General features: G+C 31.7%; 3 protein-coding genes and 1 long non-coding RNA gene across 4 annotated transcripts; 2 read left to right on the top strand and 2 right to left on the bottom strand.

Annotated features, from left to right (window-relative positions):
* The first annotated feature begins 15,383 nt into the window (after positions 1 to 15,383).
* Positions 15,384 to 16,084, top strand: LOC108475740 (monothiol glutaredoxin-S2-like). Its single transcript, XM_017777729.2, has one exon. It carries the CDS (start codon positions 15,391 to 15,393, stop codon positions 15,838 to 15,840), a length of 450 nt encoding a protein of 149 aa, XP_017633218.2. The 5' UTR covers positions 15,384 to 15,390; the 3' UTR covers positions 15,841 to 16,084.
* A 7,892-nt stretch (positions 16,085 to 23,976) lies between these two features.
* Positions 23,977 to 25,891, bottom strand: LOC128290141 (uncharacterized). Its single transcript, XR_008279782.1, has 2 exons — positions 25,754 to 25,891; positions 23,977 to 24,154 (listed from the first exon to the last, which is right to left on the bottom strand). It is a non-coding gene; the product is annotated as an uncharacterized LOC128290141 (long non-coding RNA).
* A 13,004-nt stretch (positions 25,892 to 38,895) lies between these two features.
* On the top strand, positions 38,896 to 39,849 carry LOC108481364 (ethylene-responsive transcription factor ERF086-like). The gene has a single exon (XM_017784506.1). It carries the CDS (start codon positions 38,896 to 38,898, stop codon positions 39,847 to 39,849), a length of 954 nt encoding a protein of 317 aa, XP_017639995.1.
* A 1,777-nt stretch (positions 39,850 to 41,626) lies between these two features.
* LOC108481365 (zinc finger CCCH domain-containing protein 34-like) lies at positions 41,627 to 45,348 on the bottom strand. Its single transcript, XM_017784507.2, has 7 exons — positions 45,026 to 45,348; positions 44,786 to 44,931; positions 44,445 to 44,510; positions 44,092 to 44,211; positions 43,696 to 44,013; positions 43,303 to 43,608; positions 41,627 to 42,289 (listed from the first exon to the last, which is right to left on the bottom strand). The coding sequence occupies exons 1-7, from the start codon at positions 45,093 to 45,095 to the stop codon at positions 41,990 to 41,992; spliced, it is 1,326 nt and encodes a 441-aa protein (XP_017639996.1). The 5' UTR covers positions 45,096 to 45,348; the 3' UTR covers positions 41,627 to 41,989.
* Positions 45,349 to 72,089: the final 26,741 nt, after the last annotated feature.

Below are 72,089 nucleotides of genomic sequence, written 5' to 3'. Positions count from 1 at the left end.
TGGCAACCTGATATGAAATGTGTAAGACCATGGTTGAAAGATACCATGGCAACCTGATATGAAATGAGTAAGACCATGGTTGAAAGATACCATAGCAACCTGATATGAAATGTGTAAGACCATGGTTGAAACATACCATGGCAACCTGATATAAAATGAGTAAGACCATGGTTGAAAGATACCATGGCAACATGATAGGAAAATGAATAAGACCATGGTTGAAAGATACCATGGCAACATGACGGGAAAATGAATAAGACCATGGTTGAAAGATACCATGGCAACATGACAGAAAACGAGTAAAACCATAGTTGAAAGATACTATGACATCATGTCAAAGATAAATAAGATCGAGGAAGAGAAATGCCAAGATATCTATTGAACAATCGATATTCAGGTAATATGTATCAGATGGAATGGTTATATGAAATGGTTGTGTGAAATGTTTACAGGAATTGGTCATATGGAAATATATGTACAAAATAGTTGTATGAAATAATTAAGAAGATAGATAAATGAAATAAGTATAGGTACATGGAATTTAATTTATGTTAAGTTTAATACGAACTATTACCGAAATAAATATATACAAGATATAAGGAAATGATGGTGCATGAAATATTGATATAACAAAATGAATGATATATGCTTATGAAGAAATAGTAAGAGAATAATATATTTTGTGACATGTACATATATAATTATCTTTGATATGTTGATACAAGAAAATTATGTAAGTTGAGACTATTATTAAACTCAAGTGTGATATGTTGAGAAAATAGGTATATCTATGTTGAATTTATATGAAATATGTGCAAGTATACTAACAATGCTGTTGTTTGACGCTTAGACAAGTGCCAAGCTATTGATTGAATGGTAACATGTTTAATTATAAGGAGCATTGAAATGGTAAGTACTTAGATGAAAATATAATTTAAAATTTTACGAAATTTTTTTATGATCTCGATTTTATTCCAGTTGGTTTCTAATGTATGTTTTGGGCTTCGAGGGCCCAATAGAGAGACGTTATGATTATTTCAAAATATGAATAATAAATGACTCAAAATTATCTAAAAATGTTCAGTAAACTCCGGTAATGCCTCGTACTCTATTCCGGCAATGAATACGGGTAGGGGGTGTTACATACCACCAGCTATAATATTCTTTTGGCGCAGGACTTGTGGACTAACAACCTCTACCACCACCGGAGTATCCTCTCCAAATCTCACCCTTGCCTTAGCCGAGTACTTTCCATGACTCCAATTCAAGGATTCCATTTAACATTCAGAAAGTTTCACTTCTCTCCCTATCTTATGATCTTATATCTATATTTTTCAGTAAATCTATCTTTGTACATTGAGGATAATGTACATCTTAAGTGTGGGGGGTTATTTATATCATTATCTGAAAAATCCCTGAATTTTGTCTTATTCTCACGTGACTCACTCATATCACTATTAGAGTGAATTTTGATTAATTTATGATTTTTATTGATATGTCTTGAATTAAAACATAGGCATTTATGCATTGATTGTTCAAACTTTAAGTAATTAGAGAATCAAACATGATAAGTTGATTTTTGAGAATTAAAATTTTTTAGGTTATTTCTCTAAGTTTAGGTATTATCTTGAAGTTGAAATTCACAGGGTTAACATCAAAAAGTCATAATTTTTGTGAGATCTTGAGCCTTTAGAGCATATATTATTTCTTTCATACTTACTTTTATTGTTGCTATGAGTGCATCAATATTGATTTGTTATTCTAGAACTTACTTCGATTATGCATGTCAAGACCACACCATTGATTTGATATGTCGAGATGATAAAGGCACTTAGGTTTAACTCACTCACTCTATAAAAATCTACCTTCATAATTAACCCTTAGTGAACCCTCTTGAGCTAACAAGTCATTCATTGATTCACCCTCAATATTAACCCATAACCCATTATTGTTGAAATCCCCTCAATTATTTTGATCCCTATTTTTGTCGAGATTTGATTTGAATAAATTGCTTAGCTATACTTTATTTTTGATAGTGACCAAAATTCAATGTTACTTGATTTGTTCTTAAAATATATTTATTTATATATATATATATACATACATAATATTAGCAGTAATTCCTTATTTTTGAGCTTAAGTATTTAATTCCATATTCTGAGAAGAAAAGTTCAACTCTAGGATCATCTAATTAGGAATGAAATTTGTCATTTTTAGTATTTTTCTAGTTAGGTAATTTTTCAATTCAATTTCAATTCTAACCTTCTCTTTCAGCTTGTGACCATACCCTCTAACCAAAGCCACGTTAAAATCCTCTAAAGACCTTTTGATTGATGTATCATCTCAATATATAGTGGTAGAGATTTGATTTTCACGCAAGCCTATGGTAATAACTTTTCATATTGACTGTTGAGTGCTAAATTTGTTGTGCTTAAACACCTCGAGTGATTTGAGTGAATCTTTAGTGAGGATGTTAAACTCTGTAATATTTTGAATCAAAGATAATTACTTAAGATGAGGGGAGATACCTATGTTTTCGTGATAAAATGCTCAACTTGGAACGTTTGAAACTCTGATGTTTTTCTAGTTGAATTCTCAATGTATGATTACTTATGGATTATTTTGAGATATTATCGATAGGAATTATAAGTTGAGAAAAATGAATTCTTAATTGTGAATTGAGGATTTTGCTTGAGGACAAGCAAACGCTTAAGTGTGGGGGTATTTGATAAGTCGTAATTTATACATATTTTTATCTCATGCTTAACATATTTTTGGACAAATTATCACTAGATTTGTGGAATTTGATGCTCCTAATCCTTTAATTTCATGTTTTATACTTAGGTGAGCATAGGAGAGTAAAAAGAGCGAGAAACGGGCCAAAAACGGAGAAAATTGGTCAACATGGGAAATCAACACGGCTTGGACTTCCTCACACGGGTAGACCATACGCCTGTGTCTATTTAGCAGACTCTAACACAGCCTAAGCCACCCCACACAGGCGTGTCCCTGTCGAGCCCAAGTCTAGTTCTATTTGGAAAATGCTACTTCTAAGGGTTCTGAGGCATTCTAAAGCCTATATAAACACCCTAGAAGAGGATTAAAGAGGACACATGGAGTAGAGGGCAAGGAATTACTCAAAGAAAGCCGATTGATCCATCTCAGAAGCTGAATTTTCCTTCAAGACTGAAGATCCCCCTTCAATTTCCTTCAGGGGTTTTTGGGATTCTCTATGTTTTGTTATTATTATTCTTCTGAGATGTTTTCTTTTACACATATGAACTAAATCCCCTAAATACCTAATGTGGATGAAACCTAAGATGGATCTTGTTATTGTTTTCATATTATATGATAAATATTTGATTTGTTCTTAATTATATGTTCTTAATTCTTGCTTTAATATTCCAGCATATTGATTCAAGTATTGATGTGCTTATTCAGAGGAGCAAAAGTCTCTGTCTAAGAGTAAATTTAGCATAATTAAGCGGAGTTGATTACACCCCTAGACATAGGGTGACATAAATTTTTCGGATTAAGGTCAAAGCTAATAAGGGAATCCATAGATCGAGTTAATGCAACACTAGGGGTTTTAATTAGAAAGAGATTTCAATTAATCAACCTAGGGTTAAACGTTGTTAGTCTCGAGAGAGATAATAATATAAAGTAGGGATTTCTACAGATCGAGTCAAGTGAATAAATCGTCTAATTCAGAGTCAAATAATAAGTGAAGTCTAGATGGATTCTTCCTTGGGTATTGTCTAAATCAATCAGTTTTCCCAAAAGTATTTCTCCAATTTACTTCCTGTGCATTCTTAGTTTAGTTAATTAGTTTAGATAAAGCAAACCCCCTTATTTTTAGGCTAGATAATAAAAAGAAGGTTAATACTAGAACTTTTAGTTCCTGTGGGTTCGACATTCCGGTCTTGCTATAAGCTATTCTACTGTTCGATAGGTGCGCTTGCCTTTATCGTTATAATAGTTAGTCTTCAAGTACGATCAATCATAATTATAAAACTTATCACGCACATCAGGCTTGTTCAACTATTCCAATGTAGTAAAGTTGGTATCTCTGGACTTGAATTATAGCATGAAAAGCTTAGGCACATCCACTATAAGGGGCTCAAACGTCTAGTCAAATACGAAATAGTAAGAGGAATGTTTAATTCAAAGGAAGAAGTGCCTAAGGTATGCGAAAACTATCTCAAAGGAAAGCAACACAATGAGTCCCACAAATAGTTACAACTGGTCTAAACCACTACTCCACTAGAGTTACTCTATATGGATCTAATTAGGCCGATGCAAACTAAGAATATTGGAGGTAAGAGGTACATTCTTGTTGGTGTTTATGATTTTAAAAGATTCACCGGATGAGATTTCTCAGGGAAAAATTAGACAATTTTGGAAAGCTCAAAAAGCTATGCATAAAACTAATGAATGGGAAATGGAGCACCATTGGCACTATTTTGATAATTAGAAAAGATCATGGTCTAGAATTTGAAAATGAGTTCTTAAAATTTTATGGTGAAAAAATAAAGCATGAGTTTTCAGCTGCAAAGACTCCATAACAAAATGGTGTGGTCAAAAGAAATAACAGGACTATTCAAGAAATGGCTCAAGTTCTGTTGAATAGTAAGAACATTCTAAATTAGTTCTGAGCTAAAATTGTCAACATAGTTTTATATGTTATCAAGTTCACTTGATACCAAAGGCATGCATGACCCACTACGAAATGTGAAAGGGAAGAAAAAAAACGTGAAATATTTCCATGTTTACAATAAGTGAATACAAAAGGTAATGGATTTTATTAATGTTGTTATTAATGATTAATCTAATTAGAAGGTTGCTACAAATGAAAATGAAGGAATGGCACAACCAGTGCCTAGTTCTCTAACCATTGAACAAGCAGCTGATAAACTAGAAAGAGAAAGTCATGAGATCGAGAATCTAATAGAGAAGAAGATTTAATCTATGATGTTGATCAATTACAACCATCTTCTAGAGTCAGGAAAATTCATTCAATCAGTGATGTGATTAGTGATCAACAATGGGGCAAAAACTAAAAGAAAATCAATACTAAAATATAGGGATATAACAAGGTATACTTGTTACACCTCTCAAGTCGAACCAAATAAGTTTGAAGAAGCTTTGAAAAATGAGAACTAGATTCAGGCTATGCAAGAAGAAATTAAGCAATTTGATCCCAAAACCTCAAAAGATTTGAAAAATAACCAAAGGGATCTACCATTGAACTGTTGTCACCACCATGGGTCTTTGCTACTGTCACAGTCAACATTATTGTCATCATCACCATCTCCACTACCAGGCCTCCGCCAACTATCACCATTGGCCATCGTCACTGGACCACTGGCAACTTCTACCAAGACCCACTGGTTGCAATATCATTGGCACAAAATGGATTTGAACTGGATTCAGGCTATGCAGGAATAAATCCAGTAGTTTGATCGACATAAAGTCTAGCAGCATGTACCAAAACCTACATGCTACAATGTCATTGGTAAAAAATAGATTTTCAAGAGTAAAATAGATGAAAATGGGATAATAATCACAACAAGATTAATGGCTCAAAGATGCACACAAGTTGAGGTATTTGAATTCGATGAAACATTTGCTAATGTTGCTTGACTGGAAGCCATTTGATTGATAGTAGTAGCCACTCATCTCAACATCAAGCTTCTACCAGATGGATGTAAAGAGTGCCTTCTGTTAGAGTTGTGTTACCTGAATCCCCTCCTTTGTTAAAGAAATAAAATAGAGAGGTAAAATAGGAGGATTTGTGGGGGCAAAGGACCAAGGGTTGTTTAACCCTTAAATAGATGTAGTTGAACTACTTTTGTATCGTGTGTTTTTGAACATAGTGAATTTCTCCTTCTCTGCCCATGGTTTTTCTTGATAAGGTTTTTTCACGTAAAATTTGTGTATTCTTATTTTTCCTTTCTTATTACTTTTCAATCATTCTACTGTCATTATCGAAATTTATTATAACATATTTTTTAACAAGTTTTTGAAAGAGGAAGTGTATTGCCCAGCCAAAGAGATTTGAGGACCCTAAGCATCTTGATTTGTTGAGTATGATTCATATTTCAATAAAATTTGAGAGATAATCTCCCAGTTAAACTCTGTTTATTTGTTTCAGTCAAACTCTAATTAGTCTAGATTATTTTATTATTATTTTACCTACTAATTTAGCCTATAAATAGGCTCTTTTATAACCTTAAAAAAATACGCCCATTAAAGATTATAACTCATAACACTTTAGAGAGAATTTTGTGTTTACATTTTGAGGGTTCTTTGTTTTCAAGTTTCTAGGTTTAGTTTTATCTCCATCTTTTGTATTCTTCATTCTTTTGCCATTATAATAAAACTATCTTTTCTCGTGGTTCTTGGTCCTTTTTGGATGAGTTTTTTTCCACATTAAATTTGTATGTCCAAATTCTTAATTTCATCCATTATTTGTACTTGTTCGTTTCTTAATCGGGTCAATCCCCAACATGATTTTTTGTTCAAACCCAGCATAACTCTTTATGGATTGAAACAAGCCCCTCGAGCTTGTTATGAGAGACTGTCTCATTTTTTTTTTGAACAAAAGATATCAACGAGGCCTAGTTGACAAAACACTCTTTATTAAAAGACTTCAAGATACCTTTGTAGTTACACAAATCTATGTTGATGATATAATATTTGATTCTACATCTACCAATCTCAATGATAGCTTTGTCAAAATAATGCAGAATGAGTTTGAAATGATCATGGTAGGAGAATTGTCAGATTTTCTAATATTTCAAATAAATTTACTTGAGAATGGGATATTTTTATCTCAAGCAAAATATGATAAAAACTTGATTAAGACATCTGAGATGGAAGAAGCAAATCTTGCAAAATCACCAATGTAACCAAGTGAGAATATCAACATAGATGCAGAGTGCCTACTTTTCTTAGCACTTAAAAGAGTATAATAGGTAGCTTGTTGAAGCTACAAGCATATTGGGCTTATGCTCAATGTCAATCTGGCTACAAGCATATTGGGTTTAAGCTTCAATAAGAGTGTTTATTTTCAATGCCAATCTAACCCCAATGAGTTACATGTCAAAGTTGTGAAATGCACCATTAGGTATATTCTTGATATACATGATTTTGGTATATGGATGTCTAAAGATAGTGCTATAAGCTTGGTTGAGTATAGTGATGTAGATTGGACATGCAATGTAGATAATCAAAAGAGTACTTCTAGAGACCATCTTTATCTTGGATCAAATATTGTATCTTGGTACAACAAAAAATTCAATTTCTTTTTCAACAGCTCCAAGCCAATGTTTGACATGCTAAGGCCTTGAGGAATGATCTACTACCTAAGAAACTCTAGTAACTCTCTAACAAACTTGTTGAATAAAAAAAGGGAGAAGGATGAGCTGGTTGGAGCTGTTGCTACTACTTTAATGTTTTTCAGATTTAATTCTTTTTGAAATTGTAATGTTGGGAACTTTGAACTAAATTTCATTTACCTTGGTTTTTATGTATGTGAACCCTTTTCCAATCTGCTTACTATAATATAATTCATAGTATTTTGATTACTAATGTGACCCTCATTTATTTTTCATTAATGATCGATTTGTTTGATTATGTTAATACTTGAGTATGATTGATTAAAGGGGTCACTAGGGGGAGAACTTGTATCTCTTGTTGTATATGTTATATTATGGTTTTGTTCAAAAATTTGCCAAATAAGAATATTGTTAAAGCAGTTTTTGAGCATTGCCTATTGGTTTCTGACACTACTCAACTAAAAAACTTTCCATGTTTGAGTTGGCAAGTTTTGGCAACAAAAATATTTGGGCTTTGATTCTTACTAATACTTTGGGCGATTGCAAGTCCATCTATGATATCCAAATTGGTTATAGCAACATATTCTAGAGATTGGTTTGAATTGGATCAAGGCAATCGACTTTTCAAGTTTTGTAAGTATGGATTGAATTGAGTAGAACTTGGAAGCATATCTTGTAGATTCAAGACTTATCTCGAGCTCATTACAGATATACTCTATACTTATTATTTTATTGGTTTCATGGGAAGTTTGATTATAATTGAGATAGTATGTTAACAAGTTAAGATTTCTTATAAATTGAGGAGACTTGTATGGGTAATGAACTTATCTAAAAGCACTTATTCTTGTTCATTAAGGAAAATATCTTGTGAGTGCATTAAGTGCAAATTCAAGTGAGTTGCTTGGTTAATGTCCTAAGTTTCTTTGGAAGGGGGGAATGGGACTTAGAGGAGAGTTGTTTAGATCTTAGGTATAAGAGTGAGGAGTCTAATCTGGTGAGTGTTAGAGGTTGTAATCACTTATTGTATGAAGTTGCTAAGATAGTGGATTGTCTATTTGGGCAAGGCTTAAAAAATATAGGGAAACCGAACTACATAAACATATTTTCTGTTTTTTTTTTGCCTTGTTCATCGTTAATGCCTAAAACAATTGACACTGGTCTATATCACTACTTCTGACACTGCTTATTTTTGCTTGCAAGTATTGTTTTTATTCTTTCACAATCCATCATTGACATAACACACCAAGAAAGTTCACATAATAAATCCAATAATGAAATCACCAAGACTATTAGGGAGCACCTCGCAAAACATTCCACCATCAAACAATCGGTACCATAAACATCAACAAATGGTTTATATATACAAATTGATCTTTCATTAAAGCTACACATTAGAAAAAAGTTTATGTAACAGAAGAATATTGTTTTCCTCAACGATTCCAATAATCAATTCTAATTCCGCATCAACTAACTTCATTATTGTGAAAATCAAACATCATTTTTCAACCTCATCGACATCCATGTTTATCCAAATATGGAAAAAATGTCAAACAAAGGGAATCGTAAGCAATCTAGATGAAATATTTGCCGAATAACTTGCAGGCACGTGAAAATTTTTACAACACTAAAAGAATTAGACGATTTCATTATGTAGTTGAAAGGTCTCAAAACAAAGTTTGGAGAATATATATATATTCAATCGCATCCGTGCTTTTGGATTTTGGATTGAGAAGTATTCCTTGTGTTTTTTTAATGTCTACAAAAGTTATAAATAAAGCTAAATGAATATAATAGCTTTCCTTTTTTATCATATAAAAATTTTTAATTGAATTTTAAATTCTAAACAAATAAAATACGTGTTGGATCGCCCTTTTCGTCGTTTTTCTCCTTTTTTTTCTTTTAATAAGAAAAAAAGAAAAGGGATATAAATAAAGAAAAAAAAAGAACAATTTGTACAAAAGCTTGTACCACACCAACCTTTCAAGGGATGCCACAATCCGTACTTGCGTATATTATACACACATATATATTGCCTACAAAAGTTGACATTCTTTTCTCAAAACATACACTTTTTATTGGTAAATGTATAATGGAATAGCTTGTAAGAAAAAATTTTCTAACAAAAAATAATAAAATTAAGTCTTTAAATAAAAAAGTAAATTCATCATTTTTAAATAAAAAAAATTGATCCATTTGTATTGGTCTGATTAACAAAATAACCAAATAGTGACATATGGTATGACACATAGAGGCGAATTTAGGGGGCTAGCAAGGTCCCATCACCTTCTAAAATTTTTAAAGCCCTTTGAATTTTAAAAATTTCTATTTGATATTATAATTTAGTGTCTAAAAATAGGACAATTTTGTGTTCCCCCCCCCCCCCAAAGTTTTTCAAAAAAAATTTTGATTCAATTTCTTTTATAGAATTTATATCTTTTTAATGATAAATTTAGTAACATTTTATTTTAATTTGGTAAACTAATACAAAATAGTATCTAAATATTAATTTGGTAAAATTAAAGTTTAATAATTGCAAAATCTCAAGATAAATAGTATCTAAATATTAATTAGGTAAAAATAAACTTAAATAATTATAGTATCTAATACAAATTGAGCATTTAAATTATTTTGTTTTCCTAAATTTTGGTACCAAATTTAAAAATACTTTGTCACCTACTTTGAACATGTATATTTTATATAAATATTTCACCCCTTATCAATCATTCGACTTCACCCCTAATGCCACGTGTACCTCATGTTAATGTATAGGATCAATTTTAATAATATAAATAAATAAAACTTTTAACAAGCTCAATTTATTTTTTATTTAATATAGAAGAACTAATTTACTTATTTTAAATAAAATAAAATAAGATACAATCCGACTTTAGCACTTCATAATATCTTTTAGCACAAAATGTTAGCAACAAAAAATGAATTTGGTAATAGATTTGAAATTACTAAATTTGGTCCATTAAAATCAGTAAAAAGATAATATTTTTAATAGTATTACTTTGTGTTTTTTTTTTTTTGCCTCGTTCATCGTTAATGCCTAAAGCAATTGACAGTGGTCTATATCACTACTTCTGACACTGCTTATTTTTGCTTGCAAGTACTGTTTTTATTCTTTCACAATCCATCATTGACACAGCACACAAAAAAAGTTCACATAATAAATCTAATTATGAAATCACCAAGACTATTAGGGAGCACCCCGCAAAACATTCCGCCATTCAAACAATCAGTACCATAAAACATCAACAAATGGTTGATATATACACATTGATCTCTCATTAAAGCTACACATCAGAAAAAAATGTATGTGACAGAAGAATATTGTTTTCCTCAACGATTCCAATAATCAATTCTAATTCCGCACAACTAATTTTATTATTGTGAAAATCAAACATTATTTTTGCAACCTCATCGACATCCATGTTTATCCAAATATGAAATAAATGTCAAACAAAGGGAATCATAAGCAATCTAGATGATATATTTGTCGAATAATATGCAAGCACGTGAAAATTTTTACAATACTAAAAGGATTAGACGATTTCATTATGTAGTTGAAAGGTCTCAAAACAAAGTTTGGAGAATATATATATTCAATCGCGTTCGTGCTTTTGGATTTTGGATTGAGAAGTATTCCTTGTGTTTTTTTAGTGTCTACAAAAGTTATAAATAAAGCTAAACGAATATAATAGCTTTCTTCTTTTATTATATAAAAATTTTTAATTGAATTTTAAATTCTAGACAAATAAAATACGAGTGCTGGATTGCCCTTTTCGTCGTTTTTCTCTTCTTCTTTTTTCCTTTTAATACGAGAAAAAGAAAAGGAATATAAATAAAGAAAAAAAGAACAATTTGTACAAAAGCTTTGTACCACACCAACCAATACATAAAACCTTTCAAGGGATGCCAGGATCCGTCCTTGCATATATTATACACACATATATATTGCCTACAAAAGTTGACATTCTTTTCTCAAAACATACACTTTTTAAGGGTAAATGTATAATGGAATAGCTTGTGATAAAAAAATTTCTAACAAAAAAAATAATAAAATTAAGTCTTTAAATAAAAAAAGTAAATCCATCATTTTTTTTTAATTTGATGTATTTGTATTGATCTTGTTAACAAAATAACCAAATAGTGACACATGGTATAGCACATAGAGGTGAATTTAGGAGGCTGGCAAGGTCCCGTCTCCCTCTAAAATTTGTAAAATTTCCTTTTAAAGCTCTTTGAATTTTAAAATTTTCTATTTGATATTAGTGTCTAAAAATAGGACAATTTTGTGTTTTGCCCCCAAAGTTTTTCAAAAAAATTGATTCAATTTCTTTTATAGAATTTATATCTTTTAATGATAAATTTAATAACATTTTTAGTTTAGTTTGGTAAACTAATACAAAGTAGTATCTAAATATCAATTTGGTAAAATTAAAGTTTAATAATTGCAAAATCTATGTATAAATAGTATCTAAATGTTAATTAGGTAAAAATAAACTTAAATAATTATAATATCTAATACAAATTGAGCATTTAAATTATTTTGTTTTCCTAAATTTTGGTACCAAATTTAAAAATACTTTGTCACCTTCTTTGAACATATATATTTTATATAAATATTTCACCCCTATCAACCGGCTTCACCCCTAGTGCCACGTGTACTTTATGTTAATATATACGATCAATTTTAATAATATAAATAAATAAAACTTTTAACAATGTCAATTTTTTATCTAATATACAAGAATTAATTTACCTATTTTTAAATAAAATAAAATAAGATACAATCCGACTCTTGATATAATCCCTTCATAATATTTTTTTAACACAAAAAATTAGCAACAAAACAATGAATTTGGTAATAGATTTGAAATTACTAAATTTGGTCCATTAAAATCAGTAAAAAGATAATATTTTTAATGGTATTACTTTAGAGAGCAAGGAGCCAATGTGCATATGCATGACTTATCACTTTATGTGTATAGATATATACACACACACACGTGAAGTAATAAACAAAAACACGACCCTACAAAACGTGGCTCTTGGCCTTGCCATTGGGCCGATTATATATGTGACGGCTCCTTTATATTCCAAGCCTTGTTTAATTTATACTTTATAGTATCTATCCCTATGGTTTCTAGCTTATGGTTGCCTGCACATGATAGTTACTAATCATATATAAATAACTATTATTTCTTTTATTCATATATACTTTTCATTATAATAATAAGGAAAATAATATTCCAAGAAAAATAAAGTTATTAAACTTTTAAATTTTGGCTGGATTTTACTAAGAAAAAGGTACACATATATATTGTCTGGAGGTAAATATTAAATACAAATTTATATTCTACTAAAATATATATATTATTTTGAAGTTTTTAATTTTTATTAGTATTTAAATATGCGTCAAAATATCAACAACTTCTTAGCCGAGCGGTAAGAGTATTATCTTGTAGATATGAGAGTTTGAGTTCAATCTCAAATAAGGTAAGTAAAACTCGAATTGATTCGAAAAAATTTTCAAGAAAATGAATTTTGAGTTATTCAATTTTTTTGGGTCACTTGAATAAGTACTTCGTATTTTGAGTTCAAGTTAAGTTGAATTTTACAATTTGAATAACAGATTGGTATAAATACTCATTTGACCATTATCAGTTTTGAAAATGAGTAAATTGGTCTCTTTTTCAACAAAAACTAAAAAAATTTAAAATAATTTTCAAAAGTTCAAAATATTATAAAAATTCTAAAGAATGTATAAACAAAGTTGAAATTTTAAAATTTTCTAGAATAATAATTTTGGGACCTAAATAAGTTAATTAATGATTCAAGTTTATCATATTTTTTCTTATTTTGCTTTAAAAAATTTCAATTATATATGGTTTCAAATTTATATCTCTATAATTTAATTTTTAATTTTTAATTTAATTTGAACAATTTCACTTGATCCAACTAGATTCAATTTGAAAAAATCCAAATCAAATTAAGATGATAAAATAGGACTTGCCAACTTAATTAACTTAAAAAATTTCACTCAATTCGATTAAACACTCACCCATAATTTTAAGCAACTCCATTCCTCTCCCTAATTATCAAAAAGAAAATATAGGCATGAAAATATATTTAAAATTAAATAAACTAGTTTCAAGTACATAAAAATTGAAGGGTTTTTCTTTAAACAAAAAAGAAATTAAACGTATTTATGATGAATATTAATATTACATATTAAAAAAGTAATTGCATGTAATATTGGGCAGCTGCATGAAATTTTCTTTATCAGCCACTCTGCATTAAATAATTCTCTTTCGTTGATCACCACCTAGAGATTTTGTTCTTTAGATTTATTTTTATTTTTAATTAAAAGAACTTTTAAAATTAAATACCATTTCCATGTACGGCCACTTTTATTGAAAAAAGAAAAGTTTATGCTACTACCTACTACTCAAAATTTATATCATACAAATTATTAATATATTAAAATTCATATATATTACATGATAAAAATGTATGAATTAAGTAAAAATCTTTTTTTGAAAAGAAATGAAAATCATCAATTACATAAAGACAATCATTGTCTTTATCTTTCTGTAAGAAATCAATTATTTTTTTAGGGGCCTTATTCAGGATTTGTAAGCTTGATTTCTAGCTTAAGCTAAGTTTAGCTAGATAATCCGCTACTAAATTTTGACTTCTTAAAATGTGCTTAATCTGCCATGTTCCTTCTGCCTTCATGATGCGCTTCAGAGGATAATATAATGTCTAAAACTATCTATTGCCCCTTTTCAACCCATAAATAGGAAGATAATAAGCTTTAGAGCATTAAAACTCACATCCTCGTACATTAATAACAATACTCATACCAATCAAATTAAGACTCAATCTACTACAAAAATATATTTCAATACACTACATAATATACCCACAAAATATATTTCAATGCACTACATATTTACATATATAAACACAAATTCTATGAGAGTGAATGAGATAATGTCATATATACAGAATCTTATCATATCAAACGGTTTCAAGTTTTGCATTCCCTTGTTGGCAAGAATATACATTGCGTTTGTATTTTTACCTTTTTTTTTTCTTTTCTTGAAGCATTTCACCGACAATTCCTCTTGCATACAATATTGCAATTTTCTATTTACACTAAATAAAGGTTCCACAATTTAAAAAAAAAACATAAATTCTACATTTTGTAAATCTTATTATACTGATGAAGGTTATTTAACGATTGAGTTATTGATAAATGTTATGTGAAACAAATTTCAATATAAATCTTTAGTCATTTTATCAATCGATTGTGAACATTATATATTCTGTAATTTATAAGTACTTTTCTCTCTCTATCGTATAACTTTCTGTCTTCTTTTTAAACGAGAATTTATACCCTTTCTTTGATCATAACAAACAACAGAGGCAAAGGTCCCAATTGGATAAATCCAATATTGCTTTCTCCAACTTAGCAAGATGCCCTTCATGATAAGAACTGCAAAATATTTATATATTTATTACCTCAAATATATATATATTCAACCATTATCTATTCAATAAGATTTATAACAATGTAAATTTGTATCATAGCGAATAATATTAATTATTAATTAGATTCATGATGAACAAATTTTAAAATAATTAGGGTGGAAACAGCTTAAAGAATGTAATATCTTATCTAGTTTGTAAATTCAAATTTTAATTAAATTGGTTCATACAATTTTTATCTCGATTTTATTTATGCCTAAAAATAATAATGTTTCACCCGTACAAAGGACATTTCTCTTTTAATATTTGTATGCACAAGAAAATAAAAATAAAGATTCGAGTCATGCTCTTTCATTTTCCATTGCAATGGTGCAAGGCCTTTTGATCGTTTTCGTGAATGATCTAAGCGAGAAAACAGTGGAGCTTGAAACCGACCCTAATACCTAATCGAACATTCTTTCATTTTCTTTTCATTTTCACCACTCGAGCCCTTTTTGTTTTCTTGCCAACCAAACGCCACATTTTTTTCCTATATAAATCGGTGCCAATGGGGTGCCTCTTCAAATCACAACTCACGAACTCATCAACAACACAAAGTCTCCTCCCCCAAGCAATCCTTTCACTTGCAAAAAAAAAAAAAAACAACAACAGTACTAGCTTTCTTTTTTGGTGCATTGTTTCGATAGCAATGGAGAAGGTAACGAAGTTGGCATCCGAGAGACCGGTTGTGATCTTCAGCAAGAGTTCTTGTTGCATGTGCCATACAATCAAGACCCTTTTCTACGAATTTGGAGTCAACCCTACAGTCTACGAGCTCGATGAGATCCCTAGAGGACGTGAACTCGAACAAGCTCTTTTAAGATTTGGTTGTAGCCCTTCGGTTCCAGTCGTGTACATTGGTGGTGAATTTGTTGGTGGAGCCAATGAAGTCATGAGTCTTCACCTTAACCGATCCTTAATCCCGATGCTTAGACGAGCCGGAGCCCTTTGGGTTTAATTCATCCAATCTCACTCTAACTTGCATATCAAGGCACTAATAAAGTATGTGATTACATATAATATATATAGTCACATTAGGTTTAAGTTCTAATTAACAGTAGAATGTATGGAGGCATCGTACTTTATATCATTTCTAATTAGAGTGTTATCTTTTTGGTAATGTACTAATTATGTTTTCTTGGTAATAAAAATTATGCTACTATCTTTTTGGTGATGTAGCATTGTATTGCTGAAGTTGAAAACGGATTTGGGTTTCAATTTTTCTTTCCTGTACAAAATGGGCCATAAGTTATTAGATAATCAAGTGGGGAAGGTGGCTTGGTGGGTGGTTGAAAGCAGAAAGTGGCCTTGTGTGGTGGAGAATTGGACCTTGTAGGAAATATTTAGATCCTCAAGGGTAATCCCAATAAAAGATGATGAAATAATAAAATTTTGTAATTCCAAAAGTTATTAATAAATGTTTAATTGTTAACACCATCTTGAATTTTAGGGTCCAAATCATAAAACTAAAATGTCTATTTTCCCACTTTCTTTTTATTTTTACCAGTTTAATTCAATCTAGGGTCCAAATCATTTCTTTTTGACAACTATTCAAATAAACAAATAATTTTTTTAAAATTTTAAAATGGTATAATTTTAATTTTAGTCCTTCAAATATACTCAAAACTTAAATCTATATATAAGGGATGTCCAACACATACTCTATCAGAGTCCTCAGCTTCACACAAATATTTTTATATTACATGAAAATGATCAATTTATAATTTCCTCTCTATACTATGCTCTATGTAACTTTGTATAAGGAAGGCTGCATCATTGGTTTTCTTCTTTTACATTATAGAGAAATAATTAAATTTTTATTTTGGTCCTTTTATTATGCTTAAATTTCATATTTAATTACTATATATTTTATAATGTTATTATTTAGTTGAAATAATTAATATCATTAATTTTTGATTGAAAAATTATATGGATATAAATAATTTAATGTCTTAAGGGTCTTGCAGACTGACACATAATTTCCATTTCTTTTGGGTTTGCCTTGTCTTGTCTTTTTTTTTTCTTTTACATTATAAGACAATTGTCAAATTTTAGTTTTGGTCCTTATATTGTGTTGAAATTTGAGATTTAATCTAGATACTTTAATTTTTAACATTATTTGGTCCCTATATTCTTTGTATAGCACCAGCCGGTTCCATTGTTACTTTTTAAGTTTTTACTTTAGCTTATGCTGCAAAGTTTTATCGTTCAGCTTCCTCTTTTTTTAACTTTAAGATTATTTAATTATTTTTATTATAAAAAATTTAAAATTTAAATTATTCCATATAGGATTTATATGTCACTTAATGGTGAGATTAATGCTTAATGGTGAGATTAATGGTTTTAGTAATGAAAGAACTTGATTAATATAACCTCTAAAGTTGGGGATGTAATTAAAACATTTTAAAGTTTAAGGACCAATTTAAAATGTGAGTCATAATTTGGGGATGTTTGGTGGAATTTACTCTAAAAAGTGTTTTTTAAAGTTTTATTAGTACAAAGATTAGTACAATTACAAGTACATGATAGGTACAAAACAAGTTCAAATATATATATATGGTTAATATTTTAACGATCCAACTATTATATTTCGTGGTCTATTCTTGTAAATCATGCATGTCAAATTTGATATAAATTTAAAATTTCTAACTATTTGTTTTATGTATAGAAAAAACCAATCAATGAATATATATTAATATATAGAGTATTTTAGATTGATATGATAAAGATATCATATTAGTTCAAAATTTTACATGCATGACAAGTGCATTTACATTGATAAATTCAACAAATTGTAATAATACCGAAAATTTTTACAAGAAGATATTATCCTTGGTATAGTAAAATAAGTAAATAAAGTGACAAAAGGGAAATTTTGAATTATATCAATATTGGGAAGTATATTATGATATATTAATTTAAGAAAGGACTAAATTGTAAAAGTGAGAAAAGTTTTGTTGAACAAGAGTAAATACTCAAAATTTGAGGGATTAAAGTGTAAATATGAAAATTTTAAAGGACCAATTGTGTAAATATTTTAAGGGTGGAATGATTTAGAAATTAAGGAAAATGGATGAATTAGGACCAAATTGAATAGGTGAAGAACTATGAGGGACTAAATTGTCATTTTATCAAATTAAATGATGACTCAATGATGGAATTTTAAAAGATAATAAAGGGTAAAATGGTCAATTGAAAGAGAGAGAAATCTAGAAAGTAATGATGATGTTGATGATATTTTATAGTTATTTAATTAGATAAATATTATTTTAATGAGATATTTTATTATTTTATTATTATTTATTTAGTATAAAAAGAAGGAAAGATAAAGAATTTTCATCATCTTTCCCATGCACTAACGTGAGGGGAAGAGAGAAAGAAAGAAAGTTTTGCTTTTTTTACAATTTGGTTCTTCTACCAAAAATTCACCATTTTCACCCAAAAATCAAAAGAATTTTCATAGCTACCAAGAGAGAAAAATGTTGAGGAGTCTATGGGAAGTTAGAATATCAAGTTGTATTCAAGAAATAGAAGTTGAAGGAGAGAGAAAATCAAGATGAAGATTGAAATCAATAGAACAAGGTAAGAACATCATGATTTCAATATATTTTTAAGATTGATATTATTGAAAAAGCATGGGATTGATGTTAATGTAGAGTTTCCTTATATATGGTCCTATGTTCTTGATATGTTAGTGAAGAGAAACTAAGAAAAAGTGATGAGAAATACTGTAGAAAAAGAAAATAAGGGTGTTATAAACATAGTAATTAATATATTGCACTAAAACAGTTTTAGACAGCAGCAGTGGTCTTAACTTTGAAAAATCACCAAAAATTGTAGAAATCTAATTAGTAGTTGAATAAAATATGAAATTAAAGCTTATTGAGTCTAATTTCTCATAGAAGAAACGGTGTAAGCAATGGAATTGTAAATCATGAAATATAATAAATTTTGTGAGACAAGGTCAGAATGAATTCGGGTTCCCCTGTTCTGAATTAGAAAAATCATAAAAAAAAAATTGAATAAAAATAATTAGGGGCTTAAATTTATATTTTTAAAATCCTGAATGAGTCTATTTTCAAGAAAAACAAACGAGAACATCATCTGAATCTTATATGAAGAGATGATTAATTCTTAGTGAAGATGGGTCAGAACTATCAGACAGCAGAACAAGGGTGACTTTAAAGAATAAACTGTACTTATTGGGTAAATAAAAAATTTTTAAAATTTTATGGTAAGAAGATATGTGAGTGTAGTTTCAAGGAAAATTAGCATATCCAAATTTGGAGTTCTGTAGCTCAAGATAAAAACAATTTAGTGACTATAATACGGATGGACAGCTTTGAATAAATTTATAAGTAAATAGTGAAATCATAGATAATGTTACTTATAAAAATGATATATACATTAAGGATGTGGAGAGGAGAGGAGGAGGAGGAGGAAAATAAATATATGAATTTTCAGCTAGCAAGAGTTTACATTTAAAATGGATAATTTGTATGTTTTAGACTCAAGGACTAAATTGAATAAAAGAAGAACTGTAGGGGTAGTTTTGTAAAAAATGTCAAAATAACCAAAATGAAGGAAATGAATTATTTTATTGATTAAATTAATAAATTGAATTGTTTTATTGATTAAATTAATAAATTGAATTGGGTGAAATTGGGAAAATGAAAAATTTACCAAAATGCCTCTGGATCTTGATATTTCTACAATTTTGCTAGGTAAGTTCGTGTAACTTGAATTATATTCTTAAATTCTTAAAATATATGTTATTGATGTGAATATGATTTGAATGTTCATTGTATAAAAATTGATGAAACATTGATATATTTGATAAAATGGGAAGAAATCCCGGTTAAATGTAAGGAAAATTCGATGGATCTCTGAAAAAGAATTAACGGTAAAAAGGATCTAGCTCGGACGGGTGATCCTATCCTAATATAGCCCTCCAGAAGAATACGTGTAAAATGGATTTAGCCCGGACGGGTAATCCGAATTAGGGTCTGAATTTAGCCTGGACTGGTAATTCAGATCCAAGCTCATTAGAGTAATTGTCGTTGTAGGGGATTTAGCCTGGACTGGTAATCCCACTGTAAGGATGAGGTTCGCGAGAGTGTGCTTTCTGAAATGAAATGTGTAAGACCATGGTTGAAAGGTACCATGGCAACATGATATGAAATGTGTAAGACCATGGTTGGAAGATACCATGGCAACGTGACATGAAATGAATAAGACCATGGTTGTACCATGGCAACATGACGAGAAATGAATAAGACCATGGTTGAAAGATATCATGGCAACACGACGGGAAATGAATAAGACCATGGTTGAAAGATACCATGGCAACATGACAGAAATTGAGTAAGACCATAGTTGAAAGACACTATGACATCATGTCGAAGATAAATAAGATCGTGGATGAGAGATGCCAAGACATCTGTTGAACTACTAATATTCAGGTAATATGTACCAGATGACGAATGGTTATATAAATTGGTTATACAAAATGGTTGTGTGAAATGTTTACAAGAATTGGTCATATGGAAATATATGTACAAAATAGTTGTATGAAATAATTAAGAAGATAGATAAATGAAATAAGTATAGGTACATGGAATTTAATTTATGTTAAGTTTAATATAAACTATTACCGAAATAAATATACATAAGATATATGGAAAAGATGGTGCATAAAATATTGGTATAACGAAATAAATGATATATGCTTATGTACAAACGGTAAGAGAATAATATGTTTCGTGACATGTACATATATGATTATCTTTGATATGTTGATACAAGGAAATTATGTAAGTTGAGACTATTATTAAACTCAAGTGTGATATGTTAAGAAATTAGGTATATCAATGTTGAAATTATATGAAAAATGTACAAGTATACTAACTGTAGCGACGTAAAAAAATTTTGCTTTCGGTCACTAATTGAGGCGATTTATTGAAAATTTGAAAACCGACTTTCGATTTTATTAAAAAAAGGGAGTCGCCACCGATCCTTTTTCCTAGGTGTGATCGGACACCTAATAAATCCTCCTTTTTTTAAAAAAAAGAAAATTTATTTTTTAAACAAAAAGAAGGCCGAGTTTAGGTCTACGTCAAAAGCCAGAGCAAAGTTGGGTTCGGGAGTCGGTTACGCACGAGGAAGGTATTAGCACTGTCGCGACGCCCAAAATTGGTATCTTTATTAAACAGGTGTTGTCTTGATTTTCAAAAATACGAATTCAATTTGACATTTAATCGTGATCCGATTGAAAAATGAGAATATTTAGTTTTCAATTTTTTTTTAGAAGGGTGTCCCATTTTAACACGAGCCGACGAATTTTATCCAACATAGCGATGAAATCGATGACTTAATATTAAATCAATTCATTGCCTTATTTATTGAAATAAAAAAACATGAATAAAAATTTTTAAAGTAGTGAACAGCAAGATGATACAAAATGGGCAAGAAACAAAAAAATAACAGAGTTAGAAATACATCGGAACAAATAATAACTATGACAATGATATTAAAAACAATAACAAGATAAACGTATATATAAACATATAATAATAATAAGTAAAGTGACGTAAACTTAATATTAAAAATACTAGTAGAGCTAGATATATATATATATTAAAGTATATGTAATGATAAGAGTGAAAAGTGTATACGTAGTAATATTAAAATACATACATAATGTATATATACATAAAACCAATAAAATGAACATATACCATTTATATTAGGAATACTAATAACATAAAATATATATATTAATAATACTACATAAATATGTACATATATATTAAAATAAATACATAATAATATTAAAAGTACGTACATAAAAACATATATATGATATAGTTATTGAAAATATGTACATAATGCATATAACGGCATATACATGATATAGTATTAAAAATAGTATTGAAAATGATATATACATCAAGAAATAATAATAATGTTAAAAACGAATATTAATAATATTGCATCAATATATACATACATACGTTAAAATATATAAATATTAATATTAAGATGATGATAATATTAAAATAACCATGGATAACTTTACATATAAATATATATATATACATATATAATAGAACATATACTAATAATAATAATAATAATAATAATAATAATAATAAGGATAATATAAAATATATACATGAAATGGTATAAGAAATATGTAATTAATAACATTAAAGTGTATACATGATATATAAAATATATACAATATATACGTATATTAGAAATGATAATAGTATAAAAAACTATTCATACACTACATAAATACATTCACGTATATATATATATATAATAATAGTGTTAGAAATATACAATATAGTATTAGAAATATACATACAATAGTATAAAAGATGTATAACTAATGATACTAAAATATATGCATAATAATATATGTAAAATATATACACAATATAGTTATAAAATATATATATACACGTAATATAGAATTTAGAATATGCCTAATATATTAAAAGAGTATACATATAATATAATATTAAGACAAATAATAATAAAAACTAATAATAATATATAATATATATACGTGTAACTATTAAGTAGAAATAATGATAATGAAATGCAAAAAATAAAACTATAATAATCGTCACAGTAACAATAGTGTAATTAATATTTAAATTAAGATAAAATAATGAGAAAAGTAAAAAGGACGAAATTGAATAGAAAAATGAAATTTTGAGGCTAATTCGAAATAAAAATAAAAAGTAAGGGCTTATTTGAATGCGCGTGAGGTATAGGGGGACCAAATGAGAAATTTTTCCCAAACCCCAAAACGCGCGTTTCATAGGGGACTAAATTGAAAAGCGCGAAAAAATGGGGCCAAATTGAAAATAAAAAAATGACTTAATTGTAAAAGAGTGAAAAAGTGGAAGGACCGCGCGCATAAATAACCCATTAATCAAAAACACGCTGATCCTCTAGCGGGTCGGGTCAGACGGATCTGGTATAGGCCAAAACGAAGTCGTTTTGGGGTTAAAGGGCAGCCCCCAAAACGACATCGTTTTGGGAAGTTATATAAAGGCCAAAATCTTCAAAAAAATCATTTACAACAGCAGAGGGAAAAAAAGAGAGGAGAGGGGGAGTGGGGGATTTCCGGCCACAGGGCCGGTCACCGTCCGATCGTCGGACCGTCGTCGGTGCGTGGCCACAAGCACAGAAGCAGTACTGCATGGTAGTAAAAAAGGTAAAATTTTTTATCATTTATAATGTTTTTAATATATATGTGTGAGAAAATGAACCCGAAACAGAAGCTAAAATGAAAACAGAATCACCTTAGGTTTTTCGCACTTTTGATTCTTCGATCTCTGATATATTGGGTTTGATTTGATGTTATTCTTGTATTTAAATATTGATAGAATTGCTATTTTTGCTCAAAAGTCGAATGTTTTTCTTATTTTTTTTGTTTGAACTGCCGACCCTTTTACATTTGTTTTGATGGCTTTTATAGCCTTTACATGCATTTTTTATTATTATTACTTCTACTGTATTCTTCTTGCAGGAGCAGTAGAGCGGTGGGATGTGACCGGAGTTGGTGGCCAGTGCAACAGTGGCGCAGGTGATGATTGTGGCGTGCTGCAAGGGCTGGTGTCAGAAGGCAGATAGTTGGTGGTGTAGCACCCCAAACCCGGCCCAGAAGTTATGTTCGGATCCGGCATACCACATCAAAAACGTAAAAAAAATATTTCCATTCTAAGTCCGTAAAATCGTACTTGATGTTCAAAAGATTAATTCATTAAGGGTTAAAGTGAATGGAAGTCATGCACCGTGTAGGAAACCGAAAAGAGGTGGTGAGTCCATCGGATCGCTAATACCAAGCTCCTTCGGATCCAATCCTAGACATGCATGCCGCCATTGCCACACCTTAACGTCATGGATATTTCTAGAAACCGATTCGATTAAGTCACTTTTAGGAAAAGTGATTAATTTTGGAAAATACTTTCATTGGAAGCTTTGCTTGTTGTCGTGTTATTTTGAAATCAACTGTTGTTTTTGAAAAGCGCCTAAAGCTATCCAATTTCAACAGTTAAAATAAGTATTACCTATCTTAGTAATACATATTAAAAACATCAAAAATAAATAAGCGGCCTTATTACATTTAAAAGCCCAAAACCTCAAACGTAATTAAAAGGATGTCCAGTTCACCAGAAGAAAATCAAACTTTCAGAACGGGTGGCCACTCCGAATTCCCTCACAGCTCCAAGCTCACTACGGTTGGGGATTTCCTGCGTGGATGAAAATAAAAGGGTGAGTTTGGGGAAACTCAGTGTGTAAGGAAAACCCATTCAAAGTCCAAGTCACTCAAGCCTATTGGCCTAAGCCCATTCAGTAATAGTGGTCTTGGCCGAGCCCTTTTAGATCACAATAACCGGGCCTTAGCCCTTATTCAGATAATGATATGGCCCATAGGCCCATTTCAAAATACATGCAACATCAAGAAACATATGCAATCCCATTTGGGTAATAGTGGTCTGGGGCGAGCCCTTTTCAGATTATAATAAACGGGCCTTAGCCCTTATTCAGATAAACAAGATGGCCCATAGGCCCATTTCAAAATACATGCAACATCAGTAAACATATGCAAGCCCATTTGGGGAGACTACTCAACCCACCAACCACTACACTCCACCCGTACCAGCTATACACTCCATGTGGGGAATAGCTCAACCCACCCAGCCCAACACTCCACAGTTGCAGCCTTGCTGCTCAGTTAACAGTAAATTGAGGCAAAGCCTCCAGTACGTGGACAAGCCACTTTCAGTACTTCCTCCGTCAATATCCCAATCTCATGCATCAGATGATAACAACATGGCATGCAGTAAATAACAACAGTCAAACATGCATTTAAGTCAATTTAACCCTAGGGATATTTCGGTAATTTATCTCCTAGGGGTAAAACTGTAAATTTTCCACTTTTAAAGGTATTTCAGTAATTATCTATTTTAGAGTTTTTCATGCATATTCCTACCTTACAATATTCGGCCAACCACACCTACAGATCATAGTAAGCTTATAAGAAATCAATAAGCAACTCATTAACAAATTTTTGTCAATGTTTACCACATAATCATAATTTCACTGCAAGCTGTTTTCCTGAGCAATAGTCACTAAATTATTTATAACTGGAGCTACGAAACTCCAAATCAAGTTCCATTAATTTTCCCTGAAAATAGACTCATATATCTTCTACCCATAAAATTTTCAGAATTTTTGGTTTAGCCAATCAATACCAGATTTTTCTCAAAGTTTCCCATGTTTCACTGTTTGACTAATCTAACCACTCTTCATTACGAATCAAATTTCTCGTTGTACAGAATTCAAAATATATTCTTGTTTATTCCATTTGAAACTAGACTCATTAAGCTTTAATTACATAATTTATGCAGCTTTTAACTCATCTCCCACAATTTATGGTGATTTTCCAAAGTCACGTTACTGCTGCTGTCCCAAGCAGATTTATTACCAAATCACTCTTTCACACCTAACTTGCATGCTTGTTATTTAAACATGTATATCACCAATCAATCATCACATATATATGATTTTACTTAAGTATAATCTTCATTTTATCATTTTAAAGCACAACATGTTAGCTGATTTGTCCCTTTAGCATCTAAGGCACATGCATGCTCATTTGTTTGGCTCAACTTCACATATCTTCCATTTTTCATCAAAAGAACATGAAACAACAACCATTTCCTTCATTTTAATTCATGACCAAATGCTCACAACACAAGTAAAAATCAAAATATACTTCAAGAGTTAAGGTAGAATCAAGAAGAACTCATGAACCTCAAAATAGAAGCAAGGTACCAAGAACGTACCTTCAATTTTCCTCCTCCTAATGACCGAATACTCAAGAGCTTTCTCCTCTCCTTTCTCTTCTCTAACTTTCAGCTATGATGAACAAAGATGGACAAAACTTTGTTCTTTTCACCCCTTTTCCTTTTTATAAAACTTCATATTTCATCCATTTAATTCTTTAATACAAAAGACATAAAATTCTTATCATGAAACATTTACCTAACCCATTATCATGAAACATTTACCTAACCCATTATCATGGAACATTTACCTAACCTATTATCAATTTGTATCAATTTGTACCATAAATTATGGATATCAAGTGCACATTTTGTCTACAACAACATGATGGCTGGCCACTTCATGTAAAATGGGAGGTTTGTCATGCAAATCCTCCTATTTTGCACTCCTATTTATTTGGCCACTTCAATTTAGCCTATAGCATTTTCAAACATTTTCACATAGGTCCTATTTCATAATTTCACTTCCTTTTTCTTATGGAACAAAAATTAACTAAAATTACCGGGTTCTATCTTAAGCTTGGGCCTTCTAAAGGCCCACTAACATAATTAAACCTATGCCAACATTCACAGGATTCCTGAAAATTGGGGCGTTACAACTCTACCCTCCTTAAAGAAATTTCGTCCTCGAAATTTACCTAATCCAAACAGATGAGGTATTCTTTGTTGCATCGTCTCTTCCGCTCCCAAACTCGAAGTTTCCTTCCTTAACTTGTTGAAAATGAGCGACCAAAGACTCACCGTTCAACTGTTTTTTTTTCTTAATCTGATCCACCCAGGTTGGCCTCACTTGCAACTCAGCCAACAGACTTCCATCATCATACAGACTCAGACGAGCAAACATTGCTCTTATGGGCAGTGTATATAATACACCTTTCTCCGTACAAGTAATGTCTCCAAATCTTAAGTGTAAATATCACTGCTACCAACTCTAAATCATGAGTCGGATAGTTCCCCTCATAAGGCTTAAGCTGTCGTGATGCATATGCAACCACCTTACCCTCTTGTATTAACACACAGCCCAAACCCATGTGTGATGCGTCACTGTACACACTAAAATCCTTCCCAGACTCCGGCTGAATCAACTTAGGTGCTTCAGTCAGAACTTTCTTCAACTTCTCAAAAGCTTCCTACTGCTTCTTAATCCATACAAACGGTACTCCTTTCCTTATGAGTTTTGTCAAAGGTGCTGCCATCACAGAAAAACCTTCCACAAACCTTCTGTAGTATCATGCCAGTCCTAGAAAACTCCGTATTTCTGACACTGACCTAGGCGGCTTCCACTCCAAAATAGCTTCAATTTTTCGAGGGTCCACCTTAATCCCCTCAGCAGAGACCACATGTCCTAAGAAGGTTACCTCCCTCAACCAAAATTCACACTTGCTGAACTTCGCAAAGAGTTCTTTCTCCCTTAATACTTACAGCACTATACGGAGATGCTCATCATGTTTCGTTTTAGTTTCAGAATATACCAGGATATCGTCAATAAAGACGACTACGAACTGATCAAAAAAAATGGTTGGAACACACGATTCATCAGATCCATAAACGCTACAGGAGCATTCGTTAGTCCAAATGGCATAACCAGAAACTCGTAATGACCATACCGAGTCCTGAATGTCGTCTTTTGGATATCTGCCTCCTTGACCCTTAACTGATGATATCCAAATCGAAGGTCGATCTTGGAAAATACAGAAGCTCCTCTAAGCTGGTCAAATAGATCGTCAATCCTTGGTAGTGGATACTTATTCTTAATTACCAGTTTGTTCAACTGGCGATAATCAATGCACATCCGCATTGTAACATCCTTCTTCTTCACGAATAGCACCGGTGCTCCCCATGGAGACACGCTTGGCCTAATAAAGCCCCTATCCAACAACTCTTAAATTTGAGCATTTAACTCTACTAACTCCTTCGGTGCCATCCTATACGGTGCGATAGACACAGGCGTCATTCCAGGCAACAAGTCTATTCCAAACTCAACTTCTCGATTCGGAGGCAATCACGAAGCTCCTCGGAAAAACATCTTGGAACTCCTTTTCGGTCCTAACCTTATCCACCGTCGGTCCCTCCTCTTCGATCGACTTACAAATACCAATTAGGCCTCACAACCTTCCGAATCCACTTTTCGCTCTTAATGCCGACACCACATTGGACAAATAATCCTTCTCTCACCTATCACCATAACCTCCTCATCCTTTGTAGTTCTTAACACTATTCGCTTAGAAGCACAATCCAGAGTCGCCTTATGCTTAACAAGCCAATCCATTCCTGAATGAGGTCAAACTCTCCGAACAGTAACTCCATCGATCTCCGGAAAAACCTTGCCTTGAGTTTCAAAGGGTACATTCCTATACGCTTTGTCTACCCTAACCGAAAGTGACCCAAGGGACTTAGTACAGATACCCCACTCACAATCTCCTCGAGCAAAGGTAAGTCATCCATAATCCGCTCGTGGCCTCCAACCAATATTCTGCCACATTCGGGGCTATACCAGACACGCCCCTAAATATCTCCGTTCCGTTAGTCCCGAAGTCATTCAGAAATAGATCCCTGAATTTCGTTGCTCGAACTTGCTCCGGCAACCCTTTCCAGAACACGAAGCATTGCCTGTGACAGGGCATCATCCTCGGCACCACGGTCATGAGACTCTACCTCTGTTGCCGGTGGTACCGGTGCATCCACCGCCAGCATATGTCTCAAAGACGAAGATCTCGCTCGAGCACGTCCTCGACTACGTCCACGGCCTCTTGTACTCATATCGTATTATCTTGATTATGAATTTTTATGCATCAATTAATATTCAAGTGTTTATTACAGATGTTTTATGAATCGCACGAAGAGTTCAGAGTTTGTTTTCGCAGAATCGAAGTCTAGCTACAGTTTCAGTCTCTTATCAGATTTTCCTATGGTTTCAGTATCATCCTATCTAGAGTATCCTAATAGGGTTTCAGTACAGATAGATAATTCAGGAAAATATTCAGAAAAGTTCAGAGTAATACTTACAGACTTGAGCCGGAGATTCGGAATGCCACCTTCTAAATATCTAAATTTTGAAAATCGAGTTTTTCGCATTCTTTATAAAATTTTCGCTTTCGAAAATCTTTGTTTTGTAAACCCATTCCACAATTGAGTTGTTGCAACCTAGGCTCGATACCACTAAATGTAGCACCCCAAACCCGCACGAAGTTATGGTCGGATCCGCATACCACATCAAAAACGTAAAAAATATTTCCATTCTAAGTCCGAAAATCGTACTTGATGTTCAAAAGATTAATTCATTAAGGGTTAAAGTGAATGGAAGTCGTGCACCGTGTAGGAAACCGGAAAGAGGTGGTGAGTCCATCGGATCGCTTAATACCAAGCTCCTTCGGATCCAATCCTGACATGCATGCCGCCATTGCCACACCTTAACGTCATGGATATTTCTAGGAAACCGATTCGATTAAGTCATTTTAGGAAAAGTGATTAATTTTGGAAAATACTTTCATTGCGAAAGCTTTGCTTGTTGTCGTGTTATTTTGAAATCAACTGTTGTTTTTGAAAACGCGCCTAAAGCTATCCAATTTCAACAGTTAAAATAAGTATTACCTATCTTAGTAATACATATTAAAACCATCAAAATAAATAAGCGGCCTTATTACATTTAAAAGCCCAAAACCTCAAACGTAATTAAAAGGATGTCCAGTTCACGGAAGAAAATCAAACTTTCGAGCGGGTGGCCACTCAATTCCCTCACAGCTCCAAGCCCACTATGGTTGGGGATTTCTGCGTGGATGAAAATAAAAGGGTGAGTTTGGGAAACTCAAAGTGTAAGGAAAACCCATTCAAAGTCCAAGTCACTCAAGCCTATTGGCCTAAGCCCATTCAGTAATAAGTGGTCTGGGCGAGCCCTTTTAGATCACAATAAACCGGGCCTTAGCCCTTATTCAGATAATGTGATGGCCCATAGGCCCATTTCAAAATACATGCAACATCAAGTAAACATATGCAATCCCATTTGGGTAACAGTGGTACTGGGCCAGAGCCCTTTTCAGATTACAATAAACTGGGCCTTAGCCCCTTATTCAGATAACAGTATGGCCCATAGGCCCATTTCAAAATACATGCAACATCAGTAAACATATGCAAGCCCATTTGGGGAGACTACTCAACCCACCAACCACTACACTCCACCCGTACCAGCTATACACTCCATGTGGGAATAGCTCAACCCACCCAAATTTAACACTCCACAATTGCTGACCTTTCACGCTCATTATCATAGAATTGAGGCAAAGCCTCCGATCGTGGACAAGCCACTTTCAGTACTTCCTCCGTCAATATCCCAATCTCATGCATCAGATGATAACAACATGGCATGCAGTAAATAACAACAGTCAAACATGCATTTAAGTCAATTTAACCCTAGGGGTATTTCGGTAATTTATCTCCTAGGGGTAAAACTGTAAATTTTCCACTTTTAAAGGTATTTCAGTAATTATCTATTTTAGAGTTTTTCATGCATATTCCTACCTTTCACGTACTACAGAATCACGTACCGAGGGTTCTTACCGAATTGGGCCCGTTGGCCCATCATTTCAAATTTTGGCCCATTAAGCCCAAAAATATCGAGGGCACGTAAATCATACACTTTGCGGTCCAAATTTTGCAGCTTACCAAAAACATTAATCGATTTACCTCACGAGTATTCAGACATCAAGAATCTACAAAATACCGATTTTTAAGATTTCGCTTTTTCGCTTTTGCCGATCTAGACTAAGAAAGAGGGTGTTAGTTACACACTGCTTATGACGATATCGATTTGACGAGATCCACACACAAACCGCCTACAATTGGATTACTAACACGTTAATCTAACTATTCAAATACAAACTACGATTAACCCCTTACAATATTCGCCAACCACACCTAGATCATAGTAAGCTTATAAGAAATCAATAAGCAACTCATTAACAAATTTTTGTCAATGTTTACCACATAATCATAATTTCACTGCAAGCTGTTTTCCTGAGCAATAGTCACTAAATTATTTATAACTGGAGCTACGAAACTCCAAATCAAGTTCCATTAATTTTCCCTGAAAATAGACTCATATATCTTCTACCCATAAAATTTTCAGAATTTTTGGTTTAGCCAATCAATACCAGATTTTTCTCAAAGTTTCCCATGTTTCACTGTTTGACTAATCTAACCACTCTTCATTACGAATCAAATTTCTCGTTGTACAGAATTCAAAATATATTCTTGTTTATTCCATTTGAAACTAGACTCATTAAGCTTTAATTACATAATTTATGCAGCTTTTAACTCATCTCCCACAATTTATGGTGATTTTCCAAAGTCACGTTACTGCTGCTGTCCCAAGCAGATTTATTACCAAATCACTCTTTCACACCTAACTTGCATGCTTGTTATTTAAAAATGTATATCACCAATCAATCATCACATATATATGATTTTACTTAAGTATAATCTTCATTTTATCATTTTAAAGCACAACATGTTAGCTGATTTTTCCCTTTAGCATCTAAGGCACATGCATGCTCATTTGTTTGGCTCAACTTCACATATCTTCCATTTTTCATCAAAAGAACATGAAACAACAACCATTTCCTTCATTTTAATTCATGACCAAATGCTCACAACACAACTAAAAATCAAAATATACTTCAAGAGTTAAGGTAGAATCAAGAAGAACTCATGAACCTCAAAATAGAAGCAAGGTACCAAGAACGTACCTTCAATTTTCCTCCTCCTAATGACCGAATACTCAAGAGCTTTCTCCTCTCCTTTCTCTTCTCTAACTTTCAGCTATGATGAACAAAGATGGACAAAACTTTGTTCTTTTCACCCCTTTTCCTTTTAATAAAACTTCATATTTCATCCATTTAATTCTTTAATACAAAAGACATAAAATTCTTATCATGAAACATTTACCTAACCCATTATCATGAAACATTTACCTAACCCATTATCACGGAACATTTACCTAACCTATTATCAATTTGTATCAATTTGTACCATAAATTATGGATATCAAGTGCACATTTTGTCTACAACAACATGATGGCTGGCCACTTCATGTAAAATGGGAGGTTTGTCATGCAAATCCTCCTATTTTGCACTCCTATTTATTTGGCCACTTCAATTTAGCCTATAGCATTTTCAAACATTTTCACATAGGTCCTATTTCATAATTTCACTCCCTTTTTCTTATGGAACAAAAATTAACTAAAATTACCGGGTTCTATCTTAAGCTTGGGCCTTCTAGAGGCCCACTAACATAATTAAACCTATGCCAACATTCACAGGATTCCTGAAAATTGGGGCGTTACAAGTGGTGGGGCGCCAAACATAGGGATTAGGGTTTTCTGATTTGATTATGGGTTAGGCTAAAATTGGGCCATGGTAGTTGGGTTTTGATCTATTTGTTTTGGGTTGTTTGAATTTATTGGGGTGGTGGGCTAGGTAGATTTTGAGTTGTTTTATTTGGGGTTTAGTATGTATTGGATTTTGGATTTTGTAATTTAAATAGGTTTGGGTAATTTGTAAACGGGCCAAAATTGGCCTACAACACTAACAACGTTGTTGTTTGATACTTAGACAAGTGCTAAGCTATTGATTGAACAGTAATATGTTTATTTATATGATGCATTGAATCGGTATGTATTTAATTGAAATTTTTGTTAAATGATATGTAAATCTAATAATGCCCTGAAATCCTGTTCCAGCAACGAATACGAGTTAAGGGTGTTACAAGTTGGATCATTAAAATATTAATCATATAAATAGTTACGGAAGTGTGTAAAACTATTATAGTTTTTACACTGTGTAAGTGAATCATTTCCCTTCCTTACTTATAATCACATTTATATAGTGTAGAACCCAACCAATACAAAGCACAGCAGACAAGAAACCAAACAAAACCTACACAAAATATACATAAGAAATAAAGACTCACACATTACAATTGCAAATTGTAAGACTCAAATACGAACCTTCAAATTTCAAAACTTCAACTTTTACCAATTATGTCGAAGTTTCATTAGCAAGTGAAAGATATTCTTTAATTACATTAAAAAGTAAAAACACACGGCCTTAAAATAATTAGGCATAATGAGTTTATTTAACCCTTCAACTTTACAAAAAAAGCATTTTAGCCTTTCATTTATATATTTAGCTTCTTTTAGCTTTCGAACTTTCGTTATTTGCCAAATCACCCAAAAATAAATAAAAAAAACTTAACATTTGTTAACCTTGCTGATGTGGCATATACGTGGACCACGTAGATGCCACATCAGCAATTAATTACATTTTTTTATAAATTTTTAATAATTTTAATAATTTTTATTTTTTTAAAATAAATTTTTGAATTTTAAAATTTATAAAATTTTAAAAAATTAATTAATTACTGACATGACATGACATTCACGTGGTAATCCATGCATATGTTATGTAAGCGAAGTTATTGAACGTTAATTTTTCATTCATTTTGGGTGATTTGACAAACAACATAAATTTAAGAGTTAAAAGAAACAAAAATTAAATGAGTGACTAAAAAGATTTTTTTATAAATTTAAAGGACCAAATAATCATTATGCAAATAATTATATAAATAATTATTATATATATATACGAAAACTTATCAATATGACACATAAGGGAATATTATACGCAGACGGATTGTAAATTCGTGATGGACGGACATTCAGCATTACAGGAGCAAATCTCATGATCTTTGCCCTAAATCGAGGATAAAGGACACTGTCACTCTCAGCCGTCCAATCTCAATCAAACCGTTTTCCATGAATCTTTGACCATCCTTTGAAATTAATCTTCACCGTCCATCTGACCCTCCCCGTGCTGTCCTCCGTGATTTTTAAATTTATTTCCAGTTACAGAACTTTGTCTCGCGACATGTCATCCCGTTTCGTCATTCCGCTGTAACTGGATGATGTGGCAACAGTGCCCACGTGTTCAACTGTTTCATGCTGTGCTGTATTAGCAATCAGGGTTTGGTGGCTTTAATAGGTTACGTGGCACAATATTACTGGTTAACTTGAAACAGATGGCGCGTGGATTCCGCTTTGTGTTTGTTCCGTTCTGTAACGTACATGTACGTCAACAATTTCTCCGTTTTTCGATTAGTATCATACATTGATTTTTTAAATTTATTTTAATTTTATAAGCAAATTTTCACATTTTTATCAGTTTTGTATTTTTTTTACAAATACCCCTCTCTATGAAATGCTTTTTATTTCCGTTTTAAAATATCATTAAATAAAATTATTTTTAATAATATACTATTTTATTAATAATTAAATTGAAACGATAAGAGATTGAATCTCAATAAATCATGACAACAACACTACTTTGTTACTTACTATATCGAATTACAAATTTAAATAATCAACAAAAGATTTTACCCAACCTCTTATGAAAATTATGCTTTAAAAAGGCATACACAATTTGTGTATCGTACTTACACCCGTGACATGTGCTCTTAGGGTCCAAATGGCCTTACTATAGGTTGGCAGTCAATGACACGTATCTACATTACTTCTAGCTCGAATTTCGATTTAAAAGTAATCAATCATAATCCAGTACACGATAGTTTTATGCTGAACTTTTCAAATAAACAAGACAATCAATTGTGCAAACCAAAGTTCCTTGCATACTTTGTTAAATTATTATTATTATTATTATTATTATTATTATACACCTATTAATAAAGGTAAAACTCTGATGCATTACTTTGACTAATGGAAAAAAGTCACCTAATTTATTTTTGACCAATGAAAAAATTATCATGTCGCGATTAGATTTATTTGAAATAAAATTTTAAATTTAAATAAAAATTATAATATTAAAAAATTGTTGACTTTGATCGTCCTTGACCACCTATTGATCGACCATTGACTAATGTTGACTTACCGCTGACCGATGTTGATCAATTGTTAACTAATGTTTATCAACCTTTGGCCTATGTTAACCTATCACGTGGCACTATTAAAATACGCCATGTGTCCTTTTTTTTTTTAATATTATATATTATATTAATTTAAAATATAAATAAATCATATAAAACTCTAAAATATATAATAAAATTTAAAAATAAAATAATATATAAAGCTTGAAAATGGTTATAAAATTTAAAATTTCAAATATATATTTAAATTTCAAGTAATTGCAAAAAACCCTTGAAATTTTAATATTGTTTTTCAAATTTTATAAATTATTTTAAACTTTTAAATATTTTATAATTTTTACATTTTATGTAATAATATTATTAATTTGAACTAATTTCTTTTCCATTACCATATATTTTTATAATTTTATTTTTATAATTTTTTCTATATTAAAAATTATTTTTATATTTATTTCTATTTTCATATTTTTAACATCTATATACATTTAATAAAAAATTATTTGCTTTTTTTTTTTGCATAAAGTAGTCACATAACTTTTTGTGATTGGTTATCAAAATTTTTTAACATTTGTCAAAAATGGACAAAAAATATAATGAATGCATAATTTAGGTGCCAAATTGAGAAGTAATTGATAGTTTAGGTATCAAATTGAGACAAAAAAGTTTAGGTACCAAATTGAAAAAATAAATATACTTTAAAAGTCGAATTGTGAACTAAGCCTACTTTTTATTTACTATATTGATTTAATATTTTTTTATTTGTATCCAAATGATAAGCTATTTATAAATTGGTATTGTTATATATTTTCAAGTCAAAGTCCAAAAAGTTCAATGGAAGAGACTCTCATCTTTTTCCCTAAATCCCGGATTACCTTTAACACTTGAAAAATAAATGTTGGTTTTATTTATTTATTTTTGGAGACTGTGCATTATTCTTAATCTGACCCTAAAAACCCAAAAGGCCAAACACCCAATTCTCAAATGGGACTAAACTTTTCATATATCTTATATTTATACAAATTTTAATGTATTTATATATTTATAAATATATTTCAACCCACTTCATATCTTTTCAAAAGGAAAGCTTGACTGACCTTTCTTTTCTTCAAATGGTAACTTCCTCATGTAAATCTTACATGCAAAGTAAAGCTTAATAAGGACTTGATTTTCATGGAGGAGCAAAAAAAAAAAAAAAACCTCTAGCTTATTTAGGGTCCTTTAGATGGTTAGTGCATTTACTTGTTGTTGGTGTAAAAATAACGGTAACAGTGAAATTGGATATTATAGTGTGAGACAAAAAAAAAAGTTAAACGCATCGCACTAAAAGTAAATGCCCATCCAAAGGGACCTTTAAATTGATACGGTCGGATTAGTAATAATAATTACATTATGGCATATTTATGATATGAGTGAAAAAATTATGTAATAAATATATTTATTAAAATCTATATAATAATCAAATGATATTTTAGCTTAAATGGTAAAGTTAAATATTTAAAATGTATTGTGTTACGGGTTTAAATCTTATTATAAATGCGTTTTATTAATCAGTAAAATGTAGAAAGACAAGAACACCCTCATAATGATATACTTTATTTTGAATTGGTATTTAATTGACTCATAACACCAACTTAATCATACCGACAAGATAATAATAATTTAAAAAGAGACAAACTTTTTGCTAATATTTTAATTCTTTTGCATATTGGCCTACATGTGATCAAATATTATGATCCCATGTTCTATATGGACATTGCTCTATTAAGATAAAATAAAATGCAACAAATCCAACATCAATATGTTTCTTTCAAATTCTCAGTGGAAGAGTCAAGAGTCCATATATATATATATATATAATATCATTTAAAAATGGAATTAATTAATTATAAAATTCAAGACTTATTTGATTAAAAAAATAACATCAAATAGATTTGGAATTTCAACATCACAATATATAATCTCTCCTTTTTCTTTTTCTTTTTTTAGAATTTGTGATTTTTTTGGAAACTCAAAAAACCATTAATAAAATTATGTGTCAATTTTTTATTCAATTAGGTTTAGGCTATAATTATAATGATTAGTGGCAAAGCATATATTGTAGAATTGGGGGAAATGGGGTTGACCCATTTGATTAATGATTAGCCTCTTGCCATTCCCAATGCCCATCTACACATGTGAATGTTGAAATGAAAAGATGAATGTGTTTTAAAGCTTTCCCTGTTGGAACTGCAAAATTAAATCCTTTGTTAGTGTCCCACCTATATAGATATATACACTGTATTGCTTTTGTTTGGGCAGTTTTTAGTCCAAACTTGCTTTTTGAAATTTGTTCTTTTAAGCCTTTAATTTGATTACCCCTTTTGACTATAGCCTTTTGTTTTTTTTGGCACTTGCTTTTGGAGAGAGATGAGAGACAAAAAAGAGTGAAAGTTCCCTATATTTCTCTACACCCATTTTTTTGCTGAATTTTGAGCTTAAAAGCCAATTTGAAGGAGCTCATAAAATTTGGAAATGACCCACCATCTTTTATCAATCCCTTTTCTTCATTTTCACATTTTATTTTAATAAATTATTTTTAAAAATACCAATTTGAGATTCTAACATTAATGCAAAATTCTTTTTTTGGAACCTTAGGATCATCATTTTTTTTTTTTTGGGTTTTATGAGATGATCATAAAAGTGAAGAAAAAACATATATTTTGAAGGATTATATATAATGACAAATAGAAAGAAAACAAAAGGGTTTTTGACTTATGGGGTCATTTGGTGAAAGGAACCTTTGGTTTTTGTACTTTCTTTGTGGAATTGTTTCCATGATTAAGGACAATGGAGCCATTTGAAGAATATATAAATATACATATAAGGGCATTTCATGCTTAGTGATTAGAGATAACATCAACCACTCCCTTTGTGAATAAGGCGCAGACAAAGAACTTGCTGGTGGATTCATTCATTAATTTTGCTCATATTCTGGATATATATATACATCATAACAAAATTTAAAATTCGATTTAATTGTTGATTGAGTCTTAATTTAATTAATATCGATATTATTGTCAGTACAAAAGGGCATGAATTTGAATATACTGAAGCGCATTATCCTCCTATTTAAAAATTAAAGAAGGACTATGAATAGTTCTAAAACTTATATAAAAAAACAGATATGATAAGATTTTATAATCGAATTAATAAAGTAAAAGAGATTGAGATTTCTTGTGAAATTTTTAAAAAATTATATGCGTTATTAGAAGGTTTATTTGAAAAAAAGAAATGCTATTAACCTTTTCCTTTTCATGTAGACTAATAGGGTTATAATCTGCACGTGACTTGATCATAAGGTTATTCATTCTTTTTTCTTATAATAAACTAAACCCCCCCAAGGGCTTAAGTTGATGTGATGTAATATTTGGATCATTAGCAATGTTAATCCCTATACCAAATATCAATTTATTTAAACCAATCATTTTTAAATATATAGATACATAATGTAAATATCAAATTTTACAATGCAATCTCATTTGTAAAAAAAAAAAAACCCTCATATTAACTTAATTTATATTTTCAACATATGCAAAAGCTAAAATTAAAAGTTTATTTAAACTTTTATTTAATCATTTGAAATTATTTATTGGAAAAAGTAAAAGAAATCTTAATATTTCACCAATAAACTCAAACCCTATAGTTTAATTGAGGTTATAGAGAATTATAATCACGATGTGAGTGAAAATTATTTGATAAATTTATAAAATTTTGACATAAAAATTAAATTAAATTTTGGTTAAAATGGTAAAATTAAGATATCTTAAATTTAAATTTTATCATTTATATGTATTTTGTAGTATATAAAAAAAAAAATATTCTTAAAATAATTTTTTATAATTTTATAACTGAATTAAAATTCTATTCATGGATAATACCAATTCAATCAAATAGGAATTACAAGTAGAATGTTGTTTTCTTTGTTTAGGTTTGCTTTTAAGTTGAAGTTTTAAATGTTAAGATTTGTGTTTGGAAAATGATTATATGAATAAATTGAAATAAATGAGAGTGCAAATCACAGTCTTTAAAAAGCTTCCCCTACACTTGCATTCAGTCAAAACCAACCCATAACCATCTCTTCATTTTTCTTCCTCCTGTCTCTACATTCTTCCCAACTTTCCCCTACACCTCTCCCATAGCAGCATTGTCTCCAAGCCCCATTAACATAGAGATGTCAACATCAAAAACCATGGAAAACCATTTCAAGTACGAACCTGTTGTTCAAACACAAGCAGGTTTCACTTTGCTTCAAAGGAACCTATCCCCACCGCAACCTGGCGAAAGGCGTGGGAGAAGAAAACAGGCCGAGCCCGGCCGGTTCCTCGGCGTTCGAAGGCGACCTTGGGGTCGATACGCTGCCGAAATCCGAGACCCAACGACCAAAGAAAGGCATTGGCTTGGCACCTTTGACACTGCTCAAGAAGCTGCCCTTGCTTATGATAGGGCCGCGATCTCCATCAAAGGAGCTCAAGCAAGAACCAACTTTGTTTATTCAGACAACTCTTGTTTCCATGTCTTGTCCCCTTTTGATCAGTTCCTTACGAGCTTTCAAACTCAACAACCTAAACAAGCAATCAACCATGGTGTTAACAGTGAACCAGTTCCTCATCAGCCTGACATTTCCCACAGTGAAAACACTATCCCCACCCCCATCATCAAACCTAATAACAATGACCCATCATCATCATCATTATCATCATCTTCATCATCATATGGTTCTTCAGTTGATGATAGTGCTTTCTTTTTCTCTACTGATACTAACTCTGGTTACTTAGCCTCCATTGTTCCTCGTAATTGTTTGAATCCCCCTTCTTCAAACCCAACAAGCTCCCATGTTTCCAATCAAAACCAATCACATTCCGGTAATAACAATTATGTTCTTCCTATAGATGTAACAAACACTGAGTTTCCATGTTTTGTCGAGGGGATGGATCAAGAGAGTTTATGGTCAAGCTTTGATCAACAATCATGGGAACTGTCGGATATCGTAAATCCACCATTGATGGATGAAGATGGTTGTATGAAAGCTTTTCATCCTTACAATGACAATCCCATGATGATTCCACAAGCTTCTTCAATGGCTCCTTTTGGTGATATAGTCGACTTTGGGTATTCACTCTTCTGAGTCTTTTTTTCCCTCCAGATTTATGCAATTTCTTACGTTATCTAGTGTCGCTTTCAGTATTGTAATTAAACTTTTAAATCAGAAGAAAGAAAAAAAAAACAGTTCGGGGAATGTTAACCTTAACTTTGCCGAATTTAATGAAAGTAATATTAAAAAAGCAGGATTTTGTTTGCTTGCTTGTTTTTATTACAGGACATGATTGATAAAAGCCTGTCATGTTGTTCAAATTAGAGTACGAAATAAACAGCAATTAATATGAAACTCCATAATTGTCTGCCTTATTGCGGCTATTTGTTCTAACTTTTGTCAACAAAGCCTATGCCCTTTACACAAAATGCATGTAAAAACATCTTACAAGGATCTTTAAGATTTGATTCATTCACCATTAATGTTCATAACTTTTAACCTTAATTATTACATTGTGATTTAATAGTTTAAACATGTTATTAATGGATGGTGGGTCAATTGATAAATAGCTTGATGTACTTTAAGTAAGATTTTGGGTTTGATTTTTATAGATAAAAAAAAATTATTAGATTGATATTAATATCCAAAAATATGTTTATACAAATACTTCAAAAAGAAGAGTGGAAGTGAAAGATACAATTTCTTTTCTTCTTTATTATTGCTTGCTCTGTTTTCAAAAAGCATTTAGACACATTTATATAAATATTACCAAACAGCTTAAAGAGCTGTTAAAATGGAGGAAGATCGACAATTATAAAACATGAGACTGTCAAAAGTGTTTGTCTTTGTATAAGTGTCTATATATATATAGAGAGAGAGAGAGTATAAATAACAACATAACACCTCATATTGCACATTAACATGGATTGATTACACTTTAGGTAATGGGTAGACAAAGAAAATCCTAATGGGAAAGTGGACAATACATAATGTTCGTTTGTTTATTTGTTTTCGACTTTCACTCTAACTGGCCCCCCCTTTGCTTTACTGCTTTCTTGCATTTGATTCTTTCTATCATCAATCCATGTGTGCACCTATGCTTCTCAATAGGAGGATTGCTCAACTAAAGGTGATCTTCTAAAAATTGAATCAAAATGTTAAAAAGTAATATAGAGATAGTACTTATACTAGGAGTTGGATTGTATTTTGGTTCTTTTATTCAAAAAATGAATAAATTAGTCATTGTACGTTAAATTAAAGAGAAAATTGGTATTTCTATTAAAAATTTTATCCATTTCCAGGGGCGAATTTAGGGGGTTGGCAGGGGCCCCGACCCCCCCTAAAATGAAAAAATTTCCATTTTGGCTATTTAAAATTTTAAATTAGTAAAGGTAAGCCCCCTAAAAAGGATAAAAATTTTGATTTAATCTTTTAAAAATTGTATTTTTACTATCATAAAAATTACAATTTAATTTCGGCCCCTTAAAAAACATTTCTGGCTTCGCTCTTGTCCATTTCTACTGTTAAAGATCGGTCCTTATATGTCAACATAAGGTACATGAGGCACATCAAGTGTAATTGTTAGATTATATTGTCAACTATGCTAATTTTTAACAATTCAAAGGGATGAAACTTTTAACAAAAAGGACCAATATGGCCTTTGATATAATATATAATGACTAATTTGCTTCTTTTTTTTTTTTGTAGAAAGAGCGAAATGCAATTGACTCCTAATACAATAACTTTTATTATACTTTTAGTAATCAAAGATCTAATAAGTCAAATCTTCGATTCTCGATTTAATCCCTTGAACCAATAGTAATATTAGGAGCTTGAAAAGTGACCAACAAGACATACTCAAGAGCATTTAACTCAATCATCAAAGTCAGATCCATAGGTCTGAAGAATTTTATTCCATACAAAAGAGATTATAATATAAGAATAAGAAATTTCACACGCTAAAACCTTATGTTAAAAATGATAATGAGAATCAACTGAGCTAAACCCTAATTCAAGCAATGATGAAGGAGCAAATCTCATAATATGATTATGAATTTATAAAACCATGTCAAACATTTCCATTGTCAAAACATAAAAATATGTATCTAATTATATAGATAGATAGATAGATAGATAGATAGATAGATAGATGTCACATTTTGATGCTTCTCTTATCACTTAGTTTGAGGTGCATGCTGCTGCCAGCAGAAGGGCCAGGACTTGGACCCGACTGTTATGTGCTTGAAGGAGGTATCGTTGCACCTTCAGAGAAAACCAAACCAATTGATTCACTTGACGAGCTCACCGATGATGACATAACGGCAAGATCAGAGTCCTTGCCGGACCCAGAAAGAAGTTTGTGTCGTAAATCTGATGACGGAGCTAGTGCAGCAATTGTAGATCCAACAGGGATATCGGAAAGAGAAGACGTTAATGGACTGTAACTTAATTGTTCCATAGGATGATCAAATTTGCAAGCAGGTCCAAACTTGCATACTCCATGTTGTGAATAATGAGTACAATGTGGTGCCCCCTAATACCATTAATGAAAACACACAAATAAACATCAATAGGTCCTATCACAAATACATGTCGCACGTACACTTACATGCTAAGAATAAAAAATATCAATAGACATTGTTCAGGCAGATCTTAGATACTTCTATCCTAAAAAAGAAAACCTAAACACAAGAAAACTCTTACAAGTTTTTATTAGGTCTAATTCCAAGTTGGAAATGCATGAAAGGAACACAAACAACAATAATATCGCATAATCATAATCAGTTGTTGCAAAAAAAATTAAGCAAAGAAAACTCCAAGACCAATTATATGACATTTTAAGACAATTTTATTGTAGTAATGTATAATACTTGATCAAGAGATGTTACATAATTTTTTAGAACTTTTATAATATTGAAACACTTAATTTGTTATTATTGGATTTGATTTTAAACTTTAAATTTTATTTTTGTGTTTTATTTGAAATTGATGCATATATCCATCATCCGAGCTTATTATGAGTCTTAAATTTTAATTTTACTTATTCACACTAATTTATCATAAAATTTATATACACAATTTAAACAAATATTCGAATCATGTATAAAATTATAGCCAATCTAAGCTTACCAATTTCTAAATTTTTATATAATTAATTTCATTCAATAAATTTTAATCTCTTATTTAACTTAATTTTGATATTTTCATTTAACAATTATATAAAAAATTTTGTCAATTTGATCCTCATTTTTCCCAAGAATTACAAAACAATCCCTGCACTTTCAAAATTTTATGATTTAGCCCCTAAAATCCAAAATTTCACTGTTCTACAATTTAATCATTGAAAACAGAATTTATTCCTTCTGAAAACAGCCTAGAATTTCCAGATTTTACAAATCAGTCACATTTACATGAATTTCTGTATTTTTAAATTTTTACAATTTGGTCCCTATAATCTCGAATCTTATCAAACAATGTTCTCTTTTCAAATTCTCATATTCCATAATCACAAAAATTAATTTATAGCACATTTCATGAAATGCTTACCGAACGAAGGGGAAGACCTAAAGTGCTGAGGATGACATCTGATTTTGGTGCAACCACTTCAGGTGGATGATGATATTTACAAGAGGATTCAAATTTACAATCGCCTGTTTTCAGGTAATACTGACATTCAGGTTGGTTGGGTATCTCAGGAAATAACTGCTCCTTCTGATTACTACTTGAAGACCCGACACTAGATGATACAAGTTGATAAGACCTAGTATAGGCAGGCGCTGAAGGAGATAATGGTGTTCCTCCAAAAACTGACCTAGATCCGACACTGGGTTGAGTACTCGAGTTGACAAGTCCCTGCATCAGGTGCATTACAAACCTTAAAAATAAAAATTAACAATAATCATCAATGAGGTTAACGGAATAAAGTTTAAATTCTCTTACTGGATAGGGATTCCAACTTGGAAAGGAAACCATGCTTGGGGAAAGTAGCAAAGAACCATAGGGACCTTGCACATATGAGCCTGGCATTAGAGGAGGCCTTGCCATTACAACTCCATATTGTTGAGAGGAAAGGCCAGATGGTGACTGCACCGTGGAATATAATGTAGGTGTAGGAACTGGTGTAGGCATATGTGGAACTTGAGGAGTTGAAGATGGTGTCGAGACTTGCACAACAGATGATATAGGATGATGAAATCTACATGTTGCACCAAACTTACATCGCCCTGTCTTCATATAGTAAGAACACTCTTTTTCGCCCTATTTTACAATATTCTTAAACCATTAGACAAACTTAAGAAAACACATTCAAAAGATTAAGTGTTAAGTTATACAAACCAGACGTAACGGATATCCATAAGAATTCAGTGGTACATGGATAACAAAACCACCTCTCTCCTTTGGATGATGGTACTTGCAAGAAGAACCAAATCTGCATGTCCCTGTCCTCATATAGTACTGCAAATCGATAAAAATGGAAGCCATAAGCAAGCATAAAAGGAGACTTACCATATTTCCTAATATGTCAAATTAAACAAAATCTATTCACCAAACCCTAAGTCCATCATTCAAACTTAAATTGATGTGGAATTATCTTAATCTTTAAGAAGCAATGCACATTGCCGACATTGCAATCAACACACAGACCTCAAAAATTTCAAACATTAACAAAACAATATTATTAGAAGTACCTGACAAACTGGCTGGCCTGCTCTCTCTGGATACTCCCCTATGCTACTTATTCCAGGTCCCATAACCTAAGGCAGTCAATCAACACCATTATTTTTTCACATTTTTTTTCACCAATCAAAAATATATGAGCGTTGAAGTTTTTTTTTCCAAAATCAAGATTACCAATCACTCTAGATCTCATTATATTAACCAAAAACTTCTATTTTTGCCCTAAAATTAAAAACTTCGTCACTCTAAAGATCATGATCAAACAAAAAGAATCAAACCCCTTAAAGGAAACTTTCAATCAGATTAAAAACAAAGAATATATAATTCAATCAAATTATTAATATGATTTTACCATAGCACGATCATGTGGATGGTTGAACCGACACCTAGAGCCATAGCCACAAAACCCAGTCCTCAAATAGTAAATACAATCAGCTTCATTGGGTCGCTCTGGGTATGATTTTGGTTCAATCCCTAATTCCAACCTCTGAATTGGCTCTACATTAACAAAAAGAACCTTGTATCACATCCTACATTACACACACAGAGAAAAAACCTCAAATCCCAAATAAAAAATCAAAGTATCATTTACCTTCAGGCCCTGTTTCGGGTCCCGAAGATGTCCATTCCGGTTCTAGATCAGACTCAGGGCCCCACTCCATTAAATGTAAGAAAAATTAACCCAAATTATAATACGATCAAATGTATATCTGTTTATTCTTTTCTAAACAAAGAAAGATGAAGAAAAATAAAGAACAAAACCTTATAAAAGGAAGAAAAAAAAAACCTTTCTCTCTCGTTTTTTTTTTCACTTCCTTAAACTCAAAAAAAAAAGGCCTTTCTTTCTCTCATTTTTTCTTGCTTCCACTCCATTAAACTTTTTCTCTTCTTTTATCTCTCTTTTTTCTTACCATGAACATAGGCTTACCATAAATTTTTGTTTTTGTTAGTCTCCTGAATTTTTTAAAAAATTACAAAAAGAAATAAAAAATTCAATAATTAAAAAATAATAACAAAAACTAAATTAAAAGTAAAATCAAGAATATTAAGCTAAAAGTTTTCACTTACCTCCAATGCCTCTACAACAAAGATAGCTTAAAAGAAGAGAAAAGAACAAATATTCTCGATTTTTAAATTAAAAATAATACAAAAAAATATTTGGTTGAGATCGTAAGAGACGGTAGTATTTTAAAAAATAAATTTTAAGTTGACAAATTTATCACATGTCTTATTCTATCTATATAACATATAAAAATTTATTCTAAAAATTAATTAATTTTATTTAATATAATATAAATGTGTCTAATAAAAAAGGAATTTAAAATTATTGGAGGTGATGAGTTTAATTTATTTAATAATATCTTTTTAGTAAAATTTATTAAATAATATCTAAATAAATAAAAACATCTATATCAACAAAATATCCAAAATTTATTTAATAATTATGTATATCAATATCAATGCAAAATATTAAATTCACAAAAAAATACAACTAGAATGGTGGATTTTTAAAATATCAATTATTTAAGAAATATAAAAGCATGTTAAATTACTATGTTCTTGGTGCAATTATTAGGTTTAAAATTATATAAGTAGAATTTCTTTTATTAATTTAAATATATTTGTTTAACACTATTCGATATTATTTTAATTATTATGTATAAATTTGGTGTTCAAAAATAAGGGACAAATCTCAAAATTATACCTAAATTTTGATTTAATGTGTAATTTGATACATGAGTTTTGATCGGTACAATTATACATATGAAACTTTAATTACGATTCAAATATATACATGAAACTTTTATTTTGATTCAGTTATACTTATTTAAAGAAATAAATATATACAAACGAAATGGTTTAAGCCATTAATTAAATTGTTTAAATATTATTAAAATAATAACCAAATGGTTTAAAATATACCATAAGACCGTCTACTTTTCATAAATTTGAATTTAGTCTTTGTATTTCTAGAAATTTAGCTCTGTACTTTTGTATTTTAAAATTTAAGTCTAACTGCTAAAATAGTTTTAAAATTATTTTATTAAATTCAAGTTTATTTCAACGTCATTATTTTAGTTATATTGTTATCAAATGAATTTTTTTGAAATATCATGCCAACCAATTTAATAATAAAATTAATAATATTAAAATTGAATATAAAATTTTAAATTAAAAATAAAAGATCAGATTTTTATAAATAAAAGTACTAAAACTAAATTCTAAATTTAGTGAAGAGTATAAAGACCTAAATGATATTTTAACCTAACCAAAGTTCATTTTAATGAAGTGTTAGAAGACTGGGGCTTGATAATGACACCTGGTAGTATAACACTTTTTCAATGGACTAACCGTTGTTATACACGTGTCCCTTTCTTGCCCAAGTACTTTAACTTGAGATTTCGTTGCCTTACGTGTTTCATACAGAGCGTGATTTCTCGAATATTGAAAATAAGTAAATTTTATAAATATTCACTTAATTTTTAGTGCATTTCTATTTTAATTATCTAGATTTAATTTTTATATTAATTACTAATTTAATATTTTGGTCATTTATTGGCATAATAAATTTTTTTTCAATATTTATAAATTTTATCAATTTAATCATAGTTGTAAATTTAACTTTTAATTTTACTCATTCTATTAATTTAGTATTGATTCTTAAAATAAAAATATTAAAAAATTTAAAAATAAAAAATTTTTAAATTTTTTGATAAAAACATAATATTTTATAAAAATACAGATTATAAAATATTTATAAATAAATGAATATATGCTTTTCCCTATTTTAACATGGCATTTATTTATTAAAATAATAATTTTATAAATAAAATAATTTAATAGTAAAATTATGAAGAAGATTTAACGAAATTCAGTTTTTTTTTCTTTTTTCAACATTAACGATCATTATGTTTTGGTTGTGTATAAAATTACAGTTTGAGGTTGAAAAATGTAAAAATCAATGTATTTAGGTTATTGCTCATAATGAGTTTGTTGTGTTTGAAATTATACCTGAGGGTAGGCATGATTGGAAATATATAGGTGAGGATAAGGTCTTTGAGATTTAGATAGTAAAGATAATGTGATGGTGGTTAGTTAAAAAAAAAATTAGGCAGACTATACCCATAGTCACTAAACTATTAGTAAATTTACATTTTAGTTACTCAACTTAAGAAAGTTGCAAAATAGTCATTAAACTATTTAAAAGTTCTTATTTAAGTTATTAGGTTGTTAAAATCGTTATTTTGTAGTCTTTTTTTTTTGTTTGATAATTAGGGGTGAGGAATGGGGTTGTTTAAGCTTGAACTCAAGCTCTCATGCCTATAACATAGTACTCTTGCCACTAAGCCAAGAGGTTGTTGGTTTTTATGGCCTTCTTTATTTGCACCGCCTACAACAATTGAAAGTTTCCTTTCTTATTCTCTTCTACATTTTATTTTTTTCATGAAACAAATTTGAAAGTCACAAACCTATGAACCAAAATGCAAACAATTTTCTTCCGCATTCTCCAACACTAAACGTTAAACCAGTTTGGATATAAGGTATGTAACATATTCTTCTACTTGTTAATGGGTACTAATCCATGTATTAATAGTCAAATTGTTACTTAATGCTCACTAGCTATACTTTTAAAATAAAAAAAAAACTTAACACTTAATGACTTGAATAAAAACTTTCTTATAATTCAATAATCATTTTATTATTTTTAAATAAATTAATTAAAATATAAATTTATTAATAATTTAGTAATTTTTTACGTGCAGTTTTCCTAAAAATACTATGATAACAATTTAACTTCCAAAAAGAAAACAAAAAGCTGAGATTTTCTTTCCTAAAAAATAAGTGACGTCTAGGATCAGTTTTCAAGTCATCTATCCTATGGAGAACCGACGCAGGCGGTGGAAGAGGGGAAGATAGTGAAGGAAGGTCACCGGATCAATGGATAAACAGGTAAAAGTACATTTTGTTGGACTTGGACAAGTTTTGAGTCTTTTGGCCACATGTGGCCAACTTTATAAGATTTTATCCATGGCTATGGTAAACCGTATCTTATCAACCAAATGTAGATTCAATTTGATGGCTTCTTTAAAATAAATTATACTATTTCTTCTAAAAAAAACAAATTAAACTATTTCAGTTACATGGTAAGAAATTACATATTTTTAAGTAAAATTTTGAATTTTAATTTTGTGAATGAGAAAACAATATTAAAATTTAATTTGTCGTCTAAAGATTTAGCTTAGATTAACTTTGAGTTTAATCGAGATTTAATATAATCACTAGATATTGAATAGTCTCAAAAAATACTTTCTCGGTTTAAGTGCCTATGAGTAAGGGGGGATTTGTTTATGAATTAGGGTAATTTGTTTTTATTATTATGTTGATGGTGTATTTTTACCTTGGTTAAAATATGTCATAGGTTTTTGTATTCTTTACAAATTTAGAATTTAGTCTATATACTTTTATTTTTAGTAATTTAATCCTTCTACTTTTCAGATTTCAAGATTCGACCAAATTTTTAATCTTGTTAAATTTCTTTTGTTAAATTTATTGGTGTGATATTTTGAAATTTAAATAAAAAAGCTTACTTTGTAGCCATGTAACTAAAAAATGATTTTGTAATGAACGTGAAATTTAAAAAAATCAATAGCATTAATGAGTTAAATTTGAATTTTGAAATTTGTAAAGTAAATGCCTAAATTCTAAATTTGTGAATAATATAGGACCTATGACATATTTTAACTTTTACTTTTTATATATTACAAATTTTTATATTTCCTATAATTAAATTTGAATAAAAATATTACATATAAAATTAATTTAATTTAGCTTAATAATTCCATAACTTTTAAATTGTTGTAATAACAATAATATTTATTAAACTAATACTCAATCAATTAAAAATTGAATTAATATAAAGCATATAAATTTTATAAATGAAATCAGTAATACTCATATTCTTTTTATTTTTAAAAGTAATAATTTTTTCTTAATTATGAAAGAGTAGCCGATTAGACATGTCAGCCTCATTTCCATGATGATTAATTATTTATAGTAGCCCAAAGGTAACACAATTATGAGCTACTCTATCAAAATTCTTTCTTTCAATTAATTTAATGGGCATTTCAATTGTTTAAGCAAAGATTGGACAATACCATTTAATAAAAGTTGGAACAAATTTGTTTAAGATTAGTACAAAAAGACAAGACGTTTAATCATGTTTTAATATTAACAATGAACACATGTTTTGCTTTGTTAATAACATTATTAGTGAATACCAAGTTGTTGTCTTTTCTCAAATCAAAATCAACCAACACATTTATTTTGTTTAAAATATTTACTTAACTCACTTTCATTTGGCCTAATTTTTGCCATGGTAGTTTTGCAATGAAAAGCTCAAGCCATTAAAATTTTAAAATTTTTAAAATTATTCAAATTATATTATGTAATAAGTTTTAAAAAACATTTATTAATTATATTTAATAATTAAGGAATAAATATTTAACATATATATATACAAGCTTTAGTTCAGTTGATACTATTACTATTATAACAATTAAAATAACATAGGTTCAAGCATGTTTAAACATATTTTTCCTTTTATTTAAGAGTTGAGGAGGAATTATAAGTAGAAGTAGGCATTGTATATATAAAAATTTGATTTAATGAAATTATGAGTAAATTGAAAAAATCAATTACTTAATTACATGTGTCGATACCATTTTTATTTTGAAAAACGGGATCGACTTTAAAACAAGGTATGAAATCGCCACCAATCATTTTTGTTTAGGTATGATCGGGTCACCCTGTGATCGATCATTTTAGTACAGCATTTTGGTTTATTAAAACAACGTTTTTGGACTGCAAAAAACTAGAGAACGGATTCGGGAGTTGGTTACGCGCGAGGAAGGATTAGCACCCTCGCAATGCCCAAAATTGGTATCGTATTGATCAATTAACATCCTAACGTTGAAAACTTGAAAAGATCTTAAAATACAATTCCTTTAAAAATATTGTTTGGATAACTTGAATTGGATATTGAGATTCTCTCATTCAGAAGGAATAAAATATTATACCCAGCACATTAGGACACAACATTTCGAACCCTCGATACAAGATTATCTCATGATTTCCAAAACTCGTACATTTGAAATTTTAAAAGGATATTTGGCTATTTGGTCAAACGGTGGATCGAAACCCAGTACGGTAGGGTACGATTCCTCAAATTTTCAAACACGAAATATTGCCTCATTTTAATTTAAGAAAACATGGATGAAATTTCAAAAGGATATTCAGTTATTCGGTTGAACGAAAAATCGAAACCCAACACAGTAGGGCACGATTTCTCGAACTCCAAACACGAAATATTTCCTTATTTTGAGAGGTTTTTTAAAATGAGGATGATTATGAAAGCGATCTAAAGTATATAAAATAATTTAAAAAAATTAGTATCCATTCAAGATAAAATAATATATGGAACTCTTTAAAAATAATATATAGACAATTCAAAATATATAATGTGTAAAAAAGTTTGAAATACATAATATATGAAAATATTAAAGTAAATAATGTATAAAAATTTGAAATGAGCATTATATAAAAAGTTAGAATAGATAATAACAAAAATGTAAAATAAATAAATGAATAAATAGAATGTTAATAACAAGAGTAAAAACATATATAAAAAGAATAATAATGAAAATAATATTAGTATATAAATAGAAATAAAAATATAATAAATAGAAATATAATAATAGTAGAAATATAAATAGATAAATAAAATTAGATAAATAATAATAGTATTAGAATAACAAAATAAATATAAATAGGAACATAATAATAATAGCCATAATATATTAAATTAGTTAATTTTATAATAAAATAGCGAAAATAAAAAAAGATTAAATCGAACCTTAAAGCAAAATTCTGGGGCAAATAAAAAATAAATAAAAGGAAATGGACCAATTTGAATGTGCGAATAACAAAGAGGGACCAAAAGGGAAATAATCCACACCCTCCAAAACACACAGCTTCAAAGAAGACCAAAATGTAGTCAAAACAAACTTTAGGGCCAAAATTAAGAATAATGAAAACTTAATTGCAAAACAATAAAAAAACGAAAGGGTTAAAAGCAATTGGACAAATTTAGAAAAAACAAAGAAGTTGAAATGAAATGGACAAAATTCCCACGTAATTGAAAGAGAAAAGAAAATAATTCAATTACAATGGAAATAGGAAAAGAGAGAATAATCCAATTCCAAATTGAAGTAGGAATCCCCAAAAGTACCCATTCTCAAAGAACAAAATACCCCTATTTATATGCATAGGGTTTACTAAAAATAGCCTAACTAATTTAATAATAAAATAAAATAAAATAAAATAAAAATAATATCTTCCTATTTTTAGCCTTTTACCAAGTCAACAAAATTTGATAACCCCTTGGCTTTCTCCATCTTTTTTATTTGGCCATAATTTAATGATTGTCTTTCAATTTGGCCTTTTTTTACTTGTTTTCGACCGATTGCATCCTTTGATTTCGGTTATTATTTTTTTCAGGCCCAGGCCAAAATTGGCTTATTACAACTGCCACTTTTTGCTCATTGTCGTGTAACGAGAATGGAGCAAAGACTATAAAAGGGCCAATTTTGTCCTGCTGAGTCTCGACTTCTTAATGCTTCCTTTCTTCAGGTAGCCTCAATTGCAACTTCAGGAAGGTGAGACTTATATCTTCGACTAAAGTTTCAAGGGGAAGAGACTTGTAGCTTTGATTTACTCTCTTGGAACTTAAAGAGGATAAAATCTGGTAATCTTCAGTCTGCTCCACTATTGCTTAGGGAGATAAGATCTGTAATTTTCAGCCTGTTTCCCTATTGCTTAGGGGGATAAGGCTCACCATCTTCGATCTGCTCCCCTATTGCTTAGGGAGATAAGATCTGTAATTTTCGGCTTGTTTCCCTACTGCTTAGGGGGATAAGGCTCACTGTCTTCAATCTGCTCCGCTACTACTTAGGGAGATAAGATCTTTAATTTTTGGCCTGTTTCCCTACTGCTTAAGGGGATAAGGCTCACTGTCTTCGATCTGCTCCGCTACTGCTTAGGGAGATAAGATCTGTAATTTTCAGTCTGTTTACCTACTGCTTAGGGGGATAAGGCTCACCGTCTTCGATCTGCTCCACTACTGTTTAGGGAGATAAGATTTGTAATTTTCAGCCTGTTACCCTACTGCTTAAGGGGTTAAAGCTCACCATCTTCGATCTGCTCCACTACTGCTTTAGGGAGATAAGATCTGTAATTTTTAGCCTGTTACCTTACAACTTAGGGGGTTAAGGTTCACTGTCTTCGATCTGTTTCACTACTGCTTAGGGAGATAAGATCTGTAATTTTCAGCCTGTTACCCTACTGCTTATGGGGTTAAAGCTTACCGTTTTTGATCTGCTCTACTACTGCTTAGGGAGATAAGATCAGTAATTTTCAGCTTGTTACTCTACTGCTTAGGGGTTAAGGCTCGTATCTTCAACCTGCTCTCTTGCTACCTCAGAGAGATAAGGCCGGTGGCTAAAATCTACTCCATAGCCGATACATGGAGATAAGATCTGTAATTTTCAGCCTATTACCCTACTGCTTAGTGGGTTAAGGCTCGCATCTTCAACCTGTTCTCTTGTTACCTCAGAGAGATAATGCCGGTGACTAAAATCTGCTCCATAGCCGATACATGGAGATAAGACTCGCCATTTCAGATCTGCTCCATAGTCGATACATAGAGATAAGATCTGTATTTTTCAGCCTGTTACTCTACTACTTAAGGGGTTAAGGCTCGTATCTTCAACCTGCTCTCTTGCTACTTCAGAGAGATAAGGCCGTTGGCTAAAATCTGCTCCATAGCTGATACATGGAGATAAGACTCGCCATTTCTGATCTACTCCATAGCCGATACATAGAGATAAGATTTGTAATTTTCAACATGTTACCCTATTGCTTAGGGGGTTAAGGCTCGTATCTTTAACCTGCTCTCTTGCTACCTCAGAGAGATAAGGCTGGTGGCTAAAATCTGCTCTATAGCCGATACATGGAGATAATATCTGTAATTTTTTAGTCTGCTCTGCTACAACTTCAGGGAGATAAGACTAGTGAATTCATCGATGTCGCTACACTGTCCTCTTGGGAACATACCCTGTAGACTCGGTTCCATATGTCTATGTTTATGCCAAATGATTTGGATGCTATGATCAAAATGTATCAGATGCTCCTAACCAAATGTGCTATGAATGATATGAATGTAGAAATGTCATGAGAATTATTCTTTTTTTAAAAGCTTAAAGTGTCATCACTCGTTATTCATCAGAGTTTTATCATTGTCGTATTATGCTACCTTTTATTCAGCTAGTATTTTCTGACAGAAAACCCATAGAAACAATCCATTTTACTCAACTGGTTTGCCTCATTTTAACTTTAGGGTCCATTTCACTGTACTTCTGGGACATAAGGTTTGTACCTTCTTCAAACCCTTCCCCGCAACTCTGGAATATAGAATCCGGATCTTTCATCAATTTGGCCTATTATACCATTTCCCAAGTGTCATGGCCTATTATACCATTTCACCATTTTTCTTTCTCTTAAATGATCCCCTTTTATGCTTGGGTTGATCATTATTTGTCGAGGTTGTATCACCGACGCCATATCTTGTGCTTTGTTCAACTGATATCTTTGACAAAAAATCTGAAGAGATAGTCACAATTTAGACTCCTCTTTCTCAAACCTTTCCAACCTTTAGGTTTGGTAAGTTCTAAACAAAATTCTTGTTTCAGGTTCTTATACCCTTTAGAAACTTTTTAGAGTAATATGCATAACTTCTTTTGTGAAAGTTTTATTAGTCCATTAATTATTATTTCAATGTAAAATGCTTAAAAAAGATTAAAACAATGGACCAGAAAGAAATTAGGAGCATAGCTCGAAACAAATAAGTTAATCAAAGATAACAAATATAATAAGAAGAAAATTTATTGAGACGTATCTTGAAAAGAACAAAGTAATCAAAGATAACAAATTTAAAATGGGCAAAATGGAAAGCTAGGTAACCCAGATATTGTAGCTTTAGCTTCTCTGTACCAACCTCTTGAGGACCATTTTGAGCCCAATCTGTGTTTAGGGAATCTGGAGTACTTTTTCGATACCCTAAGACGTAGCATACTTCTTTATCGTTAATTCAGGCGTAGCAAGACTATTGTATGCCCTATTTTGATCCAAATCTGAGCCGTCCTTTTCAGGTTTTCAACTCAAATCCCCTTTGGCCTCAAGGCGCTCTTTGTGGGTTTTCGCCTTGGCCTATCCTGTTTTTTTTTTTTTTCTCTTATTTTTTTGAAACTATTAACTATGACTGAATCTGAGTTTACCGGAGTGGGCAGGTCCTTACCATCCATCTCGATCAATATCAATGCTCCTCTAGAATAGGTATTCTTTACTACATAAGGCCCTTCCCAGTTTGGCATCCACTTTCCTCAGAAGTTCTTTTGTGTAGGAATGATCTTCTTTAATGACAAGTCCCTCTTATAGAATCATTTAGGGCAGACCCTTTTTGTCATAAGCTCGTATCATTCATTTTCTGGTGCATTGGAACATGACGGATAACTTTCAACCTTCTTTTTAAATTCAACTGACTATATCAGGATTGGATTTAGTTCTGACAAGACTTAGAGAAAAAGAATCTCGACCTCAATAAGCAAAATCACTTTCATAAATCAATAAGGAAAGTGCTGCCCCGGCGAATGTCCTGACCGACGTTCGATAAGCATAGAAGGTGAATGGTGACTTCTATACCAATATTTACAAGTCTCGGTCTTTTTCCCATGATCTTTTTTTCTTTGTTTTTTGCCGCCTCTACTGCGCCATTTATTTTTGGGTGATATGGTGTCTGGTCCTGAACATACTGCAATCTTTTAATATTGTGCAGTTGTACATAATCCTTTCTGGCATTTTTTGGTCGACATTTTTTTTTGTTTGATGACTATTGACTTTGTAATATTGGCATATGAAGCGACCTTCACCCACTTTGCTAAGTAATCAACGATCGCCAAGATGAATCAATGTATATTAGATGAGAATGTCCTGATAACATCCATGCCCCACATATAGAAAATCTGTAAAGAAATAGAGATGGCGCATAAGTTTTGTCTTCCGGCATAACTGATTCAATCACCTTCTATGGTGGATCAACAGTACCCGAACCTCATGATTAACCTGGCTAACGTAAAACCATTAGCATATGTCTTTTGAGCATTCTATAGCATCCTTATGTTTTAGTAGCCTAGGCATATCTTGATGTGATCATGTGAAAACATCTTTGAATTGGGAATAACCCAATGATGTCTCACTTTGTCCTTGTGGTGAGCTAGGCTTCGACCTTCATCTCTTTCCTAGGCTCGCAATGTCCACTGACCCTTTGTTAGTATAGTATCTGTTTTTTATCCTGTTCTACCATTCTTAACAAATTAGGACATAGACTACAATCTCTGTCATCTTCAAAGTCTTGAGATCCGCTTAAACACACATCTCACCCTAAAAGGGAGTCAGTTACAGCGTTACTCATGTCGTTGATATCTGGGGACCTATTGTAGGTGTAGAGGCATATTTCCAAAGAATAAATGATTCTAAGGATGATTATTTGTATGATATGATCACGAATAAAGAATAAAAGAATATTTAGAAGATAGTCCAAAGAAAAAAATAATGTATACTATGAAATGGAAAAATGAAAGAGTATTTGCTTGACAAGATGCATTTTATTAAAATAAAAATTCTAGATACAAGCCTATGTCACAAAAGGATTCTTACTGCCTCTAGGCTTAAAGTAACAAGCGTGTTTTGAATATTACTCTAGATTAGCTCTAAAAATATAGAGATCTCTTCCACAGTCCCATTGTTCAAAACATTCCTAAGTATGCAAGGATATGGAAACTTTTATTCCCCAATTCTCTCTTCAGATATGTCATTCAGATTCCCCAATATTCTTTTCTTTTTTGACTTGTTCAAGGCATCGCAAACCTTTTGCCCCCTCTTTCAAATATCTCATTTACTCCATTGTCAAAACGATTAAGGAGTCTTCAAACTTCACAATTCCTATACTGATGAGCCTTTTGACTAGATTTTTGACTCCGTTATTCACGCATGATATTTACATTGAGTGTTTGCGTCATACCATTTGAGGTATGGGGGTTGCAATGGTTCTAAGTAGATAGGGGATACAACGTGCGCATCAAATAGACTTTTGTACAGCTCCCAGTACATTATTGGAATGAGAGTAAACTAGAGCTTCTTTGTTTTATTTTGTATTGGGCTCTTGTCTTGATGAAGCTTACTGGCCCCGTGACCATCGTTCTCAGTTGATTTACCGTGATTGGTTTTCCATAACCCACGCTCACATTGCTAACATCGTTTTCTCTCTTTTTCGAGGCTGACCTCCTGGTGCTTTCCTCAGCCTTTATCTTTTCACATCTTACCGTATTCTCTATCATTTCACCGGAGATCACTATGTCCATGAAACTCTTAGTTAGGCCTCCCAGCATGTGATTAATAAAGGGTGCTTTCAGAGTATTAATGAAGAACATGGTCGTTTCTTTTTCCAACAATAGTGGTTGGACTTGTTTAGCAACTTCCATCCATCTCTGGGCATATTGCCTAAAACTTTCACTCAATTTTTTCTCCATATTCTATAATGCGATCCTGTCAGGCGCTATGTCCGTCACATGGCCGTACTGCTTCATGAAGGCCTGTGCTAAGTCTTTCCATGATTTAACTTGGGTGCGATTCAACTGATTATACCATTTGGCCACAGTCCAAGATAAACTATCTTGGAAACAGTGAATCAATAACTGATCATTACTGACATGACCAATCATCCTCTAACAAAACATTGTGATATGGCCCTGAGGGCAGCTGGTTCCATTGTATTTCTCAAACTCTGGTGTTTTGAACTTCGGATGGAGCACTAGATCCGGAACCAAACTTAACTCCTTAGCATCCATACCACACTGATAATCAGCACTTTCCAGTGCCTTGAACTTCTCTACCAACTATATGTATTGGTCTTCCAGTTGCTTTGGGAATTCTGCTCTTGCCTTTCCTGCTTTCGCTGCATCACCGAGGTCAGGGTCTATAGGATTTGCCCGATTTTCTTCGGGGTTAGAACACGAGCCCATTGGGACATTTATCAGTGCTGAAGTACCAGTCTGATATTGGGGTTTGATATCGACAGACACCCCTTGTGGTGGTACTGAGGTATTTGTTGGAGTGAAACCTGGAGGGTAAGTAAGGATCTCACTGTTATCCTCAGTATTGACCATGGGACTCTTCCCTTTTTCTGGCCCTCTGAGCAGTGACTGAGTTAGCTGATTCATCATGTCCTTCTGCGATTCTAGCATTTGATTTTTAATATCCTGCTAAATCTTGGCCAGTCGCTCTTGCATCTGTGCTTGCAGCCTATCTTGCATTTCTTTCTGCATTTGTTCCAGTTTTTCCAGCTTTTGATCCATAACTTTAGTTTTTCTCCGTGTGTTGTAGTGATTTTCCAAGGTAATTATAACACAATTTCTAATTAATTAGGGTTCTCTTGTAAAGTTTAATGCACATGATGCAATGCAATGCAAATGTATGGAATGAATGCAAAATAAAGTAAGACGTTGATTCTGAATTCAATTCTATTTGAACAACTTTTTTAGAAAGCAAATTCCTTTACATAAAACGAATTACATATGCGACTTTGCCATCATATTCCAGGCAATCCCTTTTTCTGTAAAAGTCAAACCATGCAAACTTCCAATAGATACCTCCACTAGCTCATTTTTTGCTTAATCCGGGTAGTGACTTGTTACTCACTTATCCTCGCGATGCTTGTTAGCTCCTTTAAGAAAGTCAGGACGTGACTGCTCTCAAATAATCTTTATTGACTTGAATCCTCAGGTAAAGTCCTGTTTTCCTCCGCGAACTATCAGCCTTCTTCGGTTGTGTTTACTTGGACCATATTCAGACAACCGTATTATAATCCACTTTATCAAGAAATTCATTTTCTTATGACAAACTGTTCTATTTAGCAATCAAATATGAATCAACACCACCTTTTTATGATGATATAATGCAATGCAGTCATAAACAAAACAAAACACGTTAGCATAGGAGGAAAAAAAAACAATATAGGAGAGCTACTTGGGTAACCGCTAGGGTTTGGAGTGACTCTACCTGGGGTTGGGCTCTTAAGGCTCACTATATGCGGTTTGTATAACACCACCTTAACCCCGTCCCGTCTTTGGAACAGGATTACGAAGCATTACCAGTCTTTACAATACTTTTATGCATTAAACGGGCATATATTGATTATTATAAACATTTGAATCCAACCAGGGTTCGATCAGAAGCTTGTAAAAATTTTCGTGAAACTTAAAAATTCCCTTTTTTGAGCAGTGTCACATGCCTGTGTGACCTAGAAGACACGCCCGTGTACCCTTCTTACACTTCCGTGTGGGAACACCGTGTTGTTTTTCTTTAGAATCTATTAATTTTGTACGACCAACGCACACGCCCTTGCGCGAGCCGTGTGTCTCACACGATCTGATCACACGTCCATGTGACCAGACCGTGTGGACCTATGATGAGTTTCGTTTTGCAAGTTACTAACCCTGTAAAAACTTAAGCTTTAAGATAACATTTTTACCGACTCTTAACATGATTAAAACTCGATTAAACATATTTAATGCTAACCTAACTTGACAATAAAACATTCAACCAATTTACTCTCAGTGGTATCATAGTCTAGATTAACTTAAATTTTTTGTATACAATCTTAAACAACCTACTTATATTAACTTTCAAGCATGCATATTTCATTTTATGACCTAACATCTTTAAACCATTCTTGAACATTTTTACTCTATTAACTTAATAGCCTAGGTACATGCCATTATCAACAATTAATATATTTTACCTTGTTAAGTTCGGGATCGGCTTAGGATGCTGATTCGATGATCTTTCTTTAGCTTAACCTACGCACGGAAACAATTGTACGTTGAGTATAAACTCAGTGGTATTTCTATAAACTAAATACTTAATAGTATATATAAAAAAATTATAACATTTCCTTAAATCATGCAACTTTTACAGTAATTTCATAAATCAATAAAACAATAATATTTGTCATTCATATATGTATTCCAGCTTTAGCTTTTAGCTTTACAGTCTTTATATTTCAATCACTTAACTTCACTTTATAACTTATAAATTTTACCATTTAATTCGGTCTACATTCGTTATCCATTAATACATAATAGTCAATATTTATCAACCAATTTATTGGTTTCATACAAAACATTCAGTCATTCATCAACAATTAATTATACTATTATAATCATTTCTTCAGTAGTATTCAGTTACTCTATAACAGTCAGTTATACAATAACAGTCATTTATTCAGTAACAGTCAATTATTCCGTAGCAAACAGTCTTTAATATATTTTAGTTACCCCTATTAACATGATTCAGACCTGGACGGATACACGAATCCAAATCCAATCCACACACCAGGGATATAATACAGTGTTTCATTGGCCGAAGCCGGAATACACCACAACGGTAACAGTAACAGTAACAGTAACAGTCACAGTAATTGTACACAAAGTACCTCATCGGAACGAATCCGGAACAGTCACAGTCTGGCGACACATAAAGTGTCTCATCAACACAGAGTCGGAATATCCCTAATTCCACTGATCTTATGGCATGCCAACTATATCCGATTAGCCCGACATTGTTAATAGGGATTTCAGTCAACTTCCAATTTTTAATTTCCCTTTATAATTTAATTTTACTTCATTTCAATACTTTTCCATATCAAATCACATGTAATTCAATTTAAATACAACATACATTTTAATTCATTTTTCCAATAATCACACATTCAAATATTTCATACTTTAATTACTTGTCACATATCAATCATGATACAACAATTAATAATCAAATTCAATAAATTATAGAACATTATAATTCTTACCTTAGCATTTCCATTCTCAAGCAATTCAAATATTAACATAACAATTAAGTTTAGTTTATAGAAATACAAACCGTAATTCTTGAGTCCACTCGATATCCTCGTCCATTTTCTTTTTCCCTTTCCTCAATGACACTTTCGGCGCTATATTAGCTACGGAAAAATTAACACAACATTTAAGATTATTAATATCATATTCTCTAATTTTCCATGTAACTTTTTCATAAATTCCATTTTAGTTCTATCATCATAACTTTTCTTTTTCTTCAAAATTAACCTAGTTTTCATCTTTATACTTACTTTAAAGTAATTTCCAGCTTTTAATATTCAACATAAAACTTCAATTTTGAATTCCCTTTAATTTAATTCTTACTATGTCAAAACTTAATTCTCTCTTTACGATTTAATCCTTATATCATTTCTAACTTGAATTTCTATCAATTTAGCCTTTAATTCATCTTTTTATTCAACATGAACAATATTTAGAAATCTAATAACTTTCAAAATATCAACTTAATTTCATCAAAACTTTGTTCTAAAACTTTTAAAACATCAAAATTAAGTAAAAAGGGCTAAATTGACTTACCTATTAAAGTTTAAAGCTTTAAAACCTTGATTTTCCCTTTTCTCCCTTTCTTTCTTTCTTTCCTTTCTTTCTCCCCTGTTCTTCTCTATTTCGTTTGTTTTGTTTTTCTTTTTTCTTTTCTTTTTCATTTCTTTTATTTCATTTATTTCTTTATTTCATTTCTTTATTTTATTATTAAACTATTATAATATTTATTATTTATACATGTGTATATTTATTAATACACATGTATTCATTTATCACCTTACACTTTTCATAACTTTTATTTATTTAATTAATTAATATAAAATAATATTAATATAATATATTTTAATTATTATTATTTTACTTATATAATAAGTAAATACACATGTATAATACATGTGTACCATTTATATTTGTACACATTTAACTTATTTTAATCATATATTTGTCACCCTTTTTGGCTTATTTGCTTATTTAGTCCCTTCACTTTTCTTTATTCTATAATTAAACTTTCACTCTTCATTCAATTTAATTCTTTTATCTAATTATCCTTAATTTAAGTTAATTCACTTTATTAAACTTTAAATTAATCACTCATTTAACTTCGTAAATATTTTTAATAAATATTTACGAATCCATTTTTCAGAAACGGAGACCCGAAAATGTGCTTTTTCGATAACTGTAAAATTCGGGTCATTACAATTTGGTTCTAAAGTAGAGGTACCCGAACCAGCAGATTTCTCAATCCTCACCCACTATAAGCTCATGTAGACCGAGTTCAGTTCAGGGGAATACATTTCCCTATGGCTATGCGGAGATGAAAATCTCACGAAGACATAGGTACAGATGTATCCCGGGAGTAATCCAATAGCCCATGCGGAGGTGAAAACCTCATGAAGGCGTAATTTCCCACTCTCACTAAAATGGTGTGATCACAACGGTCATGCAATGTAATGCAATAGTCTACAAGACTCAAACACAACAAACATACAAACAAATGCAACAAAGAATCATGATTTTCAAATCAAATTTCAATATTCGACAATAGGACAAAAAATAATCAATTTCACGGCTTGACTCTCTTATTGATCCCCAATGGAGTCGCCAAGCTGTCGAAACCATTTTTATTTTGAAAAACAGGGATCAACTTTAAAACGAGGTATGGAGTCGCCACCAATCCTTTTTGTTTAGGTGTGATCAGGTCACCCTGTGATCGATCATTTTAGTAAAGCATTTTGGTTTATTAAAACAACGTTTTTGGTCTACGAAAAACTAGAGAACGGATTCGGGATTTAGTTACGCGCAAGGAAGAATTAGCACCCTCGTAACGCCCAAAATTGATACCGTATTGATCAATTAACGTCCTAATGTTGAAATCTTGAAAAGATCTTAAAATACAATTCCTTTAAAAATGTTTGGATAACTTGAATTGGATATTGAGATTCTCTCGTTTAGAAGGAATAAAATATCATACCCAGCACGTTAGGACACAACATTTCGAACCCTCAATACAAGATTATCTCATGATTTCCAAAACTCATGCATTTGAAATTTTAAAAGGATATTTGGCTATTTGGTCAAACGGTGGATCAAAACCCAGCACGGTAGGGCACGATTTCTCGAACTCCAAACACGAAATATTTCCTTATTTTGAGAGATTTTTTAAAATGAGGATGATTATAAAAGCGATCTAAAGTATATAAAATAATTTTTTAAAAAATTAGTATCCATTCAAGATAAAATAATATATGAAACTCTTTAAAAATAATATATAAACAATTCAAAATATATAATGTGTAAAAAAGTTTGAAATACATAATATATGAAAATATTAAAGTTAATAATGTATAAAAATTTGAAATGAGCGTTATATAAAGTTAGAATAGATAATAACAAAAATGTAAAATAAAGAAATGAATAAATAGAATGTTAATAATAAGAGTAAAAAACATATATAAGAAGAATAATAATGAAAATAATATTAGTATATAAATAGAAATAAAAATATAATAAATAGAAATATAATAATAGTAGAAATATAAATAGATAAATAATAATAGTATTAGAATAACAAAATAAATATAAATAGGAACATAATAATAATAGCCATAATATATTAAATTAGTTAATTTGATAATAAAATAGCGAAAATAAAAAAATGATTAAATCGAACCTTAAAGTAAAATTCTGGGGCAAATAAAAAATCAATAAAAGGAAATGGACCAATTTGAATGTGCGAATAATAAGGAGGGACCAAAAGGGAAATAATCCCCACCCTCCAAAACACACAGCTTCAAGGAAGACCAAAATGTAGTCAAAATAAACTTTAGGGCCAAAATTAAGAATAATGAAAATTTAATTGCAAAACAATAAAAAACGAAATGGCTAAAAGCAATTGGACAAATTTAGAAAAAACAAAGAAGTTGAAATGAAATGGACAAAATTCTCACGTAATTGAAAGAGAAAATAAAATAATTCAATTCCAATGGAAATAGGAAAAGAGAGAATAATCCAATTCCAAATTGAAGTAGGAATCCCCAAAAGTACCCATTTCTCTAAAAACAAAATACCCCTATTTATATACATGGGGTTTACTAAAAATAGCCTAACTAATTTAATAACAAAATAAAATAAAAATAATATCTTCTTATTTTTAGCCTTTTACCAAGTCAACAAAATTTGATAACCCCTTGGCTTTCTCCATCTTTTTTATTTGGCTACAATTTAATGATTGTCTTTCAATTTGGCCTTTTTTGACCTGTTTTCGACCGACTGCATCCTTTGACTTCGGTTATTATTTTTTTCGGGCCTAGGCCAAAATTGGCCTATTACAACATGCAATAATTAAAATAATAAAATATTTAGTATAAGTAGTTATTTTTCATTTTCTATTCATATAAATCATGCATATCAAGTTTTGATTAAATTGAAAATGTACAACTAATTTTTTTAATAGATGTCCAACTAATTGTATAATGTAAAAATTAAACCTTTAAATGTATATTAATAAATACAATATTTTGGATCAATATGATAGATAAATCTAATTGACTTGAAAATTTGCAAGCATAATAAATATGATTATATAAATACATTTAATAATTAAATTATTAAAATATCAATCTTTAAAAAGTTACATGTATTCAATGCAGGGTACTTGGCGCTTTACAGGTTTCTATGGCTTCCTAGAGGCTAGTAGGAAATGAGTTTGTTACATTCTCTTACACAACTTCATGCCTTCCCTCGGGTTCGTATGGGTGACTTTAATAATTTTCTCTCTGCCGTTGATAAGTAAAGTGGAGTTGAGTAATCGTCTAGTTGGATGGAGGGCTTTTGTGAATGTGTTTCTTATTGTGATCTTATGAAGGTTCATCTATCGGGGTTCAGCTTTACTTGGGAGAATGATCGAGGCTCGGATGGTTTTGTGATGGAACATGAAACAATGTTTTTGTTAATTCGGATTGGATGGGCATATTCCCTTATTTCGAGTAGTATTCTTTAGTTAGTGCCATGTCTGATCACTGTCCTATTAAGTTGATTTCTAGCTTGTCTTTCCCTGTTCAAAGATCATGTCACTTTAAGTTTGAGAATGCGTGGTTGGCAAAGGAGGGTTTTGCTAATACAGTTGTTTCGAGTTGGGTCTAATGTCCCTTTATATGTATTCTCGATTAGTTGAGCTTTTGTGGTTGGCTACTGGTTGAGTGGCGGCGCCGACGTTCTTTGGACAATAATTATGATGTGAAAATCTCGAAGGTAAAATACAAGCTTGAAGGCTTGTGGTTCCAACATACTAATGATACTTTCCATTCCATATTATGTGAGGAGCTCAACACTTTCATTACTCAGGAGTTTGTATATTGGAAGCAACAATCAAATGTGTTATGGTTAAAATATGGTGAAGTGAACTCAAGGTTTTTTCATGCTAAGGCATCTAAGCATCATTGGTTTAATCATATTTCGTTGCTAATGGTTTCTAAGGGGCAACCATGCTCAAGATATGTATGTTTTTTCAGTCTTTATTCTCACCTTCTATTGCTTTAAATTTGACTGATTTCATAGATTTTCCACCCCGAGTAATCGATAATCATAATGTTGAGTTGACTGCTCCCTTTTGTATGGATGAGTTTCGCGCTGCTATCATGTCTATGCACCTTAAAAAGGCACCAAGCCAAGATGATATGAAACCAGCTTTCTTCCAAAAGAGCTGGCCGACAATGGGTCTGATGTTTTCGATCAGAGTTGTGCTTGGATTTCTTGTGGTAAGTTACCAGAACACCTTAATGACACTACTAGTGTTTTAATTCCCAAAAATAATGACCCTTGTTGTAACACCCGGATTCCAATAAACTCAGAATTTCAAATGATTAAAGACTAAATTGAAAGAGATCATAAGTTAGCAACCTCTATTGAAAGAAACAGTAAAGCTAGAAGCTGAATTGGACACAGTTGAGAATCAATCCTAGTTTGGTTAGAATAGAACGAGCCGATTCCTAAGTAGGAGACATGATAATTAGTTATAGATGGTTCTCATGAGATCGGTAATAGAGCGTGAAGAGCTATAAATAACTGGGAAATGACTTCTCATGGATTATTTTCTTCCTGATTATGTTTCATTTTCTTCCGTTCTTCATCTTTTTCGGTAGCTTGAGGAATGACTAGCCATGGAAGGTTCTACATAGAGCAGACTTCATAAAGATGAAGATGGAAGAGTAAGGAAACCAGCTTGGTAAGATTCTTAGCCCTTCTGCATACGTAAAAGTTAAGGAAATAAAATTATGGACTTCATGACCATTTTAAGGGTTCTGCATGTTTCTAAGAAAATAGGGTTAAATTGAGAATATTGAGTTTAATCCATGATTTTTGGTTGTAATGCTTAGTTTCCAGGGAAATGGAAGTTTCAGCATTCCAGAAAGCTAAGTTGTGAAGACGATAAAGCTTCAGGTAAGTTCCAAACTTCAAACCTACTATTATGATTTATGTTGTCTAAGTATGCCATGTTTTCATAGACATGAAACATAATGATATGAGCATGCATTACATGACCATGGGAAAACATCAAGGGGATAGATGATGTTAGGATAGGAAATGGAGAGTGACCTTATTAGATACCGCTTCAGGCGAAATTCTGGACCTTATGAATGGAATATTACGGTGTTTGAGCATCAAGGTTAGGTGGTGTAAAGGACGTAATGTGAAGAGGATTTGGGAAATGAAAACTATAGAAAGGTATTGATCATGACAATGGTATCAACTGATTCTTCGGGGCAGCATCGTGACGATGATATATAGCGTAAGACTATAGATGAAAGATGTTATGGCAGTCTGGTATGAGGTCCGTAGTGTAGGACCATAGATGAAAGATGCCATGACAGCATGATACAAGGTAAATGTATATGGCGTAAGACTATGGATGAAAGACGCCCAGGCAACACGGTATGAAGCATAAGGTATATAGTGTAAGACCATATATGAAAGATGCTATGGCAGCTAAGTATAGTAAGTAAGATCATGGATGAAAGACTTCATGGCATCCATAGAGATAGTCTGTTGGGATAGTAAACAAATAACATAGATAGTCTACCGGGACAATAAACATGAGTTAACTTTGCCAAGACAGTAAATACGGGGTAATTCTGCCAAGATGAGAGCAACAAGGTAAGAAGTGTAACACCCCTAACCTGTACCCGTCGCCGGAGGGATTAAGGAGTGATACAAAATAAGCACGAAATTTCATTTAACACTATACCAATAATTCCTAAGTTTAATTCACATCAAAACATTTAAAACATTAATCGAATATCAACCACACATACACAATAACTATATGGAATACATATAATAATTTAACAAGCCATTTTCGCATGGCAATACATATATACATTATAAAAAGATACTTAATTAACATCAAAAGTCAATCCTATACATGCCATTAACAAAGTTCAGCTACAAAAGTACCGAAAGGGCTTAGATAGTGTGGACGACTTTGACTTTGAAAACTCCGAATCGATAGCTAACGAAAGCGGGATCTATAAAACAAAGAACTAAGACAACAGAGTAAGCATATTGATGCTTAATAAGTTTTAAGTAATGCAAACAATTTAAAACTTGTTATTAAAATCGAGTACATAAAGTCACATTTAATATTCTAATTAATCATCACTTGGCCGAATATGTATGTATATATATACACATAGGAAAAACTTCTAGTACATATTCAATTATTTATAAGGCTTATACTATTACCTTTAACCACATTCTTTCATATGATAACTTACATTCACCAATTATATCATTGTCTTATCCTTAAATACCGAATTTCATTCACTCACATATATATGTATACCGTACTTTGATACTAATAATTCACATAGAAATCAATTCAAATCTGAGTACGTAACGTGAACATTAACATATAAAATACATTGTACCTATGCAACGAGTTTTACCACGGACGTTCAAGCTTACAATCTTACTTACATTGCTGGCATCGATTCTGTCAAATCTTAAGGCTCGGAATACATTACTAGCATGAGCCTGCGGGTCCTTAACTCGAATATTTTTCCAGCACTTAGCCTGCGGACTTTAAGTCCGGATTTATTCCAGCATATAGCCTGCAGACTTTAAGTCCAAATTTCTTCTTTTACTGAGCACCTTATATATTTATTTACAAAGAATTCAATTAAGCATGGTACAGTTATTATTCACATGTCAAGACATTATCAAGATGTACTAAATGTGACTATCCGAACTTACCTCGGTATATTGGAACGGTTGTGGATTGACTACTCTATTGCTTTCTCTTTTCCCCTATCCAACTTTGTTTCTCCTTGCTCTTGAGCTTAATGAAAACCTAAGGTGGCCGAATGGTTCTTTTCCCCAACTCTTCTTTACATTCGGCTAGAAAGAACAAGATGAACACTTTTTTTTTTCACCCACTTTCTACTTTTAATTATTATAATTCCATGATATTAAGCCATTTAACTAAAATAATGTTAATATAAAATTCATATATTATATTTTAACTAGTAACATGGCCGGCCACTATCTAAAATGGGTAATTTAACATGCAAAACCATCCTTTTCAACACATGCATTAATAGCCCATTTTGAAATTAACCTATCACATTTCAAAAGTGTCTCACATAAGTCCTATTAAATAAATTCACATACAAATGACCAAATCAAAGCTTGAATCTTTCACACATGCATGTTCACATATAATAAGCATCGAATATGACAGTTAATTATTTTTTGCGACTCGATTTTGTGGTCCCGAAACCACTTTTAGACTAGGGTCAAATTAGGGCTGTCACAACTCTCCCTCACTAAAGGAATTTTCGTCCCCGAAAATCTTACCAGTGAATAAGTTAGGATATCGATCCTTCATAGTGTCTTCAAGTTCCCATATAGCTTTTTCAACCCCGTGTTTGAGCCACAGTACTTTCACTAATGAGATTTTCTTATTTCGTAATTCTTTTACTTCACGAGCCAAAATATGAACCGGTTCTTCTTCGTAACTTAAATCAGTTTGAATTTCAACCTCAGAGGGATTAATCTTGTGCGATGGATCAGATCTATAACGTCGAAGCATTGAGACATGAAAAACGTTGTGAATCTTTTCAAGTTCAGGGGGTAAAACCAATCTGTATGCGACTGGCCCAATTCGTTCGGATATCTCATACAGTCCAATGAATCTCAGACTCAATTTGCCTTTACGGCCAAATCTGAGCACCTTTTTCCAAGGTGAAACTTTAAGAAACACTTTGTCTCCTACTTGATATTCAATGTCTTTTCGCTTTAAATCCGCGTATGACTTCTGAAGATCTGAAGCTACTTTTAGACTTTCACGGATTACTTTTACTTTCTGCTCAGCATCTTTAACCAAATCAACCCCGAAGATTTTACCTTCACTAAGCTCAGTCCAAAACAACGATGTACAGCATTTACGACCATACAATGCCTCGTAAGGTGCCATCTTAACGCTTGATTGAAAACTATTATTGTAGGCGAATTCAATCAAAGGTAAATACCGCTCCCATGAACCACTAAACTCAAGGATACAACATCTCAACATATCCTCGAATATCTGAATTATCCGCTCGGATTGACCATCTATCTGGGGATGAAAAGCGGTGCTAAAATGCAGCTTGGTACCCAATGCATCTTGTAATTTCTTCCAAAATCGTGATGTGAATCTCGGATCTCTATCCGACACAATAGAAATAGGTATTCCGTGTAACCTTACAATCTGAGAAACATATAATTCAGCTAGCTTGTCAAGGGAATAATCCGTACGTACAAGAATGAAATGAGCCGACTTTGTCAATCTATCAACAACGACCCAAATCGTATCTTTCTTACTTGGCGATAATGGCAACCCAGATACAAAATCCATTGTAATTCGGTCCCATTTCCATTCAGGTATCAAAATCGGCTGAAGTAATCCTAAAGGCACTTGGTGTTCTGCTTTCACTTGTTGACATATCAAACACTTTGAAAAAAAATTAGAAATGTCTCATTTCATACCAGGCCACCAAAACTGATGTTTCAGATCATTGTACATTTTCGTACTTCCCGGGTGGACTGACATTCGGCTACTATGAGCCTCGCTCAAAATTATCGAAATAAGTTTCGAATTTCTTAGAACACACAATCAACTTCTGAACCTCAAACAATCATTGTTGTCAATTTGAAACTCTGAATTCACATTCAAAACACATTCAGCTCGTTTAGCAACCAATTCATCATTGACTTTCTGAGTTTCACATATTCGTTGAATCAATAATGGTTTGGCTTTTAATTCTGCTACTAATACACTATCAGATGAAACAGACAAATGTACATTCATCGCTCACAAAGCAAACAGTGCCTTGCGACTCAAAGCATCGGCAACCACATTAGTCTTTCTCGGATGATAGTCAATGACAAGCTCGTAATATTTCAACAGTTCAAGCCAACGTCTTTGTCTCATATTCAAATCTCTTTGAGTCATCAAATATTTGAGACTTTTGTGATCCAAATATATATGACACCTCTCTCCAAACAAGTAGTGTCGCCAAATTTTCAAAGCAAATACAATGGCAGCTAATTCGAGATCATGGGTCGGATAATTTTTCTCATGTGGTTTCAATTGTCTCGAAGCGTAAGCTACAACTCGACCTTCTTGCATCAATACACAACCCAGCCCATTTATAGACGCATCACTGTAAACGACAAACTCTTTACCGGATTCAGGCTGCACTAACACTGGAGCTTCAGTCAAATAGGTTTTTAGTTGGTCGAAACTTTTACGCACTTCTCGACCATTCGAACTTAACATCTTTTCAAGTAGCCGTCATTGGTGTAGCTATCATTGAAAAACCTTTACAAACCGTCTCAGAGTAACCGCAAGTCCCAAAAAGCTCCGAACTTCAGTAACATTTCTAGGACACTTCCAATCAAGTATGGCTGATATTTTACTTGGATCAACCCTAATACCCGATGCAGATACCACGTGCCCCAAAAAGCTAACTTCTTTCAACCAGAACTCATACTTACTGAACTTAGCATATAACTGCTTGTCCCGTAAAATCTGCAACACTAATCTCAGGTGCTCGGCATGTTCGGTTTCATCTCGCGAATAGATCAAAATGTCATCTATGAACACGACTACAAACCGGTCCAAATACTGCTTGAAGATTCGATTCATCAAGTCCATAAATACCGCAGGGGCATTAGTAAGCCCAAACGGCATCACTAAGAACTCGTAGTGATCGTATCTCGTTCTGAAAGCAGTTTTAGGCACATCTGAGTCTTTAACTCGCAACTGATAATGACCCGATCTCAAATCTATCTTCGAAAACACTGAGGCTCCCTTCAGCTGATCAAATAAATCATCAATACGCGGTAACGGATACTTGTTATTTATTGTTACTTTATTTAATTAACGATAGTCGATGCACATTCTCATAGTTCCGTCTTTCTTTTTCACAAACAATACTGGTGCACCCCAAGGTGAGAAACTTGGTCGGGCGAAACCTCTATCCGTCAACTCTTGTAACTGAGTTTTCAATTCTTTCAATTCCGATGGTGCCATACGATACGGAGCTATCGAAATTGGTGTAGTCCCAGCTACAAGTTCAATGCCAAACTCTAACTCTCGAACAGGCGGTAATCCCGGTAATTCTTTGGGAAAAACATTCGGATATTCACAAACCACTGGCACTGTTTCAAACTTCTTTTTTGATTCTTTACTATCAAGTACGTATGCAAGATACGCTTCACACCCCTTTCTCACATATTTTTGAGCCAACATTGAGGATATTATTATTGCTGACAATCCACTCAAATCAGTAGACTCAACTCGGATTATCTCATTATTTGCACATCTCAAATCAATGGTCTTATTTTTGTAATTCACAACTGCATCATGTACAGTCAACCAATCCATACCGAGAATAACATCAAATTCATCAAATAGTAAAAGCATCAAGTCGGCCAGAAAACATGAGCCTCGAATTATTAAGGGGCATTTCTTACACACCTTGTCGACAAACACATATCGACCCAAGGGATTCGACACTCTAATAACGAACTCAGTAGACTCAACAGGTAAAGTCTTACTGGATGCTAAAGTCTCACATACATAAGAATGAGTAGAACCAGGGTCAATCAAAGCAATCACATCAGTATCAAAGAGAGTGAAAGTACCGATAATAATATCAGGCGAAGAAGCATCCTCGCGTGCACGTATAGCATAAGCTCTAGCAGGAGCACGAGCCTCGGATCTGGTGGTAGCATCTTTAGACCCTCTCTGATCGCCGCTGGCATTCCCCGTATTCCTAGGTGGTCTACTTCGTGTTGCAGTATTACTCGGTTTCCCACTCTGATTCATATTTTGTTCGGATAACCTCGGGCAATCTTTGATAAAGTGGTCGACTGCCCCGCATTTATAACAGGAGCGGTCATGAAATCTACAACTCCCCGAATGCCATTTTCCACAATACTTGCACTCTGTTCTGTCTCGACGATTGTTTCCAACACTGGCAACCGAAGTGGCTCGCGTACTCATTGGGGGTCGATTATGGTCTTGTC

The sequence above is a fragment of the Gossypium arboreum genome, chromosome 3 (assembly GCF_025698485.1).
Source record: "Gossypium arboreum isolate Shixiya-1 chromosome 3, ASM2569848v2, whole genome shotgun sequence".
Lineage (NCBI taxonomy): Eukaryota > Viridiplantae > Streptophyta > Magnoliopsida > Malvales > Malvaceae > Gossypium > Gossypium arboreum.
The sequence above is the reverse complement of the archived record's forward strand: the minus strand, read 5'-3'. Positions and strand labels throughout refer to the sequence as shown.

Coding starts and splice junctions, on each gene's coding strand:
- LOC108475740 (XM_017777729.2), top strand. CDS start 15,391: ATGGGGTGCCTCTTCAAATCACAACTCACGAACTCATCAACAACACAA.
- LOC108481364 (XM_017784506.1), top strand. CDS start 38,896: ATGTCAACATCAAAAACCATGGAAAACCATTTCAAGTACGAACCTGTT.
- LOC108481365 (XM_017784507.2), bottom strand. CDS start 45,095: ATGGAGTGGGGCCCTGAGTCTGATCTAGAACCGGAATGGACATCTTCG. Junction 44,511..44,785: donor ATCCACATGATCGTGCTATG/GTAAAATCATAT, acceptor TGACTGCCTTAG/GTTATGGGACCTGGAATAAG. Junction 42,290..43,302: donor TAGGTCTTCCCCTTCGTTCG/GTAAGCATTTCA, acceptor TAATGGTATTAG/GGGGCACCACATTGTACTCA.